The sequence below is a fragment of the Bos mutus genome, chromosome 5 (assembly GCF_027580195.1).
Source record: "Bos mutus isolate GX-2022 chromosome 5, NWIPB_WYAK_1.1, whole genome shotgun sequence".
Classification (NCBI taxonomy): Eukaryota; Metazoa; Chordata; class Mammalia; order Artiodactyla; family Bovidae; genus Bos; species Bos mutus.
Window position 1 is genome coordinate 65,907,217 of NC_091621.1, and position 72,089 is coordinate 65,979,305.

Sequence of the window (72,089 nt, forward strand, 5' to 3'; positions counted from 1 at the left end):
GTTAAGAATCTGCCTGCTAATGCAGGAGACATGGGTTCAACCCCTGCTCTGGGAATATTCCAGGTACTGCTGGGAAACTAAACCCATGTGCCACAACTACTGAGCCTGAGCTCTAGAGACTGCATGCTTCAACTACTGAGCCCACACACCCTAGAACCTGTGCTCCAAACAAGAGAAGCCACCACAGTGAGACTCCCACACCCCACAACCAGAGAGGAGTCCTGCTCGTCATAACTAGAGAGAGCTCTTGTGCATCACAAAGACTCGCCACAGGCAAAAGTAAAATAAATGAATAAAAATTTTTAAACAAATAGAAATAGAATGAATTTAGGAACGTAAATAGTGGATTTGGTGTTTGGATTTTCTGTCACAACAAGGGGGTAGTTAATTTCATGTCACTACCACCTTGAATTTTGTTTTACTTTCCTTTGCCCTTTGACCACAAGAAAAACCTGATCACTGTCTCAGCAACATCTCTAAAAGCCATCCCAGTTTTTTCATAAAATGTGATGTAAAATAGTCCTTAAAAATCCAAAATCTAAAAGTAGTACAATTTCATTACCCATAGGTTTACAAGAGAACCACCACTTCTGATGGTGGTTCCCAGGTGGTGCCAGTGGTAAAGAACCTGCCTGCCAATGCGGGAGCTGCAGGAGACACAGGTTCGGTCCCTGAGTCGGGAAGATCCCCTGGAGGAGGGCATGGCAACCCACTTCAGTATTCTTGTCTGGAGAATCCCATGGACAGAGGAGCCTGGTGGACTACAGTCCACAGGGTCTCAGAGTCAGACACGACTGAGGTGACTTAGCACGCATCACTAATTCCATCATTAAATTGCTTTGTTTGCCACAACCAGTCTCTCAGTGGCTGAGCTGTTGCAGACTGGACAATCGGGCGGAGTGTATCATAGTGAAGTCATGGGATCCATAGTTCATTTCCCAGCAAAATGTTCTAGCTGGGTCCAGTCTTCCCCTTGATTTCTAAAGTGTAACTCCATTGCCTTTTCTTACAATGTCACTCAAATATTTGAAATCAGTCATCAAATTGCCCAAATCTTCTTTCTCCAAGTTGCTGAATACACTACAATTGGTCTATGTCTCATTTGAGACGTGAGGACCAGAGATGGATTATATAGTGACTCTAAGTGGAATATTCCCACCATAGAGCAAGCTTATTCTCCAGTTATTCTAAACACAGTGCTTCTTTCTAGCACAGACAAGTTTACATGAATCTCCTTGACATCCAATCAGGACTTATAAAGTGAAATTTTACATGCTACTTCTAAGCCATATTTCCCTTTTCCTTTAACTGTGCAATTGGGTGTTGTTTGTTTCTTTGTATTACTTTCTTTTTTTTACCAAGAGATAAGTCATTCATACATTCAAAGATATCAAATGCCTTAAATATCTATTTAGTCTAGCATTTTTATTAGTCCTAAGGTTATAGAAATCAACAGGCTCCATTTTCAAAAAGGTCAGAGCTGAGGGGCATTGGGAGGGAAGACAAGCAAAACAACCTGATTTTCTTAGAGTGTGATGAACGTTTACAAAGAAGGAAGAACCAGAGTGTTACTGGTGTCAGCCTATCATCCTCAGTCAGCCCGGGTCGGGGAGAGGTGGAGAAGTGTTCCCAAGAGATTGCAATTCTCAAGCTGGGTCTCAAAGAACAAGACGGTAGCCAAGGAAATCCCTGAGGGGAAGTGATCAAGGGTATTCCCAGTAGAGCAATCTGCATGGGCCCTTCATGAAGTTGCATGTTCTCAGTGTGACTGGAGTCCGTTCTTTTAAGCTCAAGACTTATTCCATAGAAACCTTTGATCTCAATACCATTGCCTAATATGTTAGTTATCATGTCAAGGTTTATCCACAAATTTGATAAGCATTTCTTAGGTTTTTTCCACCCAAGTCTCTAATTAAAAAGCTGCTTGTCCTATTGTACAAGGTGTATTTCTACTCTTCTCTGAAAGATTATTATGAGGAAACTTCCCAAATGTCTGCCTAAAAGTCAGACACTAACCACTGAGTTATCCCAATCAATCAGACCAATAACTTTCTAAAAAAAAAAAAAAAAGGATGGAAGGAAGAGAGGGAGGCAAGGAGGGAGAGAGGGAGGGAGGAAGAAGTACGGAACCAGGTACCTTCATTAATTGATTTGTAAAATATGCTGATTTCCAGTGGTTGCAAAGTGCCTTCTGAACTGGCCAGAAGAATTAAACACAGGCCATTTAAAGTCTTTAACTCAGGCACAGGTACCCGTGAATTGCCCAATCAATGCTGGAAACTAAAGATGTTTAGGAGTCCTAATTTTTAGTGTTGTGAATAATGAAGAAAGTCGCAATAACTACCCACCTCCTTGTTCCAGACCTTCACCTCCAGCTGGCCCTCAGGTGGCCTCACAGTTTAGGCATTCCCCCAGCCTAGGGATGTTAGTGCACCCCCCAGGCTAGGATGTGCTTGTAGTGGATTCCTGCCAAGGGCCCCATCCCAGAAAAGCAAATGGGGATGGGTAGGTATTAGGAAATCTCTCAACCAAGAAGATTGCCTGAATCAAGACTGCCGGGAAAAACATCAATAACCTCAGATATGCAGATGGCACCACCCTTATGGCAAAAAGTGAAAAAGAACTAAAGAGACTCTTGATGAAAGTGAAAGAGGAGAGTGAAAGAGTTGGCTTAAAGCTCAACATTCAGAAAACTAAGATCATGGCATCTGGTCCCATCACTTCATGGGAAATAGATGGGGAAACAGTGGAAACAGTGGCTGACTTTATTTTTCTGGGCTCCAAAATCACTGCAGACGGTGATTGCAGCCATGAAATTAAAAGATGCTTACTCCTTGGAAGGAAAGTTATGGCCAACCTAGACAGGATATTAAAAAGTAGAGACATTACTTTTATCAACAAAGGTCCATCTAGTCAAGGCTATGGTTTTTCCAGTAGTCATGTACGTATGTGAGAGTTGGACTGTAAAGAAAGCCAAGCACAGAAGAATTGATGCTTTTGAACCGTGGTGTTGGAGAAGACTCTTGAGAGTCCCTTGGACTGCAAGGAAATCCAACCAGTCTATCCTAAAGGAGATCAGTCCTGGGTGTTCATTGGAAGGACTGATGTTGAAGCTAAAACTCCAATACTTTGGCCACGTGATGCGAAAAGACCCTGATGCTGGGAAAGATTGAGGGCGGGAGGAGAAGGGGATGACAGAGGATGAGATGGTTGGATGGCATCACGGACTCAATGGACATGGGTTTGGGTGGACTCCAGGAGTTGGTGATGGACAGGGAGGCCTGGTGTGCTGCGGTTCATGGGGTCACAAAGAGTCGGGCACGCCTGAGCAACTGAACTGAACTAAACAACCAAGACTGTGCCTGACAGAGCAGCCTCGCCTTCTAACTGAGGAAGGGTCTTTCTATAGGATTACCACTGCCTTCTTCACCCACCACTATCACCAACCCGGCTTGAATTCCTGTCAGAGCCAGGCCTGATCTTCATTGGTCCCTCTTCCTTCTGGTCCCTAGCAAAGACTTCTATTTTACTGGTCATTTATGCCTAAGACTCAGAGAAATTGGAAACTTAACCATCACTGAATGAATTGGTCCATGGTAGGAACCTTGAGACACTTGCTCCTTGGAAGGAAAGCTATGACAAACCCAGACAGCATATTGAAAAGCAAAGGCATCACTTTGCTGACAAAGGTTTTCTCATAGTCAAAGCTTTGGTTTTTGTGAGAATTGGACTGTAAGCAAGGCTGAGTGCTGAGGAATTGATATCTCCAAATTGTGGAGCCAGAGAAGACTCTTGAGAGTCCCTTGAATTGCAAAGAGATCAAACCAGTCAATCCTAAAGGAAATCTATAGTGAATACTCATTGGAAGGACTGATGCTGAAGTTGAAGCTCTAATACTTTGGCCAACTGCTGCAAAGAGCCAATTCACTGGAAAAAACCCTGATCCTGGGAAAGACTGAAGGCAAAGGAGAATAGGGTGGCAGAGGATAAGATGGTTAGATAGCATCACTGACTCAATAGACATGAATCTGAGCAAACTCCAAGAGATAGTGAAGGACAGGGAAGCCTGGTGTGCTGTAGTCCATGGGGTCACAAAGAGTCGGACACGACTTAGCGACTGAACAACAACAACAGGCACCTTGGGGTCGAAGGGCTAAGAAAAATAATCAAAATATGCTAAATACATTTTAAAAGTTCAGGTTTCTATCTTCTCTTGGAAAGCTATACACAGCAGTCAAAGGCAGACTCTGAGTGGAATGCATAAAATGCATTCTATGCAGTGGAATACAATAGACATAGAGGTTTCCTTTCGGAAATGCAAGGCACTATATAGAACTCTACAATACCAGCAGGGCCTGCCTCACTCATGGAAGTTGCTATCTGGCCCCAGCAGGCATTCTAATCTGCAACCTTCACCGTAGGGAGGCAAATTTTCTTACTCTTTTAAATGACACCTTCAACAATATGTCTTAGAGAATCTCTCCTGGAGCATGAGGCTCATTGTCCAACAGATCACAGAATGCACTTCCCTTGTGAAGATTCAGACTATACTTTAGACATTAGGAATACAAAAATGGAAGGGAGAAAAATAGAAAAAGGGTGTAATATGGAAATTTGGTCAAAGGAGTTAGGGATTTAAGAAAAAAAATAAGGTACATTTGTTTACTGACCACTGACTATGGCAAGGCGGCATACTAAGTGTTTTAACGTGCATTTTTTTCTTTTTTCAGTATTTTACAAATTTTTCTAGTGTTGTTTTAGCTTTTCAGAGTCTTAATCTTGGAGATTCTGATTCACCAGGTCTGTGCTGAAGCTGGAAACAAACATATCTTTAGCAAGGACTTCTAGGGATTTTTATCATTAGGGATTTTGGTAAATACTGCATGATCTTATTTAATCTTGAAAATGAAAGTCATTCAGTTGTGTCAGACTCTTTGCAACCCCATGGACTGTAGCTCACCAGACTCCTCTGTCCATGGAATTCTCCAGGCAAGAATACTGGAGTGGGTAGCTATTCCCTTCTCCAAGGGGATCTTACCAACCCAGGAATTGAACCTGGGTCTCCTGCATTGTAGGTAGATTTTGTACTGTCTGAGCCACTAGGAAGCCATAACTCTATAAGGAAGGTACTATTTCCATAGGAAAACCACAATTCAATTAGCTAATTTTCACAAAGACACGCTGCTAGTAAATTGAAGAGTTCACATAGATCAGGAGTCCACAGACTATGGCCTGTGGGCAAATCCAGACCACTGCCTATTTTTCTTATTTTTATTGAGGTAAAATAAATACAACATAAAGCTTACCATTTTTAACCATTTTTTAAAAATATGGATCAAGGAGTCATGAAGCCACAGGAGGTAGTAGGAAATGATCAGGATAGTTTTTTTAAATTAGTATTACTTATTTATTTTATTTTTTGGCTGCACCCAGGCTTAGTTGCGTCATGCAGGATTTTTCTTTGTGGCTCTTTTTTGGGGCTCTCCGTTGCAGCATGCAGGCTTTTCTCTAGTTGTGGTATGTGGGCTTTCTAGTTGAAGCATACAGGATTAGTTTCCCTGTGGTATATGGGATCTTAGTTCCCTGACCAGGGATGAAACCCGCATCCTCTGCATCAGCAGGTGGATTCTTATCCATGGGCAAGTGTCAGTCCCTCAGTCGTGTCCAACTCATCAAGACCCCATGGACTGTAGCCCGCCAGGCATCTCTGTTCATGGGATTTCCCAGACAAGAATACTAGATTGCCATTTCCTTACCCAGGGGTTCTTCCCGACCCAGGGATCGAACCCAGGTCTTCGGTATTGCAAGCAGATTCTTTACTGTCTAAGCCACCCAGGGACCCCCTGGACCACCAGGGAAGTCCCCATTTTAACCACTTTAAGCGTACAGTTCAGTGGCATTAGGTGCATTCACACTGTTGTGTCACCACCACATTACGCATTCCAGAATTCCTTCATTTTCCCAAACTGAAACTTCATACCCATTAAACAGTAAGGCCTCATTCTCCCGTCCTCCCTCTCCCTGTAACCATTTTATTTCCTGTCCCTATGAATCTGACCACTTCAGGTATTTCATGTAAGTGAAATCATACACCACTTGCCCTTCTGTGACTGGGCTATTTCGCTTAGCGTGATGTCCTCAAGGTTCTTTTATGTTGTAGCATGTGTCAAAATTTGCTCCCTTTGTAAGGCTAAACAACATTCCTCTGTATGTATATGTTACATATTTTGAGGAGCTGAATGTTTAATTTCACTTAATTTTAATTAGTTAACATTTATTTATTTTTAATTGCAGGATGATTGCTTTACAATACTGTGTTTGTTTCTGGCATATATCAACATGGATCAGCCATAGGTATACATATGTCCCCTCCCGCCTCCCACCCCACACCACTGCTCTAGGTTATCACTGAGCACTGGCTTTGAGCTCCCTGCATCATACAGTAAATTTCTGTTGTTTATGCCACAGTCTGAAAATCTATTCATCTGTCAGTGGACACTTAGATTTCTTCCAGCTTTTTTGCTATGGTGAACAACGCTGCTAACTGCTATGAGCATGGGTATACAAACATCCGTTTAAGTCCTTGCTTTCAATTCTTTGGGGTAAATACCAAGAAGTGAAATTGCTGGATCGTATAGTCATTTTATTTTTAATATTTTGAGAAACTGCCATACTCTTTTCCACAGTGGCTGCAATATTTTATGTTCCCAACAGCAACACACAAGGGTTCCAATTTCTCCATATCCCCACTGACACATGTTTTGTTCTGGATTTTTTATAATGACCGATCCAATGGGTGTGAAGAGGCATCTTACTGTGATTTTCATTTGCATTCCTCTAATTATTAGTGATGTCGAGCATCTTCCATGTGTGTATAGGTTATTTGTAACTCTTATTTGGAGAAATGCCTACTCAAGTTATTCGTCTGTTTCTTAATTGGGCTGTTTGCTTTCTGTTGCTGAGTTGTAGTGGTTTTTCATATATTCTGAATATTAATACCTTAATCAGATATATGACTTGCAAGTACATTTTTCCCATTCTGTGGGTTGCATTTTCACTCTGTTGATATAGTCCTTTGAGGTACAAAACCCTTTACTTTTTTTAAAAATTTTATTTTATTTTTAAACTTTACAATATTGTATTAGTTTTGCCAAATATCAAAATGAATCCACCACAGGTATACCTGTGTTCCCCATCCTGAACCCTCCTCCCTCCTCCCTCCCCATACCCTCCCTCTGGGTCGTCCCAGTGCACCAGCCCCAAGCATCCAGTATCGTGAATTGAACCTGGACTGGCAACTCATTTCATACATGATATTATACATGTTTCAATGTCATTCTCCCAAATCTCACCACCCTCTCCCTCTCCCACAGAGTCCATAAGACTGATCTATACATCGGTGTCTCTTTTGCTGTCTCGTACACAGGGTTATTGTTACCATCTTTCTAAATTCCATAAGGAAACTATTAGCAAAGTGAAAAAACAGCCTTCAGAATGGGAGAAAATAATAGCAAATGAAGCAACTGACAAACAACTAATCTCAAAAATATACAAGCAACTGCTACAGCTCAACTCCAGAAAAATAAATGACCCAATCAAAAAATGGGCCAAAGAACTAAATAGACATTTCTCCAAAGAAGACATACAGATGGCTAATAAACACATGAAAAGATGCTCAACATCACTCATTATCAGAGAAATGCAAATCAAAACCACAATGAGGTACCATTTCACGCCAGTCAGAATGGCTGCGATCCAAAAGTCTACAAGCAATAAATGCTGGAGAGGGTGTGGAGAAAAGGGAAGCCTCTTACACTGTTGGTGGGAATGCAAACTAGTACAGCCACTATGGAGAACAGTGTGGAGATTCCTTTAAAAACTGGAAATAGAACTGCCTTATGATCCAGCAATCCCACTGCTGGGCATACACACTGAGGAAACCAGAAGGGAAAGAGACACGTGTACCCCAATGTTCATCGCAGCACTGTTTATAATAGCCAGGACATGGAAGCAACCTAGATGCCCATTAGCAGATGAATGGATAAGAAAGCTGTGGTACATATGCACAATGGAGTATTACTCAGCCATTAAAAAGAATACATTTGAATCAGTTCTAATGAGGTGGATGAAACTGGAGCCTATTATACAGAGTGAAGTAAGCCAGAAAGAAAGCCTTTACTTTTGATGAAATCAAATTTATTTATTTTGTCTTTTGTTGCCTTTGCTTTTTGGTGTCATTTTTACGAAATTATTGACAAATCCAATGTCATGAAGCTTTTCTTCTATGCCTTCTTCTAAGTCTTTTAAAGTTTTGGGTCTTATGGGTCTTTGATTCATTTTTTTGTTAATGTTTATGGTATAAGGTCTAACTTCATTCTTTTGCAGGTAGGTATCCACTTTTCCCAATACCATTTGTTGAAAACACTGTCCTTTCTCCATTGAATGGTCTTGGCACCCTTATCAAAAATTACTTGACCATTTAAGCAAGAGTTTATTTCTGGCTCTATTCTTTCCCATTGGCTCAGATGGTAATCTGCCTGAAATTCAGGAGACTTGGGTTCAATTCCTGGTTCGGGAAGATCCCCTGGAGATGGGAATGGCAACCCACTCCATCTTCCCTGGAGAATTCCATGAACAAAGGAGCCTAGCAGGCTGTAGTCCACGGGGTCTCAGAATTGGACATGAATGAGAGACTAACACTTCCACTGCACTTCACTATGCTAGTATCACACTATTTTTACCTTCAGTTCAGTTCAGTTCAGTCACTCAGTCATGTCCGACTCTTTGCAACCCCATGAATTGCAGCACGCCAGGCCTCCCTGTCCAACACCAACTCCCGGAGTTCACTCAGACTCACATCCATCGAGTCAGTGATGCCATCCAGCCATCTCATCCTCTGTCATCCCCTTCTCCTCCTGCCCCCAATCCCTCCCAGCATCAGAGTCTTTTCCAATGAGTCAACTCTTCGCATGAGGTGGCCAAAGTACTGGAGTTTCAGCTTTAGCATCATTCCTTCCAAAGAAATCCCAGGGCTGATCTCCTTCAGAATGGACTGGTTGGATCTCCTTGCAATCCAAGGGACTCTCAAGAGTCTTCTCCAACACCACAGTTCAAATGCATCAATTCTTCAGCACTCAGCCTTCTTCACAGTCCAACTCTCACATCCATACATGACCACAGGAAAAACCATAGCCTTGATTAGATGGACCTTTGTTGGCAAAGTAATGTCTCTGCTTTTCAAAATGCTACCTAGATTGGTCATAACTTTCCTTCCAAGGAGTAAGCATCTTTTAATTTCATGGCTGCAGTCACCATCTGCAGTGATTTTGGAGCCCAAAAAAATAAAGTCTGACACTGTTTCCACTGTTTCCCCATCTACTTCCCATGAAGTGAGGGGACTAGATGCCATGATCTTCGTTTTCTGAATGTTGAGCTTTAAGCCAACTTTTTCACTCTCCTCTTTAACCTTCATCAAGAGGCTTTTTAGTTCCTCTTCACTTTCTGCCATAAGGGTGGTGTCATTTGCATATCTGAGGTGATTGATATTTCTCCCAGCAATCTTGATTCCAGCTTGTGCTTCTTCCAGCCCAGCGTTTCTCATGATGTACTCTGCATATAAGTTAAATAAGCAGGGTGACAATATACAGCCTTCACATACTCCTTTTCCTATTTGGAACCAGTCTGTTGTTCCATGTCCAGTTCGAACTGTTGCTTCCTGACCTGCATACAAATTTCTCAGAGGCAGGTCAGGTGGTCTGGTATTCCCATCTCTTTCAGAATTTTACCTTAGTTATGCACTAAGTTTTGAGACCGGAAGTGTGAGACTTCCAACTTTGTTTTCCAAGATTATTTTGACTATTCGAGGTCTTTTGAGACTACATAAAAATTTTAAGATAAACTGACATTCTTAGAATTCAATGTGTGATCAAGTCCTTGCTGACTCAGAATAATCAGCTCTTCACGTATGTGTTGGTGACTCTGTCGTGTCCAACTCTTTGTGACCCTATGGATTGCAGCCCATCAGGCTCCTCTGTCCATGGGATTTCCCAGGAAAGAATACTGGAGTGGGTTGCCATTTCCTTCTCCAGGGGATCTTCCTGACCCAGGGATAGAACCCAGGTCTCCTGACCATCTGAGTCACCAGGGAAGCATTTTTCCCAAAATTCTCTCTAATACTGATGCTCTCTTTCAAAGGAATTTGTTCATATAAAATCTCAGTTTATGTATATCACATTCTTTCAGTGTCTGCTATATACCAGTGAAAGTTTTTTTCTTTAAATTTATGATTCCCTTCATAATCCAGTAGCATTATTATGTAATATTCAAATTTTTTCTAAGATATTACTTCCTAGTGAAAAAAAGAAATCCATTATCTGAAGTTTTAAAGAAGTTTGCCATTACCATTACATGCACTAGCAGCAATGTCCTTGATGTATATGTTATCATGCTAAACCAGAATATAATTTCCATAAATAGTTCTTGTTTATGTACTAACTGACCCCAGGAAATATCTAGACCTTTCCAGATGCAGTCTCAAAGCAACACAGGGGAATAATCATGATCATCACTCCCAGCCTTCTCTGTCTCAATAATGGCACTTCAGTCCACCAGTTACTTAAACCAGAAACCTGGGAATCATCCTTGACATCTCCTTTTTCTTCATCCCTACATTCAATTTATTGATGAGTTGTGTCCATTCTGTCTTTATAATACATCCTAGGTCTTTCCCCTTCTCTCCATTTACACTGTCAACTCTAAACGGAAGTTCGCTATCATTGTTGTCAATGATTTTAAGTGTGTTAATTAGTCTGCCTGTTTCCTCTTGTCTCCCTGCAATCCATTCTCCACACAGCAGCCAGAAGGCTCAGTCTCCCTCCTCATCTAAAACTCAGTGACTGCCCATGTCATTTACAAAAAATCCAATCCCCTGAGCATGACTGAGGTTTGAGAGGCCCCAAACTGACCTAAGCTTCTCAAACCTAAGACAGTCTATGACCACGCTCCACTTGTTTCTTAAGCTACAACCACATCACCTTCCTCTAGGTTCCTCAAACATGCCACATCCTCTCCCACAGGGGCCTCTAGAGATGTTGGGTCCTTGTCCTGGCACAGCCTTCCCCCTTTCTTCTCTTGAAATTGGTCATCTCCTATTCAGCCTTCAAAGCTCTGCTCAGATGTCACTTCCCCAGAGAGACTTTTCTAACCAGCCAAGTTAAGATTGCTTTGCCATCAGCCCCCTGGTTCTCCCTCACAGCATCCTGTTGCCTGTTGTTTCTGTCTAGTCACTCAGCTGTGTCTGACTCTTTTGTGACCCCGTGGAGCATGACTTGAAAGTCAAAGTCACTCAGTCCTGTACAACTGTTTGTGACTCCATGGATTGTAACCTGCCAGGATCCTCCGTCCATGGAATTCTCCAGGCAAGAATACTGGAGTAGGTAGCTGTTCCCCTCTCCAAGGGATCTTCCCCACCCAGGGATTAAACACAGGTCTCCCCCATTGCAAGTGAAGTCTTTACTGTCTGAGCCACCAGGGAAGACTGTGGCTGGTCAGGCTTCTCTGTCCATGGAGTTATTTTCCTCCAAAAATCTTCTGCAATCTGATACATTTTCATTTACTTCTTTCTCCCCCATCATATAAATTCTAATAAGGCAAAGACTGTTTCTGATTTCATCACTTTATAACCATGCCTAACACATTGTTGTTTAATCATTCAGTCGTGTCTGACTCTTTGAGACCCCATGGACTGTAGCCTGCCAGGCTCCTCTGTCCATGGGATTTTCCAGGCAAGAACACTGGTATGGGTTGCCATTTTCTTCTCCAGGGAATCTTCCTAACCCAAGGATTGAATTTGCATCTCCTGCATTGGCAGGTAGATTCTTTACCACTGAGCCACCTTGGAAACCCCTCACACATTTTAGGCCCTCATAAAAATTTTGTTAAATGAATCAAAGGACAAAAGAAGACATCAAGGCTTGAAACTAGACAGTATTTATTAAAGGTAAGAGTTAAATAATTGTCTGAGCCAGAAATAGAATCATAATACTCTCCATTTTCATCTAGTACTGGAGCCATTGAATCATACTTTTCCTAAAGGATATAAAGCATTGCTTTTCTCATAATACATGGAATGAAACTGCAAAAACTAAAGACTTTCAGAATCCAAAATGCTAATTCCAAAGCTGCTGCATTCTATGACTAATGTGAACCGTATATTATCAGTACTATAGATTCAGCTATTTGAATATGACTGTTAATTCTTAATCAGTAATTATTCAGAACTATTTTCAAACTCCAAAAGAATATTTGCCACTTTACTGTATGTTTCACTGATGCATAACATCAACATCATGCCTTATTTTACTGCTGAATTCGAAATAATGAAAGTTCTAATGAGGAGTTAATATAAGCAGCTTTCATCATAATATCATAAATATTTGTTCTGATGACTCTGGGTACTGTGGTTCATTTGTACCTACCAGTCTTCTAGTTAACTCTTTGTGTTTAAATTTAAGAAATCCTGAAAAAATGAATTTTATAAGTTTTACCAGAAATGTCAAAGATTGCATGGCAAATTGGTTTGAAGGTTTTCTATTTTATATCACTTATTAATCACAGACTGTACAAGTTGGAAAAAATAAGAGCCATAATGCTTGCATGAAGTCATAACAATGTCTAACAAGCATTTTAATTCAACAGACTTCTTTGATTTCCAACTTTATAGAATTTCTTCAGAACTCTTCTCAGAATTGATTACTTTTCCATATTCAGTCTATGAGGAACGTTCCCGCTTAGTTCTGACAACTCTTATAGTCTCCAGATGTGTATCTATCCCTTTCATAATCACTGTTTCACAGTGGTGCATATATAATCTCTTATTATACATGAACTCCTGTTCTCCCTTATTCTTATACATCATGTCCATCTTCTTCATTAAATCATAGCCCTCTTGGGAGAGAAGTCACATCTACGCTTATTTCCTTTGGGCCTTTCCCCCCAGCCTTGCAAAAACTCTCTGCCCATTGTAGCTACTTAATAAACATTAGCTCATTGCCTGAAGGAGGCGACTGACAACCCAGTCATAAAGAATTCACAGTGGTGCATACATTTATCAATGTAATTTTTTTATGTTCCTCCGAGAGGTGATTAACAAAATATTGTCTCATCTTAACTGAGATCAACTCTGGCAACCAGACAGGAAAAGGAACAAAGTGTCACTTACACTCATGGCTCGCTAATTTTGTGACAGCAGGCTTTTCAGTGTGTAAAAGTTAAACTTACATAAATGAAAGCATAAAAGAATGTGCTCATTGGTGTGGATTTTTTGAATTTGCTTCTTTCCTTACTGTCCAGATTTGTAATATATGATATCAACTTGGGGGCCATACTAACAATCATACTTCCTAAGAGAAGGAAAACATTTCCTCAAATAATACAAAACTGCAAAATATTAATAGCATGTTGCTCATTTGTCAGAGGGAGGGTGGGCTTTGAGTCTGGATACTCCTGGATTTGATCTTGGTTCTGCCACTTTCTCATTATGTGACCTTGCATGAGTCACTTAATCTATCAGAGTCTTGGTTAATTCAACTCTAAAAAACATTTTAAAAAAAATCTACCACACAGCATTCTTATAAGGATTAAACAAGTTAGAACCTGTAAAATGTCAAGTACTGTTAGTATGAACCAACCCCTAGCTAATATTTTTATTAAATTTTCTTCCACAACAGCTTCTATTTTGTTACAGATATTGGTTGCTAGAGGGGGAGCTGGTGAGGGGAAGAAATTATGTAATCTTTCACAGATCAGATAATAGCTGTAACAGGGAGCAATATCCCCACACCAATTTCTCCCCGGCCACTGCTCCACCTCCTCACTACAAGCAAGGTTCATCAGCAACAGCAGTCAAAATATCAGTCTGCAGCATGCCCTGCACAACATTTATTTGCATAGTTTTCCTCTCTGTTCTCATAATACTTTCATTCTAAAACAGAAGCTAGGGTTATGGCAAGCTCTAGGGACTGCTCACCAAAATCTTCGATCATTAAGGCTCATCAGTCTCAAGTCGGGTTAAATGCCCCACACACGTCTCCTCCCAGGCCTCATACATGTCACCAGAAATCTTTATCATACAGTTTGTGTGTGCCCAGCACCCACCACCAATTCTTCTACTCACTGTCCATGAATATATTTGCTGAATGAATAAACCTCTCTATGAAACCTGCACTATTCTCCCCCAGAACCTATTCAATAAATCTCTTTTTCTTTTTTTTCCAGGGACTTCCCTGGTGGCTCAGCGGTAAAGCGTCTGTCTACAATGCGGGAGACCTGGGTTCAGTTCCTGGGTTGGGAAGATCCCCTGGAGAAGGAAATGGCAATCCACTCCAGTACTATTGCCTGGAAAATTCCATGGACAGAGGAGCCTGGTAGGCTACAGTCCATGGGGTCCAAAGAGTCGGACACAACTGAGCGGTTTCACTTTTACTTTCTTTTTTTTTTTCCTGTGGGCCCACCTTTCTGTTTGGATTAACCCAACCTCTTTGTTCCTTGATGTGTGGTTATGTATTTCCTTGTCTTTTCATTTCTGCAAGATGGTGAACTCCATGAAGGTGAGAACGGGGTTTTCCCAAGGAGGGCTTGTGCCAGCTTCTCACACAGTAGTGTTTAGTGAGGGCTAACAATCTTGGGATTTTTAATACGCGAGAAAGGCTATCAGAAGTGGGACTTCTGATCACACTTTGAGGAGAAAACACTGTCAGTCACAAAAGTTAGTGCCACATAAATCTACTTTTTAATTCCCTAAAATAAGACAGGTCCACCAAAACTCTCTAGTCCAGGAGTGAAAGAATGATGCACTTCAGCGTAAAATGTGCTGTGCTGTGCTGTGCTGCTCAGTCGTGTCCGGCTCTTTGCGACCCCATGGACTGGAGCTCTCCAGGCTCCTCTGTCCATGGGATTCTCTAGGCAAGCATATTGGAGAGGGTTGCCATGCCCTCCTCCAGGGGGTCTTCTCGATCCAGGGATAGAACCCAGGTCTCCTGCATTGCAGGCAGGTTCTTTACCATCTGAGCCATCAGGGAAGCCCTTGGTATAAAATAATAAAGGACAATGGTGACAAGACAAACCTGATAGAATTTTTGACCACTGCTTCCAAGTTTTCAAAAGAAGTGTATTTTATATAATAAAGTGTATTTTACATGGATTTTATATAATATCTCCCAAATGTTTAAATGTTGGAAACCAATTCATTTAAAAAGAATCAAAAACTTTGTGCAAGCCAAACTAAAACCATTTGGGGTCAAAGGAGGCCTGTAAACTGTCGCTTTTTTAAACTCTCCTGTCTGGATTGATAGTAATCCTTCCTAATTATTGAGGGATAACATTAAGCAGTACCCCATGCTAGGAATTTTGCATTAATTATATTTGTGAATGTGCCTCCCTATGATCAGAGTACCACTGATCTGTAAAACATTAAGACACCCACTTCTTAGATGAAGACACTGAGACTTGCAGAATATAAGTTACACACATTAGATGACAACATCAAACATGTCACATTTCCACAGGCACACGCTGATCTTTGTTTGACCACTACATAAAAATGGCTTTGTGTCATGAGCAATTCCAAACATGCTATTATTTCACATCTTGCTCTCCCACTGATTTCTGAAATATTTGATCAAAGCAAAGTCAAGGTTGGAAACTGCTGCTCTACATTCTGAAATTGCTAAAGTTTGCTATATACCCTATCCAAATCCCACCTTAAGTTTACAACTATTAGTCTTCCAAAAGACAGCCCACCACAAATAATGAATAGAAAAATAATCTTAACTATCTTTATCCAAATAAGAGACTGGAGCCAGGAAGAATATACACAAACAGGGGGAAAGTGAGAAAGATGGTGCAGACATTGGGAAAAGATTAAAACTAATGTGTTGCATTCAGCAAACGTTTTTGAGTACAGACCACATTCAAAGCTCTGTGCAAGAAGTTATTTTAATACCCTGAGGCTAGGATGGTTTCAGATTTGAAAGACATTTTAAACTTAGAATCAATAGGAATTGGTGACTACTATGAAGTGGAGGGTATGGGAGAGGGAATAATCAGAGATGACACTTCAGAAAGAAGAGGCTGGTGGAGCCATGAACCCAGATGAAGGCACACAGGAGAGAGAGAACAGCTTGGTGTCGAGAGCATGGGGAGTTGCTCTGACAACAGAATCGGGGTTCCAGAGGGCGCGGCAGAGTGGACAGATGAGCCATCAGCAAGACAAGAGGCAGGTAGGGTGACACAGAGCTGGATGGCAATGAGATGGCACTGAGAGTCTGGAAGAAGACAGTAGTTCAGGCATCTTTGCTTTCTGGGTGATAATTATGACCTACAAAAAGAAGAGTCAGAAAATTACCAAATTTCCTGGAGGGACGTGGGGATGATGGCAGGGAACAGCACATTGGGAGTTGAGTTCCTACATCCCAAATGGTACTTTGCTGTCACAGTTCCACAGTGTCCTTCTAAAACACTTTCCTAGGGACTTCCCTGGTGGCCCAGTGGCCCAGACTCCACACTCCCAAAGCCAAGGGCCTGGGTTCAATCTCTGATCAGGGAACTAGATCCTACATGCTGCAATTAAGAGTTTGCATGCCACAACTAAAGATCCTGTTTGCCCTAAGACCCAGCACAGCGAAATAAATAATAAATATAATAAATATTTTAAAAATAAATAAAACAGTTTCCTAGATGCTTCATACTGAACGAATTTTCACTGTAGTTCAATTTTATGGATCATTGTTTGCAGCTTAAAATGTAATCAATGGCAATGGGTTTTCAAACTGTGCTGTTCAAAGCCCTAAGGATTTTATGGAGGGGCTTAGGAGTCAAAGACCACTGAGGGAACAGAGTTCTGGGCCCTTAATCCAACCGGTGAGATTCCCTCTTGATTTGTTTTACATGATGGGCTTCTCAGATACAGGTCCCGACTAAAAAGAATTCCAGTGTTAAGACATTTTTTTAAAAAGAAAAAAAAGCTTTAAAATTCACTGAAGTATCTTGGTCAATTATAAAGTGAAAAGTAATTTGTTATGCCTCATAATGTAATGCAGTTCATAAATTTTCCATAAATTACAGCAGATTAAAGGTATCCAATTAATAATGTCACTATAACTAACATTTCTAGTTGCATGTTTGAGTGAGAGAGAAAAGAATAAAGATGTAACTGATATGTTATGAATTTCACAAAATCTGGCTACATTCACAGGAGTGTGTTGTTTACCAGAAAGTTATCCTTCACAACAGTTGACAGAAGTAAAGGTTGAGAACTAGTGATCTCAATGATATTCAAAAGTCCTTAATGCATATAGAATGTCCAGTCCTCCTCTCACTTCCAATCCAGAACCAGGGAAGAACAGATGGTTCTCTAAAGGGTCAGAGAGTGAGGCCCTTTATAAGAGCCACAGGTCAGATCTCAAAAGTCTGGTATGTCATTTATCCCCTTTCAGAAAATAGCAGCAAGTCTGGAGACCCAATGGTATCCCTCTTGTCATGCCCTGAAATAGTCATCGGCTGTTGACTCATTTTTGTGGTTTGGTTTCCCATCTCAGCATATATTCAATTTTGTTTTCCCTCTACTACTAGTTTTGCTATGCTGTGTGCTGAGTTGCTCAGCCGCGTCCAACGCTTTGTGACCCCATGGACTGTAGCCCGCCAGGTTCCTTTGTCCATGGGGATTCTCCAGGCAAGAATACTGGAGTGGGTTGCCATGCCCTCCTCCAAGAGATCTTCCCAGCCCAGGGATGGAACCCAGGTCTCCCACATTGCAGGTGGATTCTTTACTGTCTGAGTCACCAGGGAAGCCCTTTTGCTATATCACCTTAAAAATTCCCCAAAAGACAGGATCCAATATGGTTGGTAGGGCACTATCCAAAGTGAAATTCCCCTGTGGTGTGTTACAAAACATTTGAGGGAAGTCTCTGGTATGAAAGACAGGGGCACAATAGACAGGTAGAGGAAAGAAAACCAGAGAGGCAATGCAGGGGGAAGAAAACCTCAAAAATATATGAATACATTCACAGAGATGAAGAAACAAATACACATATCCATGAAACAATAGGATGATATAAAAGGATATCTAGAAATCAAAAAGGAGTTCTTGAAAAAAATGAAAGGTGGTAGTAGAGTTATAGTGAATAAGACAACAGTGAAAAAATAGACTACTAAAAAGATTTATTGGTTCCAAAAGAAAGCAGAAAAATGTGAAAAATGAACTATGATTAAATAGGACAAAAAGGAAACCAAGAGTATAGTGGTAAACCTAAATTCAATCAGTTAGATAATTACATTGGATGAAAACTGTCTAAACACTCCAATTAAAAGGCATAGATTATCAATCTGTATGGGGGAAAGACACAACTATATGCTAATATACAAAAGGCACTTTAAATATAAAAATAGTTGAAAATAAAAGGATAAAAGTCATGTGCCATGAAACACTGAAAAGGAGCATGAGAGAATGTTTTGATATAATTGAAACGGCTCATGTATTAATTGAACACACATTGTCAAAATCTGACAAACTGTATACTTAGTGTCTTATGTTATACATAAATTATACGGTGGGAAAGTTGATGCTTAAAACTTTAAAGTTGATTGTTGAAATTCAAAACACAAAATAAATCCTAAAATAAATATTAGTTACCCCTCAGAAAGTAGAAAAATAACATTAGTGCATTGGTGTTCTAAAGTAGAAGACTGATAAGAAAATGAGGGCATTAATACAAGAGACCCAATTTCATTGTGATAGGTGTGTTCCATATGAAAATGTAGAAAGTAAAATTCAAAATTAACTTCAAAAACTGTCAGCAGAACTGAAAAACATGTTTCCAGATGAATGCCTAACAACAAATGAAAATAGACCCATATTAATGGTGCATTCTCAAAAAGTATCAGGACACTGGGAAGAGCAGATATAAAAAATCAATCAGAGAGAACAAGTTTACACACAAACCATCAAAAATAATGATGATATTTTGTTTTTTCATTAACAACAGTACAAACTATGTGACAACAGAGCAACATCTTTAAATTATAAGGGAAAATTATTTGCCATCTGAATTTGTATCCAGCAAACTACCAATCCAAACTGTTAATTAAGTGTGGAGGTGGAATAAATACATTTTAGAGTATGCAAGTCTCAAAAAATTGACCACCCATCCTTTCTTTCTCAGGAAACTACTGAAGGACATGATCCACTAATATGAGAGAGGAAATAAAGAAAAAGTCTCATAACTAAAGAAACAGAGGCTTCAAGACAAAAAAGAGATGAAGGAAATCCCAAGATGCAATCCTAGAAGGACAGCAAATTTTAAAAGACACTATCTAAATTTTAGTGGGTTAGAAGTCCCTGGGGAAAAAAAAAAGAAGTCCCTGGGAAAGAAAGTTATCTCCAAAAAATGAAATTGATAGAATATCCAATGTGTTAATAAGAGATTTAAACAACAAGATGAGAATTTGTGACAAGTACCTAAAAAGAATTACCATCAGCAAAAGAAAGGTACTTGTTAATTCTAGGGAAAATAAAATGCACAAGCAAAGAAAAAATAATTACAGTATACTGCATTACTCAAGTGTAGCAAACATTCATATAGTTACAGTTGTTTAAATGCTGTATGTGGAATGCTTGAGATTTTTGAATCCTATAAATCCCTTTTCTTTACTGAGAAAATGGAAGAATGAGTGGATGGGAAGTGCTTGTGTGTGGCTTGGGTGGACAGGGTGGCCATATGTAGAATAACCACAACAAAATATCCAGCAACATGTGAAAGTGTTTGCCTCGTGGTTATTATGAGTAATATAACCAGTTACTGCTGCTGGTCATATTTTTATGTTACCTCTACTTAATAAAAGGACTTAAGGAGGGGTTCAGAGACAGGCCATGTGATATCCATGAAATTAAAGAGGAATGTGAAACGTGGGGAAGCAGAATTGGAGGAGCAGATTTTTTTCATAACAAGCCTGTTCACTCTGTAAACAATGTGAGTGTAGTACTTTGACACAATAAATTAATTTTAAAAATACAAAAAAGCCTAAGATATTTTTTTTAAAAAGCTAGAAGAAATTGAGAGAGCAGCAGATGAACATAGGAATGGACATCACATGGCCTCTCTCTGAACCCCTCCTTAACTCCTTTTATTAAGTAGAGGTAACATAAACATATGACCAGCAGCAATAACTGGTTATATTACTCATAACTAGTTATATTACTGGTGAGACTGACGTTCTTTCCCCTAAAGACCTCAGCGGCTTCACCGAGAATGTTAGGCATGGAACATCTTAACAACATGAAATTAAAAACAAAGGATGTGTATGGAAAGAAAAGTAAGGTTGAGAGATGGAAAGAAAAGTAAGGTTGAGAGATTACAAACAGCAAATGAAATCAAATCTTCCTTAGAAAGTAATTAAGACCAAGCCCCTCAATAATTCTGCAACTTCCCCAGAATGCTGATGGTAGGAACTGGGAGTGTTACTAGTTTCTGCATGAACCATTCCCATAGTACAGCGCTGTTTGTCACTTCTTCTTTTGTTTTCCTGAAAACAGTTACATACCCTTTGACCATCCAAAATTATCAAAAACCAATCTACACTTCGTTTTACTAAGATTACCTGAGTCTCCTTTGGAGAACTACGTAATCAAGGCTGACTGAGGCTTGCCACTGTCTTATTTGTGCTTTGGTGGCTCAGAGGTAAAGCGTCTGCCTACCACGCGGGAGACCTGGGTTCGATCCCTGGGTTGGGAAGATCTCCTGGAGAAGGAAATGGCAACCCACTCCAGTATTCTTGCCTGGAAAATCCCATGGATGGAGGAACCTGGTAGGCTACAGTCCATGGGGTCACTAAGAGTCGGACACGACTGAGCGACATTTACTTTACTTTACTTTACTTTACTTGGAAGGCCAAATAACTGCTTAAAATCATCAGTTCTGGATGCTTGGAACTTTTCTTTCTGATTTGGCCTCAATGGCACCCCACTCCAGTACTCCTGCCTGGAAAATCCCATGGACGGGGGAGCCTGGCAGGCTGCAGTCCATGGGGTCGCTAAGAGTCGGACATGACTGAGCGACTTCACTTTCACTTTTCACTTTCATGCATTGGAGAAGGAAATGGCAACCCACTCCAGTGTTCTTGCCTAGAGAATCCCAGGGATGGGGGAGCCTGGTGGGCTGCCGTCTATGGGGTCGCACAGAGTCAGACACGACTGAAGCGATTTGGCAGCAGCAGCAGTAGACATACAGGCATGGACTTGTGAAAAATTAGGAACACCTGGTTAACTCTTTGAGCTCAAAATGTGTCCATTATAGAACAGAATGGCTAAAAATCATTACCCAGAGCCAAGAACATCTCATTCTCATTATGAGCTAGTCTATTGACTTTCCCTTTTCTGAGACTCAAAAAAAAAAAAAAAAAAATTAAGCCTGGAAGGAGGGAATGATGATAATTAATTTTATTCTGTCTTTAAACTCAAAGAGTTTAATCAGAGAGAACCTGACATAAATTTCCTTTTATTGTGCACTCTCTCTGTGCTAGCCATTATATTAGACCTTTTATAGATGAGCCTGGCGGGCTACAGTCCATGGGATTGCAATCAGTCAGACATGACTGAATGACTAAGCACACACCCATAGTCCTCAATATACCTCTTTAAGATATCCATTCTATCTGCAGTTTATAGGTGAGCACACCAGGGCTTTGAGCATCCAGTCTTCTCTAGATCACCTGAAGAGCCTCAGCAGCATCATGACCAGTTGGAGTCCCATCTTCCCATCATTATTATCCACTACTGCCTTCTAGGGAGGGGTGTCCTTGCCACAGAAAATTATACCCTAACCCATAGTTCTTGCAAGGATTAAATAAATAAAATAATACAACTAACGCACATGAAATTAAGAGATGCTTTCTCCTTGGAAGAAAAGCTATGACAAACCTAGACAGCATATTAAAAAGCAGAGATATCATTTTGCCAACAAATGTCTGTCTAGTCAAAGCTATGGTTTTTCCTGTAGTCACCTATGGATGTGAGAGTTGGACCATAAAGAAGGCTGAGCACCAAAGAATGATGCTCTTGAATTGTAGTGCTGAGAAGACTCTTGAGAGTCCCTTGGGTAGCAAGATTAAACCAGTCAATCTCAAAGGAAATCAACCCTGAGTATTCATTGGAAGGACTGATGCTAAAGCTGAAGCTCCAATACTTTGGCCACCTGATGTGAAGAGAAAACTCACTGGAAAAGACCCTGATGCTGGGAAAGATTGAGGGGAGGAGGAGAAAAACAGAGGATGAGATGGCTGGATGGCATCACCAACTCAAAGGACTTGAGTTTGAGCAAGCTCCGGGAGATGGTGCAGGACAGGAAAGCCTAACGTGCTGCAGTCCAGGGGAGCACAAAGAGTCACACATGAGTTACAGACCGAACAACAACAAAGCCCTGAGACCAGTGCCCTAAACATAGTGAGCCCTTTATGCACACTAGCTCTTAATGTGATTCTGTCATTAGATATTTAAAACGCTAGTAACCCTCCCTTCTTCTTTTCATTTTCTCTTCTTTCCTGGCCAAAAGGAATTAAGAGACACAATATGCCTGTAAGTAGAAAGTGGTGGCTCCATGACTTAGGATATTTATATAAGTGCCCTTCCTCCTCCAGAAGATCTTCTCTACCAATCAGGGCACAGTTCCTGCAGGACATAGCCTGTTCGCTAAGTCACAATCTGGCTATTTAATAAGAGTTGGCACCCAGTATGAAACGTATTTTCCTTTGGACAGACCAGGACTGAAGGACCCAGATGGCTCCCTGTGACTTCCAAGACCAGCATCATAAATAAAGTGATGCTTATTGAAATGATTTACTTTTGCTCATTCCCTTCTCTCACACACAGACTGAGTAGTGATGAGCCCCAAATGGGGTTTGCATGGATTTCTAACACTCTTTGATTAGCGAGCTATGGCACTGTTTTATGTGGATGTCAGCACGGCAGGCATCCTACTTTGAGCAGAGAGTAGGCTAGAGCTAACAACTGCTTTAATGCAATTATTCCCATCAAGAGCCTCTCATTATACTGCTTTACACCCTCAACCAATCACTGTTTCAAGCACTTATAAAATTTTCCCTGTGCGCTCCCTTACATATCCCCATATATTTTAAACCTTCATGTAAACGCCTTCCCTTCGTCCTTTCCCAACAAATACCACCCAGTTACAGGTGAGTTTTCTCCCTCCTTTTTCTCCTCACATGCCTGGGTCTTTAGTTAACTCTCAACTGCTTTTCTGAGTCAATTCTTATCTCTCGTCTCCAGGCTGTTGGATGCACAGCCGCTGGGAAGCTGCTCATCTCCCCGTTTCATCTTTAGTCCTCTCTCAGAGTTTCTTCCAACAATATGTGAGAAGGGAGTTCTCTGGTCCCTTCCTCAAGTGCCTGCCTGCAGGAAAGATGAAAGAAGGCCCCCGAATCTAGGACACATTCTGTTACTTACCACTCGGCACAACTCTTTGCCTAAGTCCTGACAGCACATGAATGCATATAGACATAATTCTTCTGCTGTGACATAGCAGCACGACGATAGAGCCCCTCGTAAGCCCCACATGAGTGCACATTCATCTGTATACGAATCCATCCAATAAACACCTTACTTGCCTGCCACGTGTTAACCACCTTGGTAAATGCCAGAGATACAAAGGTGAATCAGAAAGAAACTGGACTAGAGGAGGAAGGAAGCCAATTAAAACAATATGGCAGTTCAGGAGAGAAATGACAAGGTCCAGAGTGAACCCAAATGGTGCCAGTGAAACTAGGAAGCAGAGTCAAAGACATGAGATATAAGAAGGGTGTCTCAGAAGGATGTATTTACAGTAAGTCCCCTATGTACAAATGGGTACTGTTCCAAGAGCACTTTCATAAGTCCAATTTGTAAATCCAACAAAGTTAGGCTCTATACCCAACTAACACAATCGGCTCTACAGTACTGTAGTGTAATAGGTTTATGATATTTTTCACACAAATAATACATAAAATACAAACAAATGCACAGAAGACATTTTTAACCTTACAGGACAGTACCTTGAAAAGTACATTAGTACAATAACTGGCATAGAGGGGCATGTTTGTATCTTTGAAAATTCGCAACTTGAAAGTTTGCATCTAGGGGACTTACTGTATTGTGTGGGGGGAACAAGGGGAAAAGCCATGAAACCCTGGGATGACTCCAAGACTTCTTGATGAGACTGAGCTAACAATATGGTCACTCCCAGGTCAGAGGGCCAGGAGAAACTGGTTTGGAGGGAAGAAATGAGTCCAGTTTTGGAAACTGAGATACCTATGGGATCTGGGATCTCAAGATACCGATAGCTGTGAAGTATTTAGACTAGAGCTAGAAATATAAGTTTGTGAGGTTGAATACTCACCTCAAACTAGAGTCTCATGCTTGATGTCCTCAAAAGGAATCAAACATTTTTTAAAAAATATATTTAATGAGAATTGCTTGCAAGAACACAATTATCTTCACTTCAAGATACTCTAAAACATTTCTTTAGGAACATGAACCATTTTGTTTTGGCTTCATATTGTCACAGAATTCCTTTAACTAAATTGAATCTTGTTCTGATGATAATGTCTAAACAGAAGGTGTTTAGAAGATACAGACCCTGGGAACTCATGAACACATCTTCTGCAGTGATTTTGAGGATCTGACCCTTATCTTTTGGAGGCTTCCTCACCCCATTATGAGAGAAATTCTTGTTCCTTCCAGTAGCAGCAATGGTTGCATTTCTAAACAGCTGGTTTGTGTTTCTTGCATTGTGCAACCATGATGAGACTTCACTCTCATCTGTTTTCTCAAAAGCTTTGAACAAAATTTGAGACTTAGAACATATTTAGCCTAGCTCCTCCTGGGTGATATGGTTTCTCCCTTACTTTTCTTCATTCCTTTTGCCTCATACTTATTTTGTGCTACTCAGCTGGATTTCTTTTTTATACCCTTACTAGCAGTTTTAAGGAGAAGGCAATGGCACCCCACTCCAGTACTCTTGCCTGGAAAATCCCATGGACGGAGGAGCCTGGTAGGTGGCAGTCCATGGGGTCGCACAAAGTCAGACACGAATGAGCAATTTCACTTTCAATTTTCACTTTCATGCATTGAAGAAGGAAACAGCAACCCACTCCAGTGTTCTTGCCTGGAGAATCCCAGGGATGGGGAGCCTGGTGGGCTGCCGTCTATGGGATCACACAGAGTCGGACACGACTGAAGCAACTTAGCAGCAACAGCAGCAGCAGTTTTAAAAATCATTCCTGAGACAAGGTGTATTATTTATAAAGTAATTACTCATTCATTCATGGTCCGTTAGAGATCATGAAACCTCAGCCTATAGATGAAAGTCACAGCAGAGGGTGAGATGTCTAGTGAGCACATGCACAAAAAAGAAGAAAATGGATCATTCACATTTCAGGGTGGAGACAACAGGAAGAACTGGTAAAGAGACCAGAAAGAATTCATGAGATGATCCTGAGAGAACTGTGGCATGGAAGCCAAGGAAGGAAAATAGACTGTGGGTCAAATGCTGCAGACAGATCAATGAAAATCAAGTCTACAAATGGCCATTGGATTTGGTGATCAGGTGATGATGAACAGAAATAGAAATTTTATTGACCTGGAGATTTTGTTTCTTTGCCTAATTCCCAGAGAATGCATCAAGGCAGAAAATAAAGATAATTCTTGTGAGACATCTGACTCAGAAGGAAACAGGAGATATTAAGAGACAGTTAGAGGTTAATTTGTGATCAAGGATGAAGTTGCATTTCATTAATGTATTGAAGAGATTTGAACATGTTAAAACTACAAGGAAGAACTAATTGAAAGAGTAGAACAAAAGCACAGGAAAGAGCAATAAGAAGCAGTGGATCAAGTTTTGGGTGATTCAAGGTTACCGGCAAAGACTGAGTTAAAGATTTCAGAGGTGGTGCTGACTGGATCTAGCTAGTAGCCATGTGGGTGGAGCATGAGAAGGTCAAGATGTTTTGAAACTGAAGTATTGAATTCATCATCTATGTAGATGGTAAAGTGACCCAGGATCATGGTTTGAGTTGGGTTACTGTGATCCAGATGCCAAAGTGAAAATGAAAGTGAAGTCGCTCAGTCGTGTCTGACTCTTTGTGACCCCGTGGACTGTAGCCTACCAGGCTCTCTGTCCATGGGATTTTCCAGGCAAGAATACTGGAGTGGGTTGCCATTTCCTTCTCCAGGAGATCTTCCCAACCCAGGGATTGAACCAAGTTCTCCCACATTGTAGGCAGGCGCTTTCCCGTCTAAGCCACCAGATGCCAAAACCCTCAACAAATGAGGAGGAGAGACCTCAATAGGATAACAGCCAGAACAAAGTTAGATGGTGATATGGTCAGAAGGCAGAGTCCAAAACGGAAGGAGGTTTTGATTAAAGATGGAAGAGAGGTGGTTTGCAGGAGGTAATGGCAATTTGGGGGATAGTCCAGTGCTGCCTCAGAGCCTATAAGATATGCCTGTGATAGGAGGCAACATTTTACACTGTATCTATGTGCGATGTCTGCAGTGAGGAGGGACCCAGCTGGAGGAAAGCTGAACTTCAGTTAGGGCAAGGAGGTGAGAGGTTAACTGCCACTCTGATGTGTATTTGGAGGAAGGTTAGAGATGGGAGTTAGAAGGGAAAAGTTCATTTCCATCCATCTCCTGCTTCTTTGAAAATGTAGAGACGACCACAACACACAAGCCTCCAAATGAATACCTACAGTTTAGGGATGTCAAGTCAGGAAAGTAGATCTGAAATGTTGATGAATGGAAACTTTCTCCCAACACACTGGTTTACCGTGACGTGACCCATGCTAGGAAACTTATATTTATTTGGAAGAGGAAAGAGACAGAGGGGGACCACATCACCCAGTGAGTGTCTAATTTGTCAGAGTAGGGGTGAGGAAAGCAATGATTTTAAGGCACTAGTAAATGAACAGTTCTAATTAGAGACACAGGGAACCCAACTCTTCCTTTTAGAACTCATGGGAGTGAACTGGGTGAGGAGCTCTACTACCACTGGGGGAAAAGAAAACCTGGGCTTGTTCCTGTCTTTTCACAAATCAAAGGAATCAAATATACGTGATTGTCTTGCTCATAATTTTATTTTAAAAAGCAGTTTGTTTCATGTTGTACTGTTAAAGAAAATACCTGTTAGTAGCTATAGTCACTTTGATGTACTAATAATTCTCAGAGAGCGTTTTTAAGTGAAATATAGAAGTCCATAGATGGTTCACATGGGATTCAAACCTAGGCATTTGGGCAAGGGGTGAGAGAATGCAAGTGATCAGATTTTTCTGTGAAGATCATTCTGTATTGTATGCTATCACACCTACATCTTAAAGATTTTAACTCAGAGCTTTGAATATGGTGCAGTAAGTTAGGTAGCAGCCAGATTTATACAATAAATCCTAATATCTCTAAATTAAAAAGTCAGTTGCTATTTGCCAACTAAATTTCCAATCTGCTACATCAAATTTTTGCATAAAAACTATACCCTCTAGAATTCTACATTTTTATAGCTCTCTTCCTCATAATAGTGTACATTCAGTGCAGTATCAAGCTTACCCTATTTGCTTTAATTTTTTATATTTATGTTATTTTCTAAATGAGTAATTTTCTATAAAGCTTAAAAAAGGACTGTTGCAATGGTTATTTCCATCAGCTCAAATGTATATTATAAAACAATTATGATATTAAAAAATGTCACTGTCTTCTTTTCACCAAAACACCCACTTCCAATTTAGAATCTGGAACAGTCAAATTGCTCTAATATTGCTACCTTATACATCTTATTTGCAGTCATTATGTTTTCCCCATCATCATCTAATTTTTGAAACCATAAGCATCTATTGAATACATGGTTCAAAGTAAAAGCGATAATTTAAAACAGACTTGCTTAAAACAAATATTCCTGAAAAATTAAAAGTAAAAGCTCATTGATATTTTCTGCTACCAAAGGTCAGCACTACAAAACGGAAACCTGAACCATATATGAACACAGTTAACAAAAGAAATGAGACGTAAAACTCTTTATTGTATTAAATAAACTTTTTCTGATCCCTCGCTTGCCCCATTACTCTCTCTCACACCACTACCATCCCACCCACCACTTTAGCTCAGTTTCCTTTCGGATTGGCAGTATAATCTGACAGTGTATACCTGTATAGTCTACTGCATTGGTATCATATTAAAAATAAGAATAATACATTAAACGACCATCCACACTCCAAGAATACTTTTGAAATTCTTCCTCTTTTTCCTAAAACTTTTATGGGGATTTTTATAATTGAACATTTAATCTATGCTATTTAATTTAGAATGAATGCAAGCTAGAGTTCCAATTATCTTTCTTCTTTCCCTCCTTTCTCTCTTTCCAAACGTAAGCCAATTACTCCAACACCATGCATTAAATAATATACTCTTTTTCCCCATTGATTTGAATGGCACTTTTGCCTTATATTAAATCCTGGCATTAATAATAGTTTATACTTTTACAGTGCTTACAACAAGCCAGTCATTGTTTTAAATACTTTACATATAATATCTTTACAATAACTCTATGCAGTATGAACTACTTTATCCCCCTTTATAGATGAGAAATTTGAAAGACAGAGGATTTAAGAATTTGCCCAAGGTCACATGCTATACTGCTCTCATCTGTTATATACACCTAATCCTGAACTCTGCTCTAGCCCATTATCAAACCTTCAGCAGGTATCATACTTTTTTTTCAATTTCTTTTTCTTTTTTGATTGACGAATGTTAGTTAAACTTTAATTCTCACTATTTTTATCATTATTTTTTAATTGGAGGATAATGGCTTTACAATATTGTCATGGCCTCTGCCCTACATCAACGTGAATCAATCATAATCATATGTACATCCTTTCCTGAGCCCCCTTTCCACCCGCCTTCCACCCCTCTGCATCACCACAGAGTGTTGGGCTGGGCTCCCTGTTACACAGCAGCTTCCGCTAGTTACCTTACACGTGATAGTGTGCATATGTCCATGGTACTTTCTCCACTTGTCCTACCCTCTCCTTCCTCCACTGCATCCACCAATCCATTCTCTATGTCTGCACCTCCATTTGTTCTCTGTAAACTGGCTCATCAATACTCTATTTCTAGATTCCATATATATGTGTTAATATATGATATTTGTTTTTCCTTTTCTGACTTACTTCATTCTGTATAACAGGCTCTAGGTTCATCCACCTCACAACGAACTCAAATCCTTTCCTTTTTACGGCTGAGTAATATTGCACTAGAGGCTGGTGTGCTGCAGTCCATGGGGTTGCAAAGAGTTAGACACAACTGAGTGACTGAACAACAACAATATTCAAATGAGTATTATCATACTTTTAATTACTGTAACTTTACATATATTTTGGTGTCTCCTGGGGAACCTGCCCCTCATTGCTCTTTTAATGCTTTCTTGCTATTTTCAATCTTTAACGGAAATTTCACCATTAACTTGACAAGTTAAAAAATGTATTTTGAGTAGAATTGTATGAAATTTACAACTTTGGGGAAACTAATGTCTTTATAATACTGAGTCATCCCATCCAGGAACATGCCAAGATTCTTCATTTATCTGAATCTTCTTTTACAGTGTGTTTGTTCTTCAATATAATGTTGTGGTTTTCTTCAAAAAAAGTTTCATACATTTCTGGCTAAATTTATATGTGGGCGTTATATGTTTCCTTGCTTTTTCCATTAATTTCCCATCACTCACAGGTTAAAAGATCAATCAGAAAGTTCTTGATTTTTTATATGTTCCCCATATCATACTAAACTCTCATGCTGCTGCTGCTAAGTCGCTTCAGTCATGTCCGACTCTGTGCAACCCCATGGATGGCAGCCCACCAGGCTCCACCATCCCTGGGATTCTCCAGGCAAGAACACTGGAGTGGGTTGCCATTTCCTTCTCCAATGCATGAAAGTGAAAAGTGAAAGTGAAGTCGCTCAGTCATGTCCGACTCTTAGCGACCCAATGGACTGCAGCCTACCAGGCTCCTCCGTCCATGGACTTTCCAGGCAAGAGTACTGGAGTGGGGTGCCATTGCCTTCTCCTAGTCACTTGTAAAAGATTTTCAGTTGACTTAATTGAATTTTGAGGCATTTAATTATATCTTCTGAAGTGAAAATTATGCTTGCTTAGTGCTTCTTTGTCTTCCCTTTTTATTGCTATGATTAAAACCTTTAGAACAATATTAAATAGCTGTTAAGGCAGAAGTATTCATTGTCCCCCAGTATCTACTCTCTTCTTCATCCACAGGAAACCCTAATTTTTAGAACAGCACAAGCCTCCTCAGAATAAAGGCTACAGTTTCCAGCATCCTTTACACCAAAGTGAAGCCATGTGACCACCAACTGGCCAGTATCAGCAGAAGTATCTTGTGGCAACTTCCGTGAGTATTCTTAAGAAACAGCAGGTGCTAAACTGGTCTCCGTTCTTCTTTACCCATTGTCCTTTTCTTCATCCTTCTGCCTTAAATACAGACATGATACCTGGAACTTGAGTTGTCATCTTAAAATATGAGAATGAAGATCACACCTGATGGGATTTTTTTGTTTTCATACTTGGTATCCTAAGGTACCAGGAGTGATAGAATGAATATGGGTACCTGAAGAGGACACTTCAACACCCTTAACTGTCTTTCTCCAGTTTTCTTAAACAGAAGGAGAGAAATAAAACCTAGGAGAGAACAAAAGGGCAGAGGAGTAGGGGATGTGGAGTACTCTCCACAGATACAGAGAAGTGCATGTGGAACACCAGCTGAGAGCCGACAGGAGTACCTGACCATTGGAAAAGTACATATAAAGCCACACAAAACTCGATAGGACAAAGGAGCTAGAGGAAAAAACAGGAGTGTTAGTAGGATTGGACCTGCCCTTGGTGGGTGGGGGAACTGAAGCAGGGGTCCGATCCCCACATCAGGGCAATTGTCTGAGTCAGAGGAGGAACATTTAAGGCTGAGAGTGAAACAGCTAATCTGTGGCAGCCTAAATGGAATGAGAATCAGACAGTCCTTGCCGCAGCCATGCATACCCCAGACAGGGAAGCAGGTCCCCTAGAAGGCACAGCAGCTGGGAACTGGAGTTTAGGGATTGTGGAGCAATCCCAGGGTGAGGGCTGCTGTTGACTGTGGAGAGACAGATCGAGGGGATGTGAGGGAGGAGACTGGTGGGGAATGCCTGTGGAGGAAAGCCAGGCAGCCATGGAAGCAAGGTGATACTGCTGAGTCATGTGTAGGGGGTGGCGCCATCACCATAGCCTCTCTTACTCCACACACCAACATCAGCAGCTGAACAATAGAGAGACTGGCCCATCTAGTGCCTGACACACTGAACTACAGAGTAGAACTCCACCTAGGGTTTCCATTAAGTGACTGATTTGCCAAAATACAGAGTAGGACAACACTCAACGTGCTCTTTTAAGTGCCTGACAGGCCAATCTACAGAGTAGGACCCCAGCCAGGGGGGCCCCGTTATTTGCCTGAGTCGCCAAACAATGCAGAAGGACCCCAGGCCAGGGAGCCCTCTAAGTGCCTGAGTGGGCGGAGCTACTGAGAAAGACTGGCCAAAGAGGCTTTCTGGTCGCCAGCTACAAAAGGCTCCGGAAAGGACTCTGATAGGGCCATAACTCCTGCGGCGGAGGCAGTCCACGTCCCTGCACACCTGGTGCCGCTAGGGTCACCACACCTGAAGCAGCTGCACCACCTTCACGCTCAACCCTCACTAGGGCAGAGCTGCCACAGGCACAAAAAAAAAAGGTCTTGCGTTTGTGTGTTGAGTTGAGTGTTGTCCTACTCTGTATTTTGGCAAATCAGTCACACAGGGTCACTTCGGTCGTGTCCAACTCTTTGTAATCTTGTGGACTGTGGCCTGCCAGGGGCTTCTCTGTCAGAGGGCTTCTTCAGCCAAGAATACTGGAGCGTATTGGCCAATACTGGTTGCCATACCCTTCTAGAGCACTGTATTTCCTGCTGCCCTAGCCGCCAACTCCCCTGAGTACCTGGTGCTGCCACAGCCCCTGTGACCCAAGCAGCTGCACCACCTCCACACCTGGCCCTCACAGGGGCAAATCCAAGCCCTCCCGGCCAGCCTCAGGAGCAAACCCCAGTGGACGACCCCCACATGCAGAGGGGGAAATAAGACCACAATCGAAACCCAGAGGCAGTGTGGCTAAGGAAGACCCAAAACCTTCCCACCAGCTGTACAAGCTACAGATTCAATCCACATGATCAACTAGGCAGACTCTGTGTCTATGGAATATATATAGGACATTGAGAGCTCCCACAAAAGAAAACGCACTAGTTCTGATAGCTGTGGACATTGGAGGCAAGAACAAACAGGAATATGATCAGATTAGAATCTGAGCTTCCCTAACAGCAGGTCCAGAGACCAGCACAGTGTTGGAGGGCATCCTAGGGAGGCGAGGTGGACTGTGACTCCCAGTGACGGAAAGGTCTCTGACAGCAGTGACTCAAGAAAAACATTTATTATTCTTATGTTTTGACTTGTTCTGTAGATGCTTTTGGATTTTTTTTTCTTTTTCCTTTCCCCCCCCGCCATCGCCCCCCCACCATTGGAGTTGTTGATTTTATTGGCACTATGAAATCTAATTAAGCTTTTGAGTTGTTTGTGTTTTTTTCAGTCACATTTTTTTGTTTGTTTGTTTTTATAAACTGGCTCTAATTGGGCTTTTGCAGTTGTGTGGAGTTTTCCTTTTTTTTTTTCCTTGCTTCTTCATTTTTTTTTTCTTTCTTCTTCCTTTTTCCTTTCCTTTTTTTTAATTTTAATTTTAATTTTTTAAACCTATTATTATTTTTTCTACATTTATTCCTTTGTTTGCTTTTCCTACTGCTCTTTTCCCCTTGCAGTTAATCTTTAATGTATATAAAGTTTCTTTATTTACCTCTATTTAACTTTGCTTATCTTTCTTTTCTTTCCTCTCAACATATTTGTTAGTTTTGTTTTCATCGTTTTATTCCCCACTTGGCACCTTGCTTAGTTTTGTTTTCCAGTTTGTGCTTTAGTTAGTTTTATTCTTAACTGGTAGATCTAATTTTTGGTTTCCTTTGTTCTCTGGGTCAATCTATTGTACTTTATTTTTGTTGGACTGTTTTGATTTTGCTTACGGGTGTATAGGTATATGTGCATATTCCATTATTTTAATTATTATTTGCCTGATTTTGTAACTGTCATTGGTCTGGAGTTCATCTTTGGTTTCTCATTTTGGGGGATTTGTTTTAATCTCACTTAATGCCATAACATGGAGAAGGAAATGGCAACCCACTCCAGTACTCTTGCCTGGAGAATCCCATGGAGGGAGGAGTCTGGTAGGCTAAAGTCCTTGGGGTCGCAAAGTGTCGAACACGACTGAGCGACTTCACTTTCACTTTTCACTTTCATACATTGGAGAAGGAAATGGCAACCCACTCCTGTGTTCTTGCCTGGAGAATCCCAGGGACGGGGGAGCCTGGTGGGCTGCCGTCTATGGGGTCGCACAGAGTCGGACACAACTGAAGCGACTTAGCAGCAGCAGCAGCAGCAATGCCATAACAAACCACTTGTGGAATCTCATTTCTGACCAGAGATCAAGCCCTGAGCCTTTGGAGTGGATGCACTCACTCCAAGACCCTAGACTAAGAGAACTAACCCTAGGGAGTATCAAATAGTGAGAACTCACACAAAGGAAACCACTTGGATACAAGACCCCGCATCACCCAACCACCAGTAGCACCCTGTGCAGGACGCCTCATCTAAACAACAAACAAAACAAAAATAGAAACCTAATCATCAGCAGACAGGATTATCACGTCACTCAGCCTTGCCCATAAGAAAAAAAAGAAAACAAAACAAAAAAACTCAGCACAAATCTCACCCTATACAAAGCTTACACAAACCACTGGACCAACCTTAGGAGGGCAGAAACCAAAAGGAAGAAAGAATTTAACCTTGAAGCCTGGGAAAAGGAGAACTCAAACACAATAAATTAAAAAGTAATAATGATAATGAAAAGGCAAAGAAATACTACACAAATGGAGGAACAAACTAGAAACACAGAAGTCCAAAGAAAGAGGAAACAGGCAAAGTACCTGAAAAAGAATTCAGAATAATGATAGTAAAGATGATCAAAAATCTTGAAAATAGAATGGAGAAAATACAAAAATCAATTAATAAAGACCTAGAAGAACTAAAGAAAAAACATACAGAGACAAACAACACAATTACTGAAATTAAAAATACTCTAGAAGGAATCAATGGCAGAATATCTGCAGCAGAAGAACGAATCGGTGAACTGGAAGATAAAATGGTGGAAATAACTTCTGAAGAGCAGGACAAAGTGAAAAGAATGAAAAGAACTGAGGACGGTCTCAGAGACCTTTGGGGCAATATCAAATAAACCAACATTCAAATTATAAGGGTCCCAGAAGAAGAAGAGAAAAAGAAACCTGATGAGAAGATTTTTGGAGAGATTATAGTTGAGAACTTCCCCAACATGGAAAGGAAATAGTCAGTCAAGTCCAAGAGGCACAAAGAGTCCCATGCAGGATAAACCCAAGGAGAAACAAGCCAAGACACATACTAATCAAACTAACAATGACTAAACACAAAGAAAAAATATTAAAAGCAGCAAGGGAAAACCAATGAGTAACATACAAGGGAAACCCCATATGTTTAATAGCTGATCTTTCAGCAGAAACTCTGCAGGCCAGAAGGGAATGGCAGGATATATTTCAAGTACTGAAAGGGAAAAATCTACAACCAGGATTATTGTATCTGGCAAGGATCTCATTAAAAATTCATGGAGAAATCAAAAACTTTTCAGACAACCAAGTTAAAAGAATTCAGTGCCACCAAACCTGCTTTACAACAAATGTTAAAGGGACTTATATAGTCAAGAAATACAAGAGAAGAAAAAGATCTACAAAATCAAACCCCAAACAATTAAGAAAATGGTAATAGGAACATGGTCGTGGTGGTTTAGACACTAAGTTGTGTCCGACTTTTGCAACCCCATGGACTGTAGCCTGCCAGGCTCCTCTGTCCATGGGATTCTCCAGGCAAGAATACTGGAGTGGGTTGCCATTTCCTTCTCCAGAGGATCTTCCCGACCCAGGAATTGAACTTCAGTCTCCTGCATTGCAGGCAGATTCTTTACTGACTTAGATATGAGGGAAGCCCTCAATAGGAACATACATATCAATAATTACTTTAAATGTAAATGGATTAAATGCTCCAACCAAAAGACACAGACTGGCTGAATAGATACAAAAACAAGACCTATAAATATGCTGTCTGCAAGAAATTCACTTCAGATCTAAACACACACACAGAACAAAAGTGAGATGATGTAAAAATATATTCCATGCAAATGGGAAGCAAAAGAAAGCTGGACTAGCAATCCTCATATCAGACAAAATATACCTTAAAATAAAGAATATTACAAGAGATAAGGAAGGACACTATATAATGATCAAGGGATCAATCCAAGAGAAAGACATAATAATTGTAAATATCTATGTAGCCAACATAGGAGCACCTCAATACATAAGAAAAACACTAACAGACATAAAATGAGAAACTGACAGTAACACAATAATAGTAGGAGACTTTAACACCCCGCTTACACCAATGTACAGATTACAGAAAATTAACAAGGAAATTCAGGTCTTAAATAATACATTAGATGAGATGGATCTCATTGATATCTTCAGGACATTCCATTCAAATGCAGAAGAATACACCTTCTTCTCCAGTGCACATTCTCCAAGGTAGACCACATCTTGGGTCACAAATCAAACATTAGTAAATTTAAGAAAATTAAAATCATATCAAGCATCTTTTCTGACCACTATGAGACTAGATATCAATTACAAGGAAAAAACTGTAAAAAGCACAAACACATGGAGATTAAACAATATGTTTCTAAATAACCAACAGGTTACTGAAGAAACCAAAAGGGAAGTCAAAAAATTTCTAGAAAGAAATGACAATGAAAACATGACAATTCAAAACTTATGGGATGCAACAAAAGCATCCCAACAAAAGTTCTAAGAGGAAAGTTTATAGCAAAACAATCCTATGTCAAGAAACAAAAAACAACACCGAATAGACAACCTAACATTACACCTAAAACAACTGGAAAAAGAAGAACAAAAAACCCCAAGATTAGCAGAAGGAAACAAATCATAAAGATCCAAACAGAAATAAATGGAAAAGAAATGAAAGAAACAATAGTAAAGATTAATAAAACTAAAAGCTGGTTCTTTGAGAAGATAAACCAAATTGACAAACCTTTAGCCAGACTCAAGGAAAAAAGAGAGAAGAATCAAATCAACAAAATTAGAAATGAAAAAGGAGAGGTTACAACAGACAATGCAAATACAAAGGAGTATAAGAGACTATTAAGAAGAAATATACGGCAATAAAATATATAACCTAGAAAAAATTGACAGATTCTTAGAAAAGTTCAATCTTCCAAGACTAAACCAGGAAGAAATAGAAATTATGAACAACCCAATTACAAGCACTGAAATTGAAGCTGTGATCAAAAATCTCCCAAAAAACAAAAGCCCAGGACCAGATGGCTTCACAGGAAAATTCTATCAAACATTTGAGAAGAGTTAATGCTCATCACTCTAAAACTTTCAAAAACGTGCAGAGGAAGGAACACTTCCAAACTCATTCTACAAGGCCACCATCACCCTGATACCAAAACAAGACAAACACAAAAAAAGAAAACTACATGCCAATATCACTGATGAACATAGATGCAAAAATCTGCAACAAAATTTTAGCAAACAGAATTCAGCAACACATCAGAAAGCTCATACACCATGATCAAGTTGGGTTTATTCCAGGGATGCACTAATTCTTCAGTATACACAAATCAATCAATGTGATACACCATATTAGCAAATTGAAAGATAAAAACAAAATGATCATCTCAATAGGTGCAGAAAAAGCCTTTGACAAACAACCCAATCAAAAAGTGGGAGAAAGACCTAAACAGAAATTTCTCCAAAGAAGACATATAGATGGCTAACAAGGACATGAAAAGATGTGCAACATCACTCATTATTAGAGAAATGCAAATCAAAACTTCAATGAGATATCACCTCACACCAGTCAGAATGGCCATCATCAAAAAGTCTACAAACAATAAATGCTGGAGAGGGTATGGAGAAACGGGAACCCTCTTGTACTGTTAGTGGGAATGTAAATTGATACAGTCACTATGGAAGACAGTATGGAGATTCCTTAAAAAACTAGGAATAAAACCACCATATGACCCAGCAATCCCACTCCTAAGCATATACCCTGAGGAAATCAAAATCGAAAAAGACACATATATCCCATTGTTTGTGGCAGTACTATTTACATTAGTTAGACCCATGGAAGCAGCCTAGATGTCCATCGATAGATGAATGGATAAAGAAGTGTTGGTACATATACACAATAGAATATTACTCAGCCAAAGAAAGGAACATATTTGAGTCAGTTCTGATGAGGTGGATGAACCTAGAACCTATTATACATGAAGTAAACCAAAATAGAAAGATAAATGTCATATTCTAATCACGATGGTGTGATCACTGACCTAGAGCCAAACATCCTGGAATGTGAAGTCAAGTGGGCCTTAGAAAGCATCACTACAAACAAAGCTAGTGGAGGTGATGGAATTCCAGTTGAGCTATTCCAAATCCTGAAAGATGATGCTGTGAAAGTGCTACACTCAATATGCCAGCACATTTGGAAAACTCAGCAGTGGCCACAGGACTGGAAAAGGTCAGTTTTCATTCCAATCCCAAAGAAAGGCAATGCCAAAGAATGCTCAAACTACCGCACAATTGCACTCATCTCACATGCTAGTAAAGTAATGCTCAAAATTCTCCAAGCCAGGCTTCAGCAATACATGAACTGTGAACTTCCTGATGTTCAAGCTGGTTTTAGAAAAGACAGAGGAACCAGAGATCAAACTGCCAACATCCACTGGATCATGGAAAAAGCAAGAGAGTTCCAGAAAAACATCTATTTCTGCTTTCTTGACTATGCCAAAGCCTTTGACTGTGTGGATCACAATAAACTGTGGAAAATTCTGAAAGAGATGGGAATATCAGAACACCTGATCTGCCTCTTGAGAAATTTGTATGCAGGTCAGGAAGCAACAGTTAGAACTGGACATGGAACAATAGACTGGTTCCAAATAGGAAAAGGAGTACGTCAAGGCTGTATATTGTCACCCTGCTTATTTAACTTACATGCAGAGTACATCATGAGAAACGCTGGACTGGAAGAAGCACAAGCTGAAATCAAGATTGCTGGGAGAAATATCAATCACCTCAGATACGCAGATGACACCACCCTTATGGCAGAAAGTGAAGAGGAACTCTTGATGAAGGTGAAAGAAGAGAGTGAAAAAGTTGGCTTAAAACTCAACATTCAGAAAACGAAGATCATGGCATCCGGTCCCATTACTTTGTGGGAAATAGATGGGGAAACAGTGGAAACAGTGTCAGACTTTATTTTTGGGGCTCCAAAATCACTGCAGATGGTGACTGCAGCCATAAAATTAAAAGACGCTTACTCCTTGGAAGGAAAGTTATGTCCAACCTAGATAGCATATTCAAAAGCAGAGACATTACTCTACCAACAAAGATCTGTCTAGTCAAGGCTATGGTTTTTCCTGTGGTCATGTATGGATGTGAGAGTTGGACTGTGAAGAAGGCTGAGCACCGAAGAATTGATGCTTTTGAACTGTGGTGTTGGAGAAGACTCTTGAGAGTCCCTTGGACTGCAAGGAGATCCAACCAGTCCATTCTGAAGGAGATCAGTCCTGGGTGTTCTTTGGAAGGAATGATGCTAAAGCTGAAACTGCAGTACTTTGGCCACCTCATGCGAAGAGTTGACTCATTGGAAAAGACTGTGATGCTAGGAGGGATTGGGGGCAAGAGGAGAAGGGGCCGACAGAGGATGAGATGGCTGGATGGCATCACTGACTCGATGGACGTGAGTCTCAGTGAACTCTGGGAGTTGGTGATGGACAGGGAGGCCTGGTGTGCTGCAATTCATGGGGTCGCAAAGAGTCGGACACGACTGAGCGACTGAACTGAACTGAACTGAATGCATTTATACAGAATCTAGAAAAATGGTACTGAAGAATTTATTTTCAGGGCAGCAATAGAGAAACAGACATAGAGAATATACTTATGGCCATGGGGAGAGGGGAGGAGAGGGTGAGATGTATGGAGAGAGTAACATGGAAACTTACCATATGTAAAACAGATAGCCAACAGGAATTTGCTGTATGTCTCAGGAAACCCAAACAAGGGCTCTGTATCAACCTAGAGGGTTGGGATGGGAAGGGAGATGGGAGGGAGGGGCAATGTACACCTATGGCTGATTCATATTGAGGCTTGACGAAAAACAAAATTCTGTAAAGCAATTATCCTTCAATTTAAAAATTAATTAATAAAAAAAGAAAGAGGCACAAACTACTCAGTTTAAAATAAACTACAAGAATATATCATAAAATAGGGGGAATACAGCAAATGAGGAGTAAAACCTTTAAAAATTGTGAATCACTATTTTGTACACCTATAATTTATGTAGTATTATACATCAATGAAAAATAAATTACATGTTAAAAAAAAAAAAACAAAAAAAGTAATCTTAACAGACACAGTTGTTATAGTGACAATCACCCTTTTCCCTGAACATAATGAAAAATACTACTTAGTATGATGTTTGCCATTGGCTTCTTATATACACTGTTTCTCAATTTAGGAAAGTTTCCTTTTAACTGTAATTTACAAAAAATTTGAAATCAGAAATATCTAATATGCTTGTCAAATGACTCTTTAGTTAGATCAACACTGCCCAACAGAAGTTTCCAGAATGATGGAAATGTTCATTATCTGTGTTAATTCCATAGCCACAAGCCATATGTGACTATTGAGCACTTGAAATATGTCCAGTGGGAATAAGGAACAGAAGTTTTAATAATTTAACTTCAATTATTCAAACTTCTATTGGAATAGCTATGCATGACTAGGGTCTACCATGTTGGACAGAGCACATTCATATGGTCATATAGGTATTCTCTTGTAATCTATTAATATAAGATATTGAAATACTAGATATACTGATATTAAACCACTTTTTATTTCTGGAACAACATCTACTTGGTAATGCTAGATTTGACTTGCTAATATATTATTAATGTAGTAAGATGGAGAAAATTGCATTCACCAGGAATCTTAGAGAAAGCACCATATTTGCTGAGATGAAATGCTTCATAAGCCTCATAAGATAGGATATAAGTCCTTGAGGGAATGTGAAAATAACAAGGATAATGGAATTTTCCCTCCATAATGAAGGAGTATGGAATTTTATGTCCAAAACAGAAAACAATGACAGGGGTAGAGTGGAGCCTGTGATGTTGAGTACTGCATGAGGAATGGAGAGAAAAATAAGACATTACTGACACCATGAAAAAAGAATGAGAAAGAGAGATTTCAGATAGAGAGTTTTCTGAAAGATTCTAAATATCATGTGATATAATTCTTTCTCTGGCCCCCACAAATTTTTTGTAAAGTCCACAAAGATCATTAAACTTGCAGTGTGTGTGCCTTATTTATTAAACGGGTTCACAGATATTATATTCCTCTGTTCTTCCAGACATGTGGTACAAGCTAATTTTTTAACCTCTTAAAATTAGTTGTGACTTGCACTGACCAATTAATGTGAGAGGAATTGGCATGGATCGTTTCCAGACAGAAAGCTTTTGGTGCCATGGTTTTCCACATTCCCTTTTTCCCTTAATGTTCTTGTTTCAATGTTTCTTGAATCTCTGACAGCCCATGTCCCTGAATGCTGCTGCTAAGTCGCTTCAGTCGTGTCCGACTCTGTGCGACCCCATAGACGGCAGCCCACCGTCTCCCACCAGGCTCCCCCGCCCCTGGGATTCTCCAGGCAAGAACACTGGAGTGGGTTGCCATTTCCTTCTCCAATGCATGAAAGCGAAAAGTGAAAGTGAAGTCACTCAGTCGTGTCCAACTCCAGCGACCCCATGAACTGCAACCCACCAGGCTTCTCCGTTCATGGGATTTTCCAGGCAAGAGTACTGGAGTGGGGTGCCATTGCCTTCTCCTATGTCCCTGAATAAGGACTATATACAACAGAACCCACAGTCAACCTGTGATAGACACAGTGAGGGTAGGATACAAGTTTTTGTCAACTTGGACCACTGAAATTTTTAGATCGTTACTATAACGTAATCCAGTCTAACTGATATGGAAACCGATAGCTTCTAGTGGAGCGTTTAAAAAAAAAACACTAAAATATTTGTTGGCACTGGATTAAGCAGTGGGAAGTAGACAGTGAAGAAAATATTGTTTGAACACAAATAGATGAAAATCTATTTTATACAGTAAGAAATCATTTGGTACAAGGTAGAGACAACAAAGGCATATAGAAAAATGGAAATTATGTCCAGAAAAGAATTATGGTTGCACCTATTGGTATATGGAACTGACTGAAATCAGATAGGGAAGTAGTCACAAATGTTTTTGAGTGATTTTTACTGCAAAATTCTATCAACTTGGACTAACAGCTATTTAACTTCAATGATTAAAAATGATCCTGGACTTAAGACAACCATGGGCCCCAATCTTCTGTTGAACAAGAAGTGGACCATTAAACCTGCCTTCCCCAATGAAGAACATAGTCCCTGATGCCTACTTCAGATATGACCAAAGAGAATAGTGGAAAAGGAAGAATCTCTGAGAAGTAGAATCTAGGAGCAATGAATAATAGATGTTCAAGGAGCCAAGTTAGGACTTGGTCAAAGGTTAATACTCACTTCCAGCAAAGGGGCTCTTTTCACATTACCTAATCTGTGTGCATATTGAGTGTATGAGGGGCAGATAAAATTTTAGTTCATAAGTCTTCAGATCAAAAGAAGCCATACCCAGGCTTGATAGAGACTATTTATTACCATCATCTCCTTGTGATAAACAGACCATCACACATCATCCAGCGATCCTGGACTTTAAGTCTGGTTTGTTAGAGTATAGAAATTTTGCATAGTGTCCTTTGGAGAGGGGACAACTGTACTGTGAATGTGAAAAGGAGCATGAACCCAATACTCGGTGACCAGGAAGGAGTTCTCTGGTAATTATTAGGACTGTCAGTAAATATTCCAGTCCTTTCCACTTCCAAGATGAAGGTAGGATTCTTCTTGACCTTTAAAAGTTAGAGGCAACTTTTAACTTGGCTTCGCCAAAGATATATGAGCAGAAATTATATATATCATCTTTGGAACAATGCATGAAGAGCCGAGAATATGATTGCCCACTAAATAATTTTCCAAATGATTGACATTCTGAAAGCCTGTATCCCTGTGTGAGGAAATCCTCAGCTGACCCTGAGTTGAGTAAGCAAGAATAAGCTTTCATTGTTTTAAACCACTAAGGATTTGGGGTCTTTTGTTACCACAGCAAAACCTTGAGGACCCTGACAGGTACAATGTGACCGGAGAAAACCCAGAAAAAGGGTGAGCTCACACTGAAAGGTGCAGGGCCAGAGTCATCCTGTGAGGACGCGGAGGTAAAAGCTTTCTGGGATACATTCAGGATACGTACATCTGTACTCACGTATATTCATTATTTCCATTTTGTGCTAAAATTTTTCATATCTCAGAGTTATGCTAGTTTTAAAAAATGGGCAGACAAATATTGTGAGTTCATTTTCTCTAAGCTTTTGAAGAAGAAAAGAAACAAAAGGATGATCTGTGCCTTAATTAATTTTTTAAGTTCACCTTTTAGTCTAAAATCATTTTGATCAGAAGTATTCCACTCACAAGTGAAAGATTCCTCAATTAAACTACAAAGAAAAGAAAAAAAAACGAAAGAAGGCAGAGAAAGAGAAAGAAAGAAATGTATTGCTTCATATATAGGAAGGTCAGGAGTAGCACCAGGGACTCAACGCTGAAAGCTTTCTCTTTTCTTTCTCTTTTATTTCTGTGTCTGCATCTGAGTTCTATGTCTGCATGTATGCCTGTCTCTCCCAGGCTTCATCTCTCAGTCAAAGAGATTTTGACTGGGTTTCTGTCTGTCCTGGGTCACCTTGGCCCTGCCACTGATCCCTTTCTCTCCCTCTCTTTCTTACCTTTCACTGCAGATGGGCTTAATATATATGGGAGGGAGTTGCTGCAACCCCAGGCAGTTATAGGCTTACATCATCACCATTTAGCAACCAGGAAGAAGAGAACTTTCTCCACAGATATGAATACAAAACTAGCGGGAGAGCCTGTGATTAACTCTATCTGGGTCATGTGCCCACCTTGGATACTTTTATACAAGGATACACGCAAATATGGGCTTCTGCAGTGGCTCAGCAGTAAAGAACCCACCTGCAATGCAGGAGATACAGGAGACATGGGTTCAGTCCCTGAGTCGGAAACATCCCCTGGAGGGAGGGCATGGCAAACCCGCCCCCCCAGTATTCTTGCCTGGACAATCCCATGGACAGAGGAGCCTGGTGGGCTAAGTCCATGGGGTCACAAAGAGTTGGACAGAACTGAAGCAATTGAGTACACACACATGCTCATACTCAAATATGGGTCCAGCATAATTTGTTTACTTCTGTGGCCAGCAATCAGTGTACCACAATATCTCACTATCAGAATATCATATAACTGAGGTGACAGAGGAGCAATCCCCCTGAAGGAAGGAGTGTTACTGATTGATAAAAGAAAAAAGAGAGAGAAAGATAACAAGACAGAATTCTTAGGCAAATAAACACAGTAGATACACAACCCCCACACACCCCCAAAAAAAAAAAAAAAAAAAAAAATGGCCTCAGCTTTCTGGGAAATATTTTGTCCACCTGATATGAAGAACTGACTCATTGGAAAAGACCCTGATGCTGGGAAAGATTGAAGGCAGGAGGAGAAGGGGACAACAGAGGATGAGATGGTTGGATGGCATCACCAACTGATGGACATGAGTTTGAGCAAGCTTCAGGAGTTGGTGATGGACAGGGAAGCCTGGTGTTCTGCAGTCTGTGGGATTGCAAAGAGTTGGACATGACTGAGTGACTGAACTGAACTGAACTTTTGGGCAATAAATCTTTGGCAACCTTTCCAACTCTGTCCATGGTCATCAGTCTATATGGATTTTCTGAACTCCGCTTGAGTCAATTTTGATAATTTATATTTGTATTATAAAGTCACTTATTTCATCTAGATTCACCAATGTATTGCCAAAAATTGAAAAGGATTTTCCTTCTAATGTCCATCAAAATGAAAGCCAATGGCATAATGCCAAGGGCAATTGCCTACAAGCAATTCTCTGGAGAACTAAATCAACAGTATTCTAATCTACAGCTCTCTCTTGGTTTGGTTAACCCAGGAAGAAAATTGAGTGTGTCTAGAGAACAGATGGACTACATATCCTTCAGGCAATTCTCCATATATATTAATTTTCACAGCTGAGCTTTTGATAGGTACTGGGCAGCAGATATTTCTAGGTTAAAGCTTCTGACAAGAACTTGGAGTACAGATTATTCTACAATGCTCAATTTCATATGTTTCATTGGTCAGTCAAAATGGAGAGAGTTAATATGCTCTTATGATAGTTGAGCCATCTAACTAGGACACATGTCTGAAGAGAGGAGTCCTCAGGACCTTACAAAGGTAGGTCCATGGAATAAGTTCCCATGGACTGGACAAGCTTTTCTCAGATGAACTGAACAGCTGAACAAAACACAAGAAAGAACAACAGACAGCATTCTGTGAGAACTTGGAAACAGCCGGTGTGATGTCATCAGAAGGTATGGAGGGCTTCCCTGGTGGCTCAGTGGTAAAGAATCCACCTGTCAATGCCAGGGATATGGTTTCAATCCCTGATCTGGGGAGAGCCCACATGCCACAGGCAGCTAAACCCATGTGCCACAACTACTGAGCCTGGGATCTACAGCTACTAAGCCCACATACCGTGACTACTGAAGTCCAAGCACCCTAGAGCCCATGCTCTGCAACAAGAGAAGCCACTGGAACGATCAGCCCACGCGTTGCAACTGGAGAGTAGCCCCCACTCGCCACAACTAAAGAAAAGCCCTTGCAGCAACAAAGACCCAGCACAGACAAAAATATATAAATAAAATTATTTTTTTAAAAAAAGAAGGTATGGATACAGCAAGTGGAAAAGAAAATTGTCATATGGGTTTCATCACAAAAGTGGTAGTAGACTTGGACATTATAGGATGGGAGGGACTTCAAAAAGTAGAAGGTTCACAGAGGGGCAAGAGAGAACTTAAGACCGAGCGTGTCTCATGAAAAATGTGTCTTTACAGTTTAGGGAGTGGCTGGGGGATGAAACAGAGGTTGGATGGAAAGATGAACCAGCCACTGTGATGTAAGGAGGTCCAAGCTACACACTGAACATGCTGGAAAGTGGCCCTGAGACAAAAGGCCTTCTCCTCGAGTTGAGCTCCTAGCTGAATTCAGTCACGTGAATTACCCCAAATATGTTCAAAGGAAGCAGAGGAAAAGTGCGGGTGTGCCCAGCCTGAACGCAAACCAACGCTAAGAAATAATAAACTGCTGTGGTTCTAAGATACTACATTAGGATGTGGCTTGTCCTTGTAGGTATATAGTCAGGTACGGAGCGGCTTGCCCAGGTTGGTGCTACCCTTATACTGAGTAGTACAGTATACAACCCTTATACTAATATACATCAGCATTCTGAATGTAAATCATCCTTCACAAAGGACCATGAATTTCTTCTTCTTTGAGAAGGAAGAGTGCAGAGGTTCACTGAGTATTGAAGAAAAGAGTAAACTGAATACCAGGGATGTTATTTATACTGTGTCTATTAACATTCATCTTGTGTGTACTTTTTTCCCTTTCCCTATAAGATAAAATGTGCAGTGCTTTAAATTACTGTCTGCTAAGTCACTTCAGTTGTGTCCGACTCTGTGCGACCCCAGAGACAGCAGCCCACCCAGCTCCGCCGTCCCTGGGACTCTCCAGGCAAGAACACTGGAGTGGGTTGCCATTTCCTTCTCCAATGCATGAAAGCAAAAAGTGAAAGTGAAGTCGCTCAGTCGTGTCCGACTCCTAGCGACCCCATGGACCGTAGCCCACCAGGCTCCCCCGTCCATGGGATTTTCCAGGCAAGAGTACTGGAGTGGGGTGCCATTGCCTTCTCCGACTGTCTAGATGTTCAAAAGCCAGGACTCTACATTTTTCCCATGAATGTGTCCATGATGACTGACAGTCACACGCGTGACACATCTACACGTGTTTATCTCAGAGGTTCGGAAAGCCCACCCCACTGGCTATGTAATCCTCTTGCCTCCATTCTTCAGTGTAGTCAATTTGGAGGATTTAATTTGCTGGAATATCTTTGAAATATTTGTGAAAAGTTAGACAGCAATTTGAAATATCACAGAAAGTTCATCAGAATAACTTATTCCTTGATTCCACTTTCCCCAACAATGGGAGAAGAAACACCCTGGTTCTTTTCTTACACCACTTTCCTCTAAGCAGTGCTTCTTTCGCTTTTACATCTAGATAATTCAACCTTTGACAGCAACTTGCTCTGTCTAATACTGTCTCAAAAGGCAGAATCAATTGTTCTTTCCACTGGTTCTCCCAGCCTTTTAAATGCACTTCTATGACAGGGAACCGCATTTTATCAAACTACTTCTGTGCGTGTCTCTCTCACTGTGAGGACGGGTCCAGTTATCACTTTTATTTTCCCAGTTCCAGGATCAGCACACTGCAAATAGCAGGGACTTGAAAATTCTCAGCAGAACTGAAATGAAATGCAAAAACTAAAAATGTTCCCCTATTTAACAGAATGTAAATAAACTTAAATGGAAGAAAATAATCTCATGATTAATTTCGCAGGACCTTTCAGTCATGTCCAACTCTTTGCAACCCTGTGGACCATAGCCCTCTAGGCTCCTCTGTCAATGGAATTCTCCAGGCAAGGATACTGGAATGGGTTGTCATTTCCTTCTCCAGCGGATCTTCCCAACCCAGGGATCAAATCCGGGTATCCTGAATTGCAGGTAGATTCTTTACTGTCTGAGCCACCAAGGAAGCCCCTTTTAGAAAGACATGATTTGTGAAATGATGGAGAATAAAAGAAAAAGTCAGAACCAGAGCAGCTCATATAAACATGTAAAAATCATCATTAATTCTAAAAGATGATAATGCAGTGATGGGACAATTGCTTTTCTAGCTTTCTAGTGTCCTCTAGTTCTTCTAAAACTTTATATTTGGTTTATAATTTGACTCTAGAAACAATTATTACATTCCAAGTCAAGATATTATCTAAGACAATATGGAAATCCTTCACCATTAATCTCAAAGCCAGGTCTTAGATAGCAGGATAGTGGGAAAAAAGGAAAACAAAAATTTTACCAGTTAGTGTTCTACTTTTTTTACTTGACTTTATGGCCACAGAGGAAATAGAGGTAAATCAGAGGCTGGAGAGAACTACTATAAAATTCCAATTAATGTCATCAGATAATTTGGGAGCTATTACACTCACTGAAACAAGAACAGATGTCAATAAAAAGAGCAATCAGAGAAATTTCTGGAACAGAGCAGCTCTGCCAGTAATTTCAAAACCTTCCTGTCTGTAGCACCCAAATTAGAAGCTGTTTCCAGAAATATACTCCACCGGTGGTGCAGAACAGCCATGTTAAACTAAGATGAGATCTGACATTGATTTATTTGCTATCTATCTTTTTAATCAAGTTTATTGAAGCATAATTTACACGTGATAAACTACATTTATTTTAAGTACTCCGTTAAAAGTTTTGACAATTTATAACTACCACAATTTGTAACCACCACCATAATCCAGATATAGAACAGTTCCTCACCCAAAATTGTTGTGGTTCTTTATGGTCAACCCCATCTCACTCCCAGTCCTAGGGAAACACTTATTTGCTTTCTGTCGCAGTAGGTTACTTTTTTGGCTGCAACACGGGGCATATAGGATCTTAGTTCCCTGACCACGGATGGAGCCCAGGCCCCTGCACTGGAAGTGTGTTGTCTTAACCACTGAACCACCAGGGAATACATTTTACATTTTCTAGAATATCAAGTAAACAGAATCACACAGAATGTCCTCTTCTTTGGCTTCTTTCCTGCATAGAGCATTTCTGAGATTCTTCCATGCTGTGTTCCTTTCTCTCTATCACTGAGCGATATTTTGCTTCCGGCTGTCCTGCGGTTTGTGTATTCATTCACTTCTTGATGGACCTTGGAGTTATTTCCAGTAGCTGCTATTATGAAAAAAAGTTGCTTTGAGCTCATGATTAAGGCTTTGTGTTGACATATTTTCATTTATCTCAGGTAATGTTCACACGTGGAATTGCTGGATAATATAACTGCATAAACTACAACACTTTTCCATAGTATGTGTACCATTTTGTACTCCTTCCAGCAAGGTATGAGTTACAGATGCTCCACATCTTTGCCCACACTTGATATTATTAAACTTTTCATTTTTTTAAGCATTCTAGGGGGTCACTAGTGGTGTATCACTGTTTCAGTCTGCATTATTATGCTAACTAATAATGCTGAGCATCTTTTTATGTGTTTATTGGCCCTTTCTATTTCTTTTTTTGCCAAGTATCTGTTCAAATATTTTGCTCATTTATTATTGGGTTGATTATTTTCCGATTTTTGCGTTGTGAGAATTCTTTATGTATTCTGGATGCCAAAAAAATTTCAGAAAAAAAGATGAAAGCACTTTTTCATATATATGTAAGGAGAATAATTGCTTTTAGTCTGTGGCACACCTCTCACTTTATTTTCCTCTCATTTTAAAAAACAAAAGGTTTTAATTTTGATGAAGTCTAATTTATCCTTTGTAAAGATTTTAAATTTGTTTTATCTAAAAAACTGTAGTCTACTCCAAAGGTACATAGATTGTCCCTTAGACTTTGCTCTAAAGTCTTACAGTTTTGGCTTTTGCATTTAGGTCTGTGATCTGTTTCAAGATGATCTTTGTGTAGAGTATGAAGTACATGCCAAGAGTCATTTTTTCCGGGTGGATATCCAATTATCTCAACATAGTTTGTTAAGAATATTACTTTTTGATTCACTGAATTACCTTGAAATCTTATCAAAAATCAATTAATGTGTACTTTTTTTTCTGGACTCACTATTCTATTCCATCGATCTGTATGTCTACACTTATGCTAAAATTCATTACCTTAACTCCTGTGACTTTCTGACACCTTGAAATTAGATAGCATAAGTTTTCTAACTTGATTCTTATTTTTCAAATTGTATTAAATATTCTTGATCTTCTGTATTTCCATATAAATTTGCCAAGATCTATGAAAGAAAGGCTATAAGAATTCTGACTGAGACTGTGTTAAATCAGTGGCTTTCCAGGTGGCTCAGTGGTAAAGAATCCACCTGCCAATGCAGAAAACACAGGAGGTAGGAGTTCAATCCCTGGGTCAGGAAGATTCTCTGGAGTAGAATATGGCAACCCACTCCAGTAAACATGCCTGGAAAATCCCATGGACAGAGGAGCCTGGCAGGCTGCAGTCAATGGGGTTGAGGTTGGACACAACTGAGCACAAGGGATATTATGCTAACTCAATAGAGCAAGTCAAGGAATTATGAAATTTTAATAGCATTGATGCCTTCAATCCATGAATCTAATATGTACATTTCTATTTATTTAGATCTGTTTTAACTTTCCTCAGCAATATATGGTAATGTTCTATATGCAGCTATTTGATATATTTTGCTAAATTTACTTTAAGGTATTTTATTTTTATGCTATAAAATAGTATGTGTTTTATTTTGATTTTCCAATTGTTTGTTGTTAGTATTAAAAGCTTCAATAAAGTTTTGCATATTGAACGTATGTTATCTGGCTAAATTCACTTACTAGTTCTAGCAGTTTTTTCACAGATTCTTTGGGGTTTTTTACATGTACTATCATATCTTCTACAAATAAAAAGCTTTACATCTTTCCTTCCAGTCTATATACCTGTTATTTGTTTTTCTTGCCTGTTGCAACAGCTATGATCTCCAGGAAAATGTTGAATAAAAGCAGTGAAAGCATGTACTCCTGCCTGTTCCTAATCTTATAGGAAAGATATCCAGTATTTCACTACTAAATATGATATTAGTTGCAGGTTCTTCAGACTCCCTTTATTAGAATGAAGAAGTGTTTTATTTCTAGTTTCCCAGGGATTTTTTTAGATCATTAATTGAAAGTGAAAGTCGCTCAGTCACGTCCGACTCTTTGTGACCCCGTGGACTGTAGCCAGCCAGGCTCCCCTGTCCGTGGGGATTCTCCAGGCAAGAATACTGGAGAGGGTTGCCATGCCCTCCTCCAGGGGATCTTCCCACCCCAAGGATCAAACCCAGGTCTCCCACATTGCAGGCAGATTCTTTACCATCCGAGCCACCAGGGAAGCCCAAGAATACTGGGAGTGGGTTGCCTATCCCTTCTCCAGGGGAACTTCCCGACCCAGGAATCAAACCAGAGTCTCCTGCATTGAAAGCAAACTGTTTATCGGCTGAGCTGCCAGAGAAGCCCCGGTACAACCAATACCACTATCTATTTCCAAAACTTTTTCATCAGCCCAAACAAATTCTGTAACAATTAAGCAATAAATCGCTCATTCTTCGCATTCCCCAACCCCTGGTAACATTAATCTACTTCTGTCTCTATGAATTTACCTATTCTTGATATTTCACACAAATGCACTCATATAATCCTTGTCCTTTTGTGTCTGGCTTATTTCACATAGTGTAAAAATGCCAAGATTCATTCAAGTTGTAACACATAGTGGAACTTCATTCCTTTTACGGTTGAATAATATTCCATTGTATGTATGTATCATAATTTGCTTATCTATCCACTTGTTGAAGAACATTTAGGTTGTTTCTGCCTTTTGTATATTCTAAATAACTATGCAGTAAAAATTCGTGTGCAAATATCTGCTCAAGTCTTGGCTTTCAACTATTTTTGGTATACATCTAGATGTGGAATTGTGATTTGCTTTCTAATTTGATTTTTTTCCTTCTGCTGGTTGAAGATTACGGATTCTCTGTCTACTCTTTACTAATTATCTTTAAAATAATATTTTGCATTCATAATAACTAACAAAGTATATAGTTACTATTTTAACCCCCGCCAAATAATTCAACAGGTTTAGAAACTTAACTGATAACCTCCCTCCTGGCTTACATAGATTTGTTATCCAGAATTAATTTGTCTTCTTTTTAACCCCATAAATTATGTATTTTCATCATTATAGTTACTATTACTGGTATGCTGATATGATACAAGTCAAATAAAGAGTACAAGTAGGGTATATGACTTAAAAAACAGAAAAAGAAATAAAATCTTGATTTAAAAAAATTATAAATGTATATAGATTTTTTAGCCACTAATAAAAAATAAAAATTAACAAAAAATATGAATAGATGCTGAGAAAACAAAACACCAGGACAGCAAATTTCTGCTCAAGTTAAAAATCTCTGATGTTAGGTTGATATTGCTACTATGTCTAACACTAGTTTGATCATATCTACAAACAGAATATATCATTTATCTTGAGAGTACTAATGGGTTCTGAACTATGTCATCTCAAGTACCCAGATTGTTACCTATGGCCTAGCAGGCCAGTAAGGTTCAATCATTAATTTGGTCAGCATACAACCATTCGGTATCTGGAATAGGACAGCACAGTTCCAGGCACTAGTAATATAGCACTGAATCCACAAAAGAAAATGAATGTCTCCAGATGTTAGTAAACATTTTTCCAAAGAAGACATACAAATGGCCAAAAACACATGAAAAGATGTTCAATATAACTAAACATTAGAGAAATGCAAATCAAAATCACAGTGAGATGCGACCTCACACACATTAGGATGGCTAATATAAAATTAAAAATAAAAAGAGGAATAACAAGTGTTGTCTAGGAGGTGGAAAAATGGACCCCTAGGCATTGCTGAGAATGTAAAATGGTGCACTGTGAAAAACAGTGTGGACGTTCCTCAAAAAGTGCAAAATAGGGCGGTCCTAAGATGGCGGAGGAATAGGACGGGGAGACCACTTTCTCCCCTACAAATTCATCAAAAGAATACTTAAATGCTGAGTAAATTCCACAAAACAACTTCTGAATGCCAGCAGAAGCCATCAGGCACCCAGAAAAGCAGCCCATTGTCTTCAAAAGGAGGTAAGAAAAAATATAAAAGAGAAAAAAAAAGAGACAAAAGAGGTACGGATGGAGCTCGGTCCTGGGAAGGGAGTCTTAAAAAGAGAGAAGTTTCCAAACACCAGGAAACGCTTTCACTGCCGAGTCTGTGGCGAGCCTTGGGACCACAGAGGGCAACATAACTGGGAGGAAAAATAATTAAAACCCACAGATTACGTGCCCAACAGTAACTCCCCCACCATAGAAGTAGCGCAGACACCGGCACATGCCACTAGAAAGTGGGGGCTGGGCAGGGAGGCGCGGGCTGCATTGCTTAGAGTAAGGACCAGGCCTGAATGCCCCGAGGGCAATCTGAGGGAACTAACAGGCTAGCAAACCAGACTGTGGGATAGCTACCACACGAAAAGCCCTAACCTAAGACACCGCCAGGCCTGCTCACAGAACAAAGGACTGAGCAGGGCTAGCCGGCTGCAGACCATCCCCCTCTGGTGACAGGCAGCCAGAGCCGGAAGGGGGCAATCGCAGCCCCAGAGAGACATTATCTACCAAACTGCAAGCAGGCTTCTTTGCTATCTAAGACTTCCTGGGGTTCTGGACAGTCAACATCCACCTGAGAAGGTGCGCCAGTTGTGCATCCAGAAAACTGAGCACAAAATGCAGGCCCAACCAAGTCTGTGCCTCTGAGGACTTCCTGAGTGCCTGAACCTGAGCGGCTCGGACCTGGGAGGTGCATGCAGCCCAGGGCCAGCCTCGAATGGTTCCCGGAGGAGCAACCTAGAGCCTGAGCAGTGTGGGCAGGGAGGGCACATGCGCCGTGAGTGGGGCAGGCCCAGTGTGGCTGAGGCACTGCGAGCACATGCCAGTGTTATTTGTTTGCAGAGTCCGTCCCTCCCTCCCTACAGCATGACTGAACAAGTGAGCCTAAAAAAGTGTCCACCACCTCCCCACTTGTGTTAGGGAGGAAATCAGACACTGAGGAGACCAGCAAACAGAAGAAGCTAAAACAGAGGGAACCACCTTGGAAATGACAGGTGCAATAAGCCGGACCAAGGAACTATCTGAAAATGAACTGACCCCACACTGCCCACAACACCACCATAGAAAGTCCTAGATATATTTTTACTATTTTTATGATCATTCTTTTTTTTAATTTTTAAGTCCTCTATTACTCCTTTAATTTTCATTTTTATAACCTACTATTACTTTGCAAAAAAACAAAGACCCTATTTTTTAAAGCAAACTTCATATATAATTATATTCTTATAATTTTTGTGACTTATTTTTTTCTTTTCTTTAATATTGTATTTTTGAAAATCCAACCTCTACTCTAGATTTTTAATCTTTGCTTTTTGGTATTTGTTACCAATTTTGTACCTTTAAGAACCCAATCTTTAGTACCCATTTTTACTTGGGAGTGAGATTACTGGCTTGACTTTTCTCTCCCCATTTGGACTTTCCTGTCTCTCCACCAGGTCACCTCTATCTCCTCCCTCCCCCTTCTTTTCTTACCCAACTCTGTGAATCTCTTTGTGTGTTCCAGATGGTGGAGAACACTTAGGGAACTGATTACTGGCTGGATCTGTGGCTCTCCTTTTGATTCCCCCCTTTATCCTCCTGACCACCTCTGTCTCCTTCCTCCCTCTTCTCTTCTCTGTATAACTCCATGAACATCTCTGAGCGGTCCAGACTGTGGGGCACATATAATGAAGTGATTACTGGCTAGCTTGTTCTCTCCTCTTTTGATTCCACCTCATCTCATCCTGGTCACCTGTTACTCCCTCCTCCCTCTTCTCTTTTCCACGTAACTCTGTGAACCTCTCTGGGTGTCCCTCACTGTGGAAAAACTTTTCATCTTTAACCTAGATGTTTTATCAATGGTGCTGTATAGATGGAGAAGCCTTGAGACTACTGTAAAAATAAGACTGCAAACCAGAAGCAGGAGGCTTAAGTCCAAATCCTGAGAACACCAGAGAATTCCTGACTCCAGGGAACATTAATCGACAGGAGCCCATCAAATGCCTCCATACCTACACTGAAACCAAGCACCACCCAAGGGCCAACAAGTTCCAGAGCAAGACATACCATGCAAATTCTCCAGCAACACAGGAACACAGCCCTGAGCTTCAATATACAGGCTGCCCAAAGTTACTCCAAAACCACTGACATCCCATAACTCATTACTGGACACTTCATTGCCCTCCAGAGAGAAGAAATCCAGCTCCACCCACCAGAACACCGACACAAGCTTCCTTAACCAGGAAACCTTGACAAGCCACCCATACAACCCCACCCACAGCGAGGAAACTCCACAAAAAGAGAACTCCACAAACTGCCAGAATACAAAAAGGCCACCCCAAACTCAGCAATATAAACAAGATGAAGAGATAGAGGAATACCCAGCAGGTAAAGGAACAGGATAAATGCCCACCAAACCAAAGAAAAGAGGAAGAGATAGTGAATCTACCTGATAAAGAATTCCGAATAATGATAGTGAAAATGATCCAAAATATTGAAATAAAAGTGGAATCACAGATAAATAGCCTGGAGACAAGAATTGAGAAGATGCAAGAAAGGTTTAACAAGGACTTAGAAGAAATAAAAGAGTCAATATATAATGAATAATGCAATAAATGAGATCAAAAACACTCTGGAGACAACAAATAGTAGAATAACGGAGGCAGAAGATAGGATTAGTGAAGTAGAAGATAGAATGGTAGAAATAAATGAACCAGAGAGGAAAAAAGAAAAACAAAAGAAATGAGGACAATCTCAGAGACCTCCAGGACAATATTAAACGCCCCAACATTCGGATCATAGGAGCCCCAGAAGAAGAAGACAAAAAGAAAGACCATGAGAAAATACTTGAGGAGATAATAGTTGAAAACTTTCCTAAAATGGGGAAGGAAATAATCACCCAAGTCCAAGAAACCCAGAGAGTCCCAAACAGGATAAACCCAAGGCAAAATACCCCAAGACACATATTAATCAAATTAACAAAGATCAAACACAAAGAACAAATATTAAAAGCAGCAAGGGAAAAACAACAAATAACATACAAGGTGATTCCCATAAGGATAACAGCTGATCTTTCAATAGAAACTCTTCAGGCAAGGAGGGAATGGCAAGACATACTTAAAGTGATGAAAGAAAATAACCTACAACCCAGATTACTGTACCCAACAAGGATCTCATTCAAATATGACTGCTACTGCTAAGTCACTTCAGTCGTGTCCGACTCTGTGGGACACCATAGATGGAAGCCCACCAGGCTCCCCTGTCCCTGGGATTCTCCAGGCAAGAACACAGGAGTGGGTTGCCATTTCCTTCGCCAATGCATGAAAGTGAAAAGTGAAAGTAAAGTTGCTCAGTCGTGTCCGACTCTTAGCGACCCCATGGACTGAGGCCTACCAGGCTCCTCCGTCCATGGGATTTTCCAGACAAGAGTACTGGAGTGGGTTGTCAATATGAAGGAGAAATCAAAAGCTTTACAGACAAGCAAAAGCTGAGAGAAATCAGCAACAGCAAACCAGCTCTTCAACAAATGCTAAAGGAGATTCTCTAGACAGGAAACACAAAAAGGGTGTATAAACTCGAACCCAAAACAATAAAGTAAATGGCAACGGGATCATACTTATCAATAATTACCTTAAACATAAATGAGTTGAATGCCCCAACCAAAAGACAAAGACTGGCTGAATGGATACAAAAACAAGACCCCTATATATGTTGTCTACAAGAGACCCACCTTAAAACAGGGAATACATACAGACTGAAAGTGAAGGGCTGGAAAACGATATTCCACGCAAATAGAGGCCAAAAAAAAGCAGGAGTAGCAATACTCATATCAGATAAAATAGATTTTAAAATAAAGGCTGTGAAAAGAGACAAAGAAGGACACTACATAATGATCAAAGGATCAATCCAAGAAGAAGATATAACAATTATAAATATATATGCACCCAACATAGGAGCACCACAATATGTAAGACAAATGCTAACAAGTATGAAAGGGGAAATTAACAATAACACAATAGTGGGAGACTTTAATACCCCACTCACACCTATGGATAGATCAACTAAACCGAAAATTAACAAGGAAACACAAACTTTAAATGATACACTAGACAAGTTAGACCTAATTGATATCTATAGGACATTTCATCCCAAAACAATGAATTCACCTTTTTCTCAAGTGCACACAGAACCTTCTCCAGGATAGATTACATCCTGGGCCATAAATCTAGCCTTGGTAAATTCAAAAAATTGAAATCATTCCAAGCATCTTTTCTGACCACAATGCAGTAATATTAGATCTCAATTACAGGAGAAAAACTATTAAAAATTCCAACATATGAAGGCTGAACAACACGCTGCTGAATAACCAACAAATCACAGAAGAAAATAAAAAGGAAATCAAAATATGCATAGAAACGAATGAAAATGAAAACACAACAACCCAAAACATGTGGGACACTGTAAATGCATTGCTAAGGGGAAAGTTCATAGCAATACAGGCATACCTCAAGAAACAAGAAAAAAGTCAAATAAATAACCTAACTCTACACCTAACGCAACTAGAAAAGGAAGAAATGAAGAACCCCAGGGTTAGTAGAAGGAAAGAAATCTTTAAAATTAGGGCAGAAATAAATGCAAAAGAAACAAAAGAGACCATAGCAAAAATCAACAAAGCCAAAAGCTGGTTCTTTGAAAGGATAAATAAAACTGACAAACCATTAGCCAGACTCATCAAGAAACAAAGGGAGAAAAATCAAATCAATAAAATTAGAAATGAAAATGGAGAGATCACAACAGACAACACAGAAATACAAAGGATCATAAGAGACTACTATCAGCAACTATATGCCAATAAAATGGACAACTTGGAAGAAATGGACAAATTCTTAGAAAAGTACAACTTTCCAAAACTGAACCAGAAGAAATAGAAAATCTTAACAGACCTATCACAAGCACGGAAATTGAAACTGTAATCAGAAATCTTCCAGCAAACAAAAGCCCAGGTCCAGATGGCTTCACAGCTGAATTCTACCAAAAACTTAGAGAAGAGCTAACACCTATCCTACTCAAACTCTTCCAGAAAATTGCAGAGGAAGGTAAACTTCCAAACTCATTCTATGAGGCCACCATCACCCTAATATCAAAACCTGAAAAAGATGCCACAAAAAAAGAAAACTACAGGACAATATCACTGATGAACATAGATGCAAAACTCCTTAACAAAATTCTAGCAATCAGAATCCAACAACACATTAAAAAGATCATACACCATGACCAAGTGGGCTTTATCCCAGGGATGGAAGGATTCTTCAATATCCACAGATCAATCAATGTAATACACCACATTAACAAATTGAAAAATAAAAGCCATATGATTATCTCAATAGATGCAGAGAAAGCCTTTGACAAAATTCAACCTCCATTTATGATAAAAACTCTCCAGAAAGCAGGAATAGAAGGAACATACCTCAACATAATAAAAGCTATATATGACAAACCCACAGCAAACATTATCCTCAATGGTGAAAAATTGAAAGCATTTCCTCTAAAGTCAGGAACAAGACAAGGGTGCCCACTTTCACCACTACTATTCAACATAGTTTTGGAAGTTTTGGCCACAGCAATCAGAGCAGAAAAAGAAATAAAAGGAATCCAAATTGGAAAAGAAGAAGTAAAATTCTCACTGTTTGCAGATGACATGATCCTCTACATAGGAAACCCTAAAAACTCCACCAGATAATTACTAGGGCTAATCAATGAATATGGTAAAGTTGCAGGATATAAAATCAACACACAGAAATCCCTTGCATTTCTATACACTAATAATGAGAAAATAGAAAGAGAAATTAAGGAAACAATTCCATCCACCATTGCAACGAAAAGAATAAAATACTTAGGAATATATCTACCTAAAGAAACTAAAGACCTATACAGAGAAAACTATAAAACACTGGTGAAAATAAATCAGAGGACACTAATAGATGGAGAAATATATCATGTTCATGGATCGGCAGAATCAATATAGTGAAAATGAGTATGCTACCCAAAGCCATCTGTAGATTCAATGCAACCCCTATCAAGCTACCAATTGTATTTTTCACAGAGCTAGAACAAATAATTTCACAATTTGTATGGAAATACAAAAAACCTCGAATAGCCAAAGCAATCTTGAGAAAGAAGAATGGAACTGGAGGAATCAACCTACCTGACTTCAGGCTCTACTACAAAGCCACAGTCATCAAGAGAGTATGGTACTGGCACAAAGACAGAAATATAGATCAATGGAACAAAATAGAAAGCCCAGGATAAATCCACGCACCTATGGACACCTCCTCTTTGACAAAGGAGGCAAGAATATACAATGGAGAAAAGACAATCTCTTTAACAAGTGGTGCTGGGAAAACTGGTCAACTACTTGTAAAAGAATGAAACTAGAACACTTTCTAACACCATACACAAAAATAAACTTAAAATGGATTAAAGATCTAAACGTAAGACCAGAAACTATAAAACTCCTAGAGGAAAACATAGGCAAAACACTCTCCGACATAAATCACAGCAGGATCCTCTATGACCCACCTCCCAGAATATTGTAAATAAAAGCAAAAATAAACAAATGGGACCTAATTAACCTTAAAAGCTTCTGCACAACAAAGGAAACTATAAGCAAGGTGAAAAGACAGCCTTCAGAATGGGACAAAATAATAGCAAATGAAGCAACTGACAAAGAACTAATCTCAAAAATATACAAGCAACTCCTACAGCTCAATTCCAGAAAAATAAATGACCCAATCAAAAAATGGGCCAAAGAACTAAATAGACATTTCTCCAAAGAAGACATACAGATGGCTACCAAACACATGAAAAGATGCTCAACATCACTCTTTATCAGAGAAATGCAAATCAAAACCACTATGAGGTACCATTTCATGCCAGTCAAAATGGCTGTGAACCAAAAGTCTACAAGCAATAAATGCTGGAGAGGGTGTGGAGAAAGGGGAAGCCTCTTACACTTTTGGTGGGAATGCAAACTAGTACAGCCACTATGAGAATAGTGTGGAGATTGCTTAAAAAAACTGGAAATAGAACTGCCTTATGACCCAGCAATCCCACTGCTGGGCATACACACTGAGGAAACCAGAATTGAAAGAGACACATGTACCCCAATGTTCATCACAGCACTGTTTATAATAGCCAGGACATGGAAGCCACCTAGATGTCCATCAGCAGATGAATGGATAAGAAATCTGTGGTACATACACACAATGGAGTATTACTCAGCCATTAAAAAAATACATTTGAATCAGTTCTAATGAGGTGAATGAAACTGGAGCCGATTATACAGAGTGAAGTAAGCCAGAAAGAAAAACACCAATACAGTATACTAACGCATATATATGGAATTTAGAAAGATGGTAACAATAACCCTGTATGAGAGACAGCAAAAGAGACACAGGTATACAGAATAGTCTTTTGGACTCTGTGGGAGAGGGAGAGGGTGGGATGATTTGGGAGAATGGCATTGAAACATGTATAATATCATATAAGAAACAAATCACCAGTCCAGGTTTGATGCAGGATACAGGATGCTTGGGGCTGGTGCACTGGGATGACCCAGAGGGAGGGTACAGGGAGGGAGGACGGAGAGGGGTTCAGGATGGGGAACACATGTACACCCGTGGCAGATTCATGTTGATGTGTGGCAAAACCAATACAATATTGTAAAGTAAGTAGCCTCCAATTAAAATAAATAATTTTTTTAAAGGAATGTAAAAAATATTTTTTTTAATTTTAAAAAAAGTTCAAAATAGAACTATATAATAGAGCAATTCCACTTTGGGGTACATATTTAAATGGATTGAAATCAGCATCTCCATGTGTTATTTAGGACCTCGGGGATATATGTATACTAATAGTCATAGAAGCATTATTCACAATAGCTAAAATTAAAATGCTAGGCTGGAAGAAGCACAAGTGGGAATCAAGATTGCCAGGAGAAATACCAATAACCTCAGATATGCAGATGACAACACCCTTATGGAAGAAAGTGAAGAGGAACTAAAAAGCCTCTTGATGAAAGTGAAAGAGGAGAGTGAAAAAGTTGGCTTAAAGCTCAACATTCAGAAAACTAAGATCATCTTAGTTTATGATCATCTTAGTTTATGATGCTTAGTCAAAAGCATCTGATCCCATCACTTCATGGGAAATAGATGGGGAAACACTGGAAACAGTGTCAGACTATTTTTCTGGGCTCCAAAATCACTGCAGATGGTGATTGTAGCCATGAAATTAAATGACGCTTACTCCTTGGAAAGAAAGTTCTGACCAACCTAGATAGCATATTCAAAAACAAAGACATTACTTTGCCAACAAAGGTCTGTCTAGTCTAGGCTATGGTTTTTCCAGTGGTCATGTATGCATACGAGAGTTGGACTATGAAGAAAGCTGAGCGCCGAAGAATTGATGCTTTTGAGCTGTGGTGTTGGAGAAGACTCTTGAGAGTCCCTTGGACTGCAAGGAGATCCAACCAGTCCATTCTGAAGGAGATCAGTCCTGGGTGTTCTTTGGAAGGACTGATGCTAAAAGCTTAAACTCCAATACTGTGACCACCTCATGCAAAGAGTTGACTCATTGGAAAAGACTCTGATGCTAGGAGGGGTTGGGGGCAGGAGGAGAAGGGGCCGACAGAGGATGAGATGGCTGGATGGCATCACCGACTCGATGGACATGAGTTTGGGTGAACTCTGGGAGTTGGTGATGCACAGGGAGGCTTGGCGTGCTGCAATTCATGGGGTCTCAAAGAGTCAAAGGCAACTGAGTGACTGAAGTGAACTAAACTGAAAATTAAAAGTCATTCAGACCATAGATAACTGAATAAGAAAAATGTGATATATGCATGTATTGGAATATTATTTAGCCTTAAAAACATAGAAAATTCTGACACATGCCTCAATATGGATGAACCTTAAGGACATTATGCTCCATAAAATATGCCAATCACAAAAAGACAAATGTTGTATGATTCCACTTATATGAGATACTTACAGTAGTCAAAACCATAGAGACAGAAAGTAGAACAGTGGTTGCTAAGAGACAAAAGAAGAGGGGAATGGGAAGCTATCATTTAATGGGTATAGAATTTCAGTTTTGCAAGATTTAGAGTTCTGGATACAGGTGGTGGCAATGCTAGCATAAAAATATGAATGTTCTTAATAATGACTGAATGGGTTTACTGAAAATGGTTAAGATAATCATTTTTATGTTGTGTGTATTTTGCCACATCAAAGTTTTTTAATTATTTCAGGAAGCTGACACACTGTGAGAAAGGAAGAAAATGAAAAAGAAACAAAATACATGACATGTCAATATGTGGAATGTTCCAGAGAAAAATAAAACAGGGAAGAAAGATAGGGAATGCTGGGGGTGGCATGTAGGTGGTTGTCGTGGTCAGGGAAGACTTCATCAAGGAGGCGATGTCTGAGCAACGACCCTGTGTCACAGAGGGCTGGCTGTCCACAAGCATTTGCATTCTCTGTATTAGAGCAGAACTGTTGTATGAGGTGACCTCTGATCCAGGATGACATTTTCCAGGTCCTCTCACAACCGGACACAGCCATGTAACTATTTCTCATCAATGGAATTTGAGGAGATGAGCTTTCTCTTACCTCTAAGCTGAGATTTTATGAATCTGAAGTGGCTCCTCCACTGTCTCTTTCCCTCCCTGCCAACTGATACACGAGAATCTAAAGCTTTAGAACAGGGCTGTCCAAGAGAAATAGAATATGAGACATATATGTTATTTTAAATTTTCTAGTAGCTACACTAATATACATATTATTCCTTTCCCTGGTAGCTCAGAGGGTAAAGCATCTGCCTGCAATGCGGGAGACCTGAGTTCGATTCCTGGTTCAGGAAGATCCCCTGGAGAAGAGAATGGCAACCCACTCCAGTATTCTTGCCTGGAGAATCCCATGGACAGAGGATCCTGGTAGGCTACTGTCCACGGGGTCACAAAGAGTCAGACATGACTGAGTGACTTCACTTTCTTTCACTTTCTTACACAACATATGTATTTTAGCTTTGTGTAGTGGCAGTATCATAGCCAAGCAAGTTTATCCAAGATGTGATTATTGCTATTATAAATGGGTAAAATTCATTTCAAGAATGCATTTTTGAGCCTACCTGTGCATGCGTGTGTGCTCAGTTGCATCCAGCTCTTTGCAATCCTATTGACTGCAGCCTGCCAGACTCCTTTATCCATGCATGGGATTCTCCAGGCAAGAATACTGGAGCGGGTTGCCATGCCCTCCTCCAGGCGATCTCCCTGACCTGGGGATTGAATCCATGACTCCTGGGTCTTCTGCACTGCAGTTAGATTCTTTATCCAGTAAGCCACCTGCTGCTGCTGCTGCTAAGTCGCTTCAGTCGTGTCCGACTCTGTGCGACCCCATAGACGGCAGCCCACCAGGCTCCCTCATCCCTGGGATTCTCCAGGCAAGAACACTGGAGTGGGGTGCCATTGCCTGGGAGGTCTGTTTTTGAGCCCAATGGGGCTCAAATAGAGAGGAAGTTACGCAGATCTTTGGTGGCCGGAGGGCGGTCTGTGGCAGAAACATCTAGCTGCCCCAGGAGTCCTTACTCCATGTTCACTGCATTAGATTCTTGCTGGGACATGCTACAGAGCCAGTGATTATCATCACAGCTCGCCTTGAATCCAGTGTGGCCCTGTCACTAACTGTTCTCCCAAGAGAAGCTGAGTACAAGTGATGCTTGCCATGTCCACTGTCTGATCTTCCTTCTAGTATGGAGAAACAGAGGCCTCAGGGGCCTGACCAAAGACACTGTAGAGTCACACAGGGAAGGAGCCTACGCCCCAGAGTTGCCACTTACAGGAAAGTCACCTGCCATCCAGGCACCATTTTCAGCTGTTTCAGGAATGGGAGGAAGACTTGTGCTTTGGTAAAGGCACTGTAAATTGAAGGTTTCTTTGCTATAGTTGCAAACACAACCCTAATTAACATGCTCCTGATAGAAGTGAAGGAGAGATGTAAGCAGCTCTCTGGGCAAAGAGCATTCCAGGCAGAGGGAGCAGTCAATGCACAGCCCTTGGGCAACAGAAGAAGTGTGTCCAGGGATCAACCAGGAGCAAAGTGTGGCCAAAGACAAGCAATAAGGGGAAGGTGATAAGATCAGAGCCATAAAGAGAAGCCAGATCCTCAGGACCTTGTCGGCCATTGTAAGGACTTTGGCTTTTACCCTGAATGCATTGGGGAGCCACTGACGTGTTCAGAGTCAATGAGGAAGGCATGCCCTGACATTTCAGCCTGGATCACTATAGTGGGTGCTTAGGAAAAAAGTCCAGAGGGACAACAAATAGAGAGATCCATTAAAATGATTGAGGGAGGAGGTGAAGTTGGTTAGGAATCAGGAAGTGGTAGCGGAGGTGGGAAGCAGTGTTTGGATTCTGAGTATGTGTTTAAGGTAATGCCAAACACTCCTTGTCTGAAATTGAGGCATAAATGATATTTATGCTTCCGGCTGGCTCATGCCAGACAACTATATATGCATGGAGAGCAGAAATTGGCTCTTGGCAGCTCATCAAGTACTTGGTGTCCTCTGTAGTGAAAAGGGCTCTTCCAATGCATAACCACATTATTGTTTCATTACAGGTATTAATAATTGATGTGTAAAAAACCAACAAAACTAACCGGAGTTCTTAGGAATGCTTTCTGAGCTACTCAGCCCATTAAAAACTTTTCATTGGGATTTAATGCTATTAAAATATATTCACCCTCAGTGCCATCATTAATATAAACTATGAAACTGTCATCAACCTGAGAGACAAGATTGCTTGGGGTTCTTTCCAACAGCCAGCTATGATTGTTATGAGACAAACAAACATGGCAAGCTACTTGAAACAGGAAAACTATCAAGACATCAGTCTTATAGCCATGAAATTCAGTGAAGCTTTACTCACGGACTGTATGGAGGGTTATTACCCTCTCTTACTTCTAATGATGAGAGCAAAATTAATTTTTATTACTATTGTACACATTTTAATCCATATCTTTTCCTTTTAAAACCTATATAATTTCCATCATTATACATGTGGTCTTCCTCACTAGCAATATTCTCTGCTTTCCTCTCTCTATAATATGTTCTCAGTTAAGCCTCAGCTGAGTTTGTCATTTTTTACTCTTTTAGAAGTGTCACTGGAAAAAAGGTAATCCTTTTACATAGCTGTATTGTTCTTCAATTAGCAACTTTACCTGGTTTAGGTTGACACTAAGGCAGAAATTTCTTAAAATTTGTAATTTAAAAGAACATCACAAGATTAGAAAAGATTTAGGGAAAGAGCAAACACAAATTGCCCTGAGGATACTGTATATTGTGTCACTGTAATTGCAAACATCAATAAAATGTTTAACCATGAGACAAGAAATCGGTAAAATGGAAAAAAAAATTCCATAGTAAATTTCAAAAGCTTGAGAAAATAATAGAAGTGGCCACATGGGAACATTTAAACAGTAAGAAATCCAGTAAACTGGGTATTGGAAACAGGTAGGAGTCTCCCTTGAGTCAAAAGGATAGGCAGGATTATAATTAAGAGACCAGTTTACTAAACAAGTGTAAGGCCTCCATTACTGTTCAGTCGCTAAGTCGTGTCTGACTCTCTGTGACTCCATGCACTACAGCACACCAAGCTTCCCTGTCCTTTACCACCTCTCAGAGTTTGCTCAAACTCATGTTCATCAGGGGAGAAATAAATGCAACAAAACATTAGACATTATTTCAAAAAAAAAAAAACCACATGATGAATAAGAATACATTCTCATTTTACTTAAACTACATAAAGTGTAAGATAAAATAAGAAAACTATGCTTTCTTACAAATAAGGACCTACAACTTTAAAAAACTGACATTAAACAAAAGAAACAATGATTTAGCACTCCTTTGCTCAAAACACAATCGCTTTTGATGGGACTTTTATAACAAACAACATGTAGAGAGGAGAGAAAGAGAACTTAATTAAGGCAATTATGGCATCATTAAAATGTAGACCAAAAGAATATGTGCTAATTTGCAGGACCTTCTGGGTTCCTGTGCTAGATGGTATCATTCTCTATAATGGGTGCAGCCAAATATAAGAACAAAACAAAAGTCTGTTCTACCATCACAGAAACAGCTGTTTATTTGATAGGCATGCTCTTTCTAGAGATTTCACCCACTACAGATTTTATTCATATATTTTAAATCTTCGACAAGAATAATAATCCAGGGATCCCGAATAATTCTATGAAGTTGGTCATACAAGCCTCTGTTTTCTCACACTCCTTTCTGAAACCTTCTCCCTTCATCAGGAGGCTCTTCCTCTTCCTACCCCGTTAGGAATGTAGAGTCACCTCCATTCAAGCTTTCTTCCTTGGAGGAAGGGACAACTCCTGTCCCCACTCTTACCTGATTCCACTCATATCTGTCCCTCTCAACTATGCCTGTCCTGAGTTCTCCCTCCTTACTGTGTACAAGTCTTACTGTACACAGACACTCTGATCAATTTCTCTGAGTGTAATGAGGCCATGAATACACACCCAAGAACTGACCCTCATAATCTGTGACTAGAGGAGGAAAGAGGAGCATTTGGGAAATTATTCAACCAAAGAGACCAAAATTTGACCCAATCACAGCATCTCAGCCATTGGAGGGGGCAAGCAACTATATATAACAAAGTGCTTTTATAGATCTACTTCCCAGATCGGGGCCCCAGCCCAGGCCCCAAGACAATGCTTAGGAATAAGGATAAGAAGTGAAAAGTAACCACCAGGAGAGATTGTTCTCTGACTCCCTATCTTGGCACAGAAATGAACTTTGCTTGGGGGGTTGGTGAGAAGAGGGTACGAGAAGGGGGCCAAACCCATCTCCCATCCTCTGTGGCAACAGCACCAGCAAAGATCCATATCTGGTTTTACTTGCTGGTGGCAGCAGCAGCAGCTGGCGCCTTTGACAGGGGACATGGTGGCATCACAGAGCATCCTTGACTTCATGGGTACCAACAGCTTCATTAGCCAGAGTAGCCAAGCTACATGGAGATATCTGGCATCACACAACCCCAGTGGGGGTAGAAAGAAATCAACATATGGCAGTAGAGGCCCTGGGTGTCAGGGAGGTGGGAAGGACTTGAGAGTATGTGTGACGAGGCGCCCCGAATTCAATGGGGAGGCAAAAGTGAGTCTCAGAACAAGGCTAGAAGGTTCAGTGTTTTATAGAAGGTATTATAGAGAAACAACATTTTGTACTTTAAGGTTAACATGATTTTTACCCCCAGGTATGATCTGAGGATAAATGTCTTAACATGATACACAAGTGATGTTAGTTAAGTGATTACTCTTTCCAGGAACAGTTTGCATTTCAAGAGGGATTTCTTGTAGACAAAACCTTAATATTTGTATACCCACACTTCCCCCAGTTGTTAACTGGACTCATGGGCTAATGTACCTCCACTTAGGCTCAATAATCTACTTGTCAAGTTTGTTCTAAGGCTGAAGGTTCCTGCATAGGATGAGGTGGTTAGGTTAGGGAAAGCTGATATTTTAAGTATTTCAAGTTTCCAGTTCCTGAGCCCCTCACCCCAAACTCTTCTTTCTACTTCATAATGAAAACATTTTCATTTGGTCCTACAGAGTATTATTAATGAAAAAGTACTATTAAAATTATGCTATTAGGGAGCATAATATATTTATTATATTCTATATAAACTGTGGAAAATTCTGAAAGAGATGGGAATACCAGACCACCTGATCTGCCTCTTGAGAAATCTGTATGCAGGTCAGGAAGCAACAGTTAGAACTGGACATGGAACAACAGACTGGTTCCAAATAGGAAAAGGAGTTCGTCAAGGCTGTATATTGTCACCCTGTTTATTTAACTTATATGCAGAGTACATCATGAGAAACGCTGGACTGGAAGAAACACAAGCTGGAATCAAGATTGCCGGGAGAAATATCAATCACCTCAGATATGCAGATGACACCACCCTTATGGCAGAAAGTGAAGAGGAACTCAAAAGCCTCTTGATGAAAGTGAAAGGGGAGAGTGAAAAAGTTGGCTTAAAGCTCAACATTCAGAAAACGAACATCATGGCATCCGGTCCCACCACTTCATGGGAAATAGATGGGGAAACAGTGGAAACAGTGTCAGACTTTATTTTGGGGGGCTCCAAAATCACTGCAGATGGTGACTGCAGCCATGAAATTAAAAGACGCTTACTCCTTGGAAGGAAAATTATGACCAACCTAGATACCATATTCAAAAGCAGAGACATTACTTTGCCAACAAAGGTTCGTCTAGTCAAGGCTATGGTTTTTCCTGTGGTCATGTATGGATGTGAGAGTTGGACTGTGAAGAAGGCTGAGCACCGAAGAATTGATGCTTTTGAACTGTGGTGCTGGAGAAGACTCTTGAGAGTCCCTTGGACTACAAGGAGATCCAACCAGTCTGTTCTGAAGGAGATCAGCCCTGGGATTTCTTTGGAAGGAATGATGCTAAAGCTGAAACTCCAGTACTTTGGCCACCTCATGCGAATTGACTCATTGGAAAAGACTCTGATGCTGCGAGGGATTGGGGGCAGGAAGAGAAGGGAACGACAGAGGATGAGATGGCTGGATGCCATCACTGACTTGATGGATGTGAGTCTGAGTGAACTCCAGGAGTTGGTGTTGGACAGGGAGGCCTGGTGTGCTGCGATTCATGGGGTCGCAAAGAGTCGGACACGACTGAGCGACTGATCTGATCTGATATTATATATTTATTAAATTATGTAATTTTATAAGTATGATTTATAAAGTATATTATAAATATAAATTATAAAATATATATTTATAGAAATAAACTTATATAAAATAATCTTATTTTAACTTGTATATAAAGTTCAGTTCAGTTCAGTTCAGTCACTCAGTCGTGTCCGACTCTTTGCAACCCCATGAATCACAACATTACATTTAGCCAATTTAAGCTTAGAAAAATGACAACGAACATCAGTCCTTGGCCTGATATTTTTTAACATTCTCATTATTAATGTATATATATACATAATGTAATATAACAAGTAGAGAAACGTGCCCACTATCACCAAATATGGAAACTAAAAAGTGACTTCAGCAAACATTCTTACATATCCACACTAAGTGATTAGGTGTCAGTGGCAACAGTTTTAGGAGAATATCCTCAGCATCCAATAAATACCTAGAATGACAGGAATGGACGACTCTCAAAGACCCTCCAAATCAGACTGGCAATTTTAAAGAGAAAATTAAGGCTAGGTAGGCAATATCTTTTGTTTCATGGCCAAGCTTAATCTGGAACCTATGCCCCTCCACAACTCAAAGTGTGTTCTTTCCCTTCTAGCTAAGCCTCTGGAGATTAACAGGACACCTACCCCCATTTCATTCAGAATCTGGTTTCCAGGCTGGTGGTCAATCCCCACTCTTACCCGGCAAACACTGTGGTTCCCCCCAAACAACCACACCCAAACCTGGAGCATAAAAGTAGCATTGCATAAAGAGGTGACCTACTATACACTCTCCAGGACCACGATATTCCCAGACTCACCCAGCTCAGCTCAAAATCCATCCTATATGTTGTGGGCTGAAATGTTTGTTATAGCACAACCCATGCACAATCCTTGCCTAAAACATACACAAGTGCAAACAAACACACACACACACACAATGTGTTAAATTTTAATTACATGAGGATGCAAGTCACACAATCTTTAAGCAAACTGACTGCTCAATAGTGCGAAGGATGACAAGGACTCTGTAAAGATAAAGAATTTCCTCTGTTCCCCGTGGAACATGTAAGCACAGTTTAGGCACCTCTCTTTGGATAGCTGGACATCTGGATGTCGTGAGATGGGAGCCATAATTGCCCTTTGGTATTAATATGATCTTTTTAAAAAAATTGCTACTAAGGTCATGAGCAGGAACCAATCATGAACTGATTCTCCTTCTGACATTGCTTATGGTCAGCCAAGAGTAAATTTTCTGCCTTCTCTGAACCACAAGCAGTTAGAGAAGCAAATGTAACACATTCCCAGACCCAGGAATATCTAAAGACAAAGCACATTTTAAATGGCAGCCCTCAGTTTAAGAAGAACCATTAAACCGATCCACTCAGACACCTCAGAATTGCCAGGACGTGAAGTCAAGGTCCCTCTGTTATCCATGTGGTGAAAAATCAGTTTTTAATTCCCTTCTGAGACTGAACGTTTGCAAACGGATGTTACAACAAGATGACTGTGCTTGCAGTAGTGGGAGGAAAGGAAAATATCAGAGGAAGCTGACATATTAACTGGACAATTCAGACTAAATGACATGTATTGTATCTCACCACAGTATATTTTCCCTGCAAAGTGTGACCAATTGAGATTGGGAACCCAAAAGGGCAAAAGACCATCTGCAAGTTTGAAAAATCACGCAGTATCTTATATACGGAAGAACGTCAGTCATCTGCTGTGTTATCTTCCGATCACAGCCCCTGCTGCTCATTCGTCTATTAATTTCCACCCGCCCATCAGATTTCTCATTTACAACCTCAACTCCTTCTGAAAACCAGTGATGACATAGCCATACTCTTCAGAGACAGTACTCCAACACACTTACTTATACTGATGCTTTCAAGTCCCAGAATTTATAAATAATCTGTCAGTCACTCAGTTACTCAGTTGAAGCTAACAGTGGCTGGGAACTCAACTAGGGCATCAAGAATATGTGACTTCTTTCTGCCTTCACTGATGGAGCCTGAGGATCCATTTCTGAAATCACTGAGTCAGAAGCATCCAAAGGAGTCAATGAATAACCACACAATTAGCATATACAAAGAACATGACACTAGGAACTGAAAAAACATGTAATACCCAGGTCCAATTCCAGATCAAGTAAACTAGAAATCTCTTGAGTGTGTGGTTCAGATATAGGTTTTTGGTTTTTTGTTGTTGTTGTTGTTGTTTTTGATTGGAGGATAACTACAATATTGTAATGGTTTTTGCCATACATCAACATGAATCGGCCACAGGTATCCAGTGTCCCCCCATCCTGAATTCCCTCCCACCTCCCTCCCCACCCTATCCCTCTAGGTTGTCCCAGAGCATCAGTTTTGGGTGCCCTGCTTCACGCATCAAACTCTCACTGGACATCTTATTTTACATATGGTAATATGTATGTATGTTTCAACGCTATTCTCTCAAATCATAACACCTTCTCTTTCTCACACTGAGTCCAAAAGTCTGACAAGAGACCAACCTCAAACCTAGGAACACATACAGACTGAAAGTGAGGGCCTGGAAAAAGGTGTAAGTTCTTTTTAAAAAAATCTCTCCAGGTGATTTTAAAGCACAGACAGGATTGAGAACCACAGGCTTAACACAATACAGGACCCCGAGGCCTGTGGCCACAAAAGTGCACAGAGCACAGTTTCCACTTTGTCAGCTGGGAGAGGCATTGTGGAGCCCCAAGCCACCATGTAAGTCTAGCCAGCTTGAATCACCATGCTGTGAGGAAGATCAAGCCCCACGGAGAAGTCACATATTCTCGATGCCCTGCCTGAGGGCCCAGCCACTATCAGCTTCAGCTGAGTAACTGAGTGGCAGATTACTTATGAATTCTGGGAAGTGAAAACATCAATACAAATAAATGTGTTGGAAAACTGTCTCTGAAGTTGCTCATCAAACATTCATTTTCTAGTTTTCCTCTAAATCACTCTTGTTTAAGCAATTAATGAAATTACAAGTGTTTGAAGCCACATACTGAGTTTTTCATGTTTTGAATAGAGATTACATCCCTGGTGGCTCAGAGGTTAAAGCGTCTGCCTGGAACGTGGGAGACCCGGGCTCGATCCCTGGGTCGGGAAGATCCCCTTGGAGAAGGAAATGGCAACCCACTCCAGTACTCTTGCCTAGAGAATCCCATGGAGGGAGGAGTCTAGTAGGCCACAGTCCATGGGGTTGCAAAGAGTTGGACAGGACTGAGCGATTTCACTTTCACTTTCACTTTTCACTTTAATTGAAATAGGTGGATAAAATATTCAGAAAATGCTACGAGAAGGTCTACAACATAAAGCTGCCTAACTTCAAAGAGACAATACAGTATTATTTTGAAATATCAGAGAAATGAATAAACTATAACCATTGGAATGGTGATCTAGAAGGCTGAATGGGGGTCCCCCCAAAAAAGGCATGCATGCATGCTTGCTGCTAAGTCACCTCAGTCGTGTCCTACACTGTGCGACCCCATAAACGGCAGCCTACCAGGCTCCCCCATCCCCGGGATTCTCCAGGCAAGAACACTGGAGTGGGTTGCCATTTCCTTCTCCAATGCATGAAAGTGAAAACTGAAAGTGAAGTCTCTCAGTTATGTCTGACTCTTAGCGACCCCATGGACTGCAGCCTACCAGGCTCCTCCGCCCATGGGATTTTCCAGGCAAGAGTGCTGGAGTGGGGTGCCATTTCCTCCTCCAGGGGATCTTCCCAACCCAAGAATTGAACCCATGTCTCTTGCATCTCCTGCACTGCAGGCATTTTTTAACGCTACACCACTAATCCCTGCAATCCGTGAATATTGCCTTATTTGGAAAGGTCTTTGCAGACATTAGTAAGGCTTTTAAGATGAAGTCATTCCAGATGATACAGATAGGACCTAAATCCAGTGACAAGTATCCTTGTAAGGGGCACATAGGAGAGATTAAAGACGGACAAGGAGGAGGCACTGTG